At 36.2% G+C, this 72089-nt stretch overlaps 3 protein-coding genes and 2 long non-coding RNA genes across 5 annotated transcripts; 4 read left to right on the forward strand and 1 right to left on the reverse strand.

Annotated features, from left to right (window-relative positions):
- The first annotated feature begins 2322 nt into the window (after positions 1-2322).
- Positions 2323-5579, forward strand: LOC110876671 (protein FAR1-RELATED SEQUENCE 5-like). The gene is made up of 6 exons (XM_022124835.1): positions 2323-2344; positions 2843-3650; positions 3729-3987; positions 4218-4781; positions 4967-4995; positions 5099-5579. Exons 1-6 carry the CDS (start codon positions 2323-2325, stop codon positions 5577-5579), a joined length of 2163 nt encoding a protein of 720 aa, XP_021980527.1.
- A 4454-nt stretch (positions 5580-10033) lies between these two features.
- On the reverse strand, positions 10034-12589 carry LOC110876670 (glutamic acid-rich protein-like). Its single transcript, XM_035977106.1, has 5 exons — positions 12394-12589; positions 11650-11793; positions 11200-11579; positions 10398-10450; positions 10034-10274 (listed from the first exon to the last, which is right to left on the reverse strand). The coding sequence occupies exons 1-5, from the start codon at positions 12587-12589 to the stop codon at positions 10034-10036; spliced, it is 1014 nt and encodes a 337-aa protein (XP_035832999.1).
- A 6044-nt stretch (positions 12590-18633) lies between these two features.
- LOC110879372 (delta(12)-fatty-acid desaturase FAD2) lies at positions 18634-19914 on the forward strand. Its single transcript, XM_022127820.2, has one exon. It carries the CDS (start codon positions 18665-18667, stop codon positions 19808-19810), a length of 1146 nt encoding a protein of 381 aa, XP_021983512.1. The 5' UTR covers positions 18634-18664; the 3' UTR covers positions 19811-19914.
- A 29321-nt stretch (positions 19915-49235) lies between these two features.
- LOC110874892 lies at positions 49236-49991 on the forward strand. The gene is made up of 2 exons (XR_002556303.2): positions 49236-49291; positions 49805-49991. It is a non-coding gene; the product is annotated as an uncharacterized LOC110874892 (long non-coding RNA).
- Positions 49992-61483: 11492 nt separating this feature from the next.
- Positions 61484-62239, forward strand: LOC110874891. Its single transcript, XR_002556301.2, has 2 exons — positions 61484-61539; positions 62053-62239. It is a non-coding gene; the product is annotated as an uncharacterized LOC110874891 (long non-coding RNA).
- The last annotated feature ends 9850 nt before the right edge of the window (positions 62240-72089 follow it).

The following is a 72089-nucleotide window of genomic DNA, read 5'->3' on the forward strand; positions in this document are numbered from 1 at the left end:
CTGTCTGAAGAAAACATCCTCGACCCGTTCGCCGTTTTCAGATGTTCTATGGTAAAAAACAAACCCAACCTTCTCTAACAGGTCGAAAAGTATCCGCATTGGAGTCTCGCCGACTTGTTCCATTCGACCCAATTTGGCCCAAGCGTTGTATATGGTGTTTCTTGTTGAGACATTATGGAGGTTCTGTTCTTTAATGGCAGCAAGAATGTCTCGTGGTTTTATGTTCTGATGCGTAAGTTGCTCCACCGTCCTCTCTTCTGCTGGATTCAGCCTCTGTAGGGACGGATGACCCTCTGGATACAGAAATGGTTCGTTGTTATGTTTAGCTTCGTCAACCCTTAGATCCCAATAACCTAACTTCTTTCTGTATGTCCCGATCAGTTGGAACTTGCAACCGGTTTTCCTGGTCCCACTGCGTCTGGCCGTGGCTGTTGATTTGTGCTCGTCGGCACAATCACACGTAAGCCAAATTTTTAACAGCTGGCCGCTTGGGGTTTATCATAGATGGTGCGTTTGGTGACGATGGCGTAGCCATTTTCGCGTCCGACGTCTCTACACCACTCTACCAATTCATCCATGCTAGCGAATTTCTAACGAAAACACTTATATGTGTGAATTAATGATTAACTCAAATGAATATGATCAGGTTCAGGTCGAACCCATCGGGTTGGCGGGTTGACTCGTTTAACCAACTTATATTATATTTTATTTTTGAAAATGTATTTTTATGTTATAAGTTAGATTAGTTGGGTATTTAAATAAAATGTAATTATTTTATATACATTCGTATTTTTTGTTATAAAATTTAATTTTAATATAAAATTTAGGTTCGGGTCGGCTTAGACCCGTCAACACGCGAACACGACTCGTTTAGCACCCCTAAATAGGATGCTATGTATTATAGTTTTTGGATGATCTAAGATTTTAATAAAAACAACATCAAACGTAAAAACACTAAAATAGTTAACGTACAAGAAATAAACGTATAATTAAATGTTATACGTGCTTGTTTTGAAAGTCACTAGGTTCCTGGTCAGCATTTGGACCCTCGGGCGGTCCACTATTTATGGGAGGAGAATGAGAATTACTAGTCGGCGGTCCACCATTAATAGGAGGGGATTCAAAATTAACGGGGTGTTGCGATGGATAATAACCAGTATAATTAGGCTGAAAGGCATCGAAACCCCAAGTATCCTGACCTACATCAGACGCAAGACTGGGATCGAACGGAGCATTCATATCAAACACGCCCGGATTGTTATCTTGATTGTTATCATAATTCCCCTGATTTGCCTCGTTATCAAACACACCGAAAAAATCACGCCAATCCGACATTATAGCGTAAATAATTTGAATACAGAGAAAAATAGAAGAAACGAATAGAAGTTGAATGAAAAGGAATGAAATTAGTGTCGTTTATATAGAGGATTTTTACGGAATATTACATCGTTTCAAATGATTAACAGGCAAATCGAGGAATCTAACGTCGAATCAAATAACTCGCACGAATATCGAGAAATCTAACGTCTAATCACATAACTCGCACGAGAATCGATGAATATAACATTGAATCAGATAATTTTACATCTACTCGCACGTGAATCGAGGAATAATACGTCGCGTCAAATAGTAATAAAACAATAAAATAAACGAAATTCATTGTATACGGGCCGTATAACTATATACGACCCGTATAACTATATACGACCCGTATAACATCATCGTATAATATATATACGACCACACAAAAATCTTATTCTAACATGGTTGATACGGGCCGTATAAGGTTATACGGCCCGTATCAACCATGTTAGAATAAGATGATACCATGTGGAATTATTAGGACTCTTTATTAATTTTTCATTCTTTTATAAATACTTTTATGTCAACACAATAATTATTATACTTTGTTGGGTGTATTTCACCATTTATTAAATTTTCTTTTTATACGTTTGTTTGATTTAGTTTGAAAAATGCCAACATTTATTAATTTTTCATTCTTTTATAACTTTTATGTCAACACAATTATATATATATATGTTAGGGGTGAGGATCAAATAGAAAGTTTATATTCTCTAGGAAGTATAGGAAGCAATCTTAGCCATTCATCTGCTTTTTTAAAATTTTGGACATGTGGGCTTTTTCGTCATTTTACATTATCATATCTTCTTTCTAATACGACTCTAGATTCTGTTACCTCTCTTCTTAGTTCATCAATTTCATAACAGAATTGAAGATTCTATAAGCCTAAATCGCAATCGATCGCAAATTCACCTTTTTTCAAGCAATAATCTTGTTTTGTTCGTCAATTCGATAACCTCAATGTCTTCTTCAGACTCTGTTGGTAAGTTTAGCTTCAATTTTGAGTAATTTTTTGTTATTTTTTTCCGAAATTCATTGTTTTACGTTTTATAATTCGTCTTTCTGTTATTAATATTTGATTTTTCATAAGTTTAATTGTTATTGTTGTATAATTTAACATAATTTGTTCGTTTTGTTTCTTCATCACTTATTGCGTTTTAGTGAAGAGTTGCGTTTTATGATTTGATTCACGTTATATGCATACAAACTTTAAATTTAAGATTGATGTAATATAAAGCAATAACTGTCATTGTTGTACAATTTTAGAGTTTTGTTCGTTTCATACATTGTTTTTTTTTGTTCATCATTTGATGCGTTTTACTGAACGTATTGCATTTTATGCTTTTATCCATATTAGTTCATATACAAACTTTAAAGGTCTGTATTTTTAAATTTTTATTAATATATTTTGAGATTTAACACCAAAAACATTATTATATAAGAGGTATTGCGTTTTATAGTTATTTGTTAATTGTTTCAGATCACATTTCCAAGTGGGAGGAACGTGTATGCTTAAACAATGGAAGAAAGTTTTTCAGACCTAAAGTCAGTGGATCCATTACACCTGCTGTTGGAATGTTTTTTAAATCATTTGATGAGGCTTTTGCGTTTTATCAGAGATACGCACTTGCTGCAGGTTTTTCTGCAAGAAAAAATACTTCTTGGAAAAGTGGTGATTTAGTGAAAATAAGATATATTGTCTGCTCAAAAGAAGGATTTCATGTTAGCAAAGAAATAGATTCTTCTTCAGTTGATGAAAATAGTAAAAAGATTGTTAGACGTAATAGAGGTTCAAAAAGAGTTGGATGCAATGCTCATGTGAAATTAATATTAGAGAGCAATAATATGTTTGAAATCTACTACTTTGAAGAAGAACATAATCATATCTTTGTTGAAGATGAAGATATTCATTTCTTGCCTGCTGCCAGAAGTATTGATTATGTTAAAGAAAGTTTTATATTTGGATTGTCTGCAATCAATATTGGACCTGTTAAATCATTCAATATTATGAAAACAATGTATGGTGGTTTTGGTGAAGTTGGTGCTAGTAAAGTTGATTGTAAGAACTATAGAAGGGATTTGAATCTTTACATAGAAGAGTATGATGCAGAAATGGTAGTTAGGCGTCTTATTAGGAAGAAAGAATGTTCTCCTGGTTTCACATGTGATTATGTTATTGGTGAAGATAGAAGAGTGAAAGGACTTTTCTGGGCTGATGAGCAATCAAAAACAAATTATATAGTGTTTGGTGACATAGTTGGTTTTGATGCTACTTATAAATCAAACAAGTAAGTTTTTTTTTCATTTATTGCGTTATATATTCCTGTTCTATTTTTTCTAATGCTTTATTAATTTATTTTATGTAGATATGATTTGGTTTTTGTACCATTTATTGGGATAGATAATCATTTTAGGAATGTCACATTTGGTGGTGCATTACTTGGTTCTGAGACTGCAGATTCTTATAGATGGCTATTAAGGTGCTTTGTTAATGCTTTTGGAAATGAGCCTAAAGTTGTTGTTACTGATCAAGATGCTGCAATGAAGAGAGCTATTAAGGATGTACTTTCAAGACGTAGGCATAGGTTATGTATGTGGCATATATGGGAGAAATTGAAGACAAAGGTATTATACTGTGTTTTATGATATAATAAACTGCAATTTTTATATAGGTTTATTATTGCGTTTCATGTATTATACAATAAGATCCCCAAACATTTTTATCAATAGAATTGCTTTTTAATATAACAAAACAATTGCGTTTTACCATTAATGCATTATATTTATCATTTTCATTATATTGCGTTTTAAATTATTGCGTTTTATGTTTAATAATTTTATTACTTTTTATACAGGTTGGTCCTGTTTTGTCATCAAACATTGATTTTAATACAAGAATGACTCACGTTGTTTGGAATGATACTATTATTCCAGAAGATTTTGAAACTGGGTGGCATTCAATAATGTCTACTTTTGGATTGGAAAATCATGAGTGGTTAAAAGATATGTACGATCTTCGATTTGATTGGATTCCCGCTTATTACCATGGAGAGAATTTGGCTGGTCTTATGCGTACTACGTCTAGATGTGAATTCGAGAATTACTTCTTTGGTCAGATTTGCAATCCAAGATATACACTTATTGAATTTTTCACTCATTTTGAGACTACAATGGATTTTCAAAGGCATGAGCATAGGAGGAATGATCATGATACAAGGTATATTCAGTCTAAGACCTGGAGTGACTTTGTATTGGAGAAACAAGCATCAGAAATATATACCAAAACAATTTTTAAAGATATTCAGATTGAAATTGATGCTGACATTACAAAGTGTATGTCAAAGTCTCATGATACTGTGGGTGATGTTCAATATTATGAAATAAAGGATTTCAAACAGCCATGCACATCTTTATTCAAGGTAATTTTTTAAATTTATATTGTTTTAAACATCTATTGCGTTTTATTTTTTTCATCATTTGTTGCGTTTTATCATTATATGATCATATACTTAATTTCTGTATTATATTTATTATTCATTGCGTTTTATATTACATTTCACTAATTTTCTATAGCTTTTTAATTTTATTTACATGTTCAATACAGCAAACAAGAAGATGGTTTAAGTATAAGTTGTACTTGCAAACGGTTTGAACAATTTGGTATATTGTGCCGCCATATATTTTATGTTCTACGGTATGATGATATAACTGAGTTTCCTAGATGATATGTTCTTAGAAGATGGATGAGAGATGTTGTTTCAAATGGATCAAATCATTGCAATATTCGGTTTGATGAAATTGGTAGGAATAGTGAAATTGATAAAGTTTTTAGAGAAATCGTTGTTGCAAATGAGTATGTGGTTAATAGGTTGGTTGGGGATTTAGATGAGTTGTGTCGTTACAGAGATCATATTAAAAGTTATATTGATAAAGCGGATGAGGTTATGGTTGCTGCGCCGCCTCCTAGTCGCAAAGAAAGATTTGCTGATATTGGAGGGAACTTAGAAAAGTCAGATTCTATGATTCGTGTCCCGATCAAAATAAGGACTAAAGGATGCGGTGTACAAAAAAGGATCAAGTCTAATCGTGAGATTGCAATTCAGAAATCATCAAAGATCCAAAAATCGTGTCGTGTATGTGGTGGAAAAGGACATAACAGTCGCACATGTAAAGATAAGGTTTCTTCTAATGCTATAGGTTCTAGCAATACAATGTAAGTATGTATACAAATTCTGTCAAATTCTGATATTAATAGAAAGAAAAAATGTTTGTCATTGCGTTTTATGATGTATAGGTTTCAGCTCTTTTTGTTATTGCGTTTTGTGATATCCTCCATAAATATCAGCTTTTTTTGGTTAATTGCGTTTTATGATAACAACAGTATATTGTTATTGCGTTTTATACATAGAACAATATACTGTAAATGGAATTTTTTGGTTATTGCATTTTATTATAACACAGATCAAATTAAACATGAAATGCAAGTGGATATCATTAACATTGCGTTATATAGATGATGATAGTTAAAAACAAAGATGATGTTTACAAACCACAAAATTAAATAAAAATTACTAGCAAGATCAGCATCATGGATCAAAGTTTGTTTCTTCTTCTTCAGATGAGAACCCTAAGCTTCCATTAGGGATTTCCTCACCACTTTCAGATTCAGTCCAAAGTTCAACCTGTGAGACTACTGCCTTTTGAAGCTTCTCTGCAAATTTGCTAGCAGAGTTGTTAATGATTCGTATTTCAGATAATTGCTTCAAAAATTTTATATCCTCACTGGAAGATATGTCCTGTGGGTCATATATCTCCACATCACCATCGTCCCAAGTAACTGAAACTTTGAAAGTTTCCTCAATGAACTCCCAAGATGTAACTTGGGCTTCTTCAGTTGCAGTTTGATTCGGATTTCCAAATCTTTTGTGTAAAATTCTGAATAGTGCGGCTGTCTGATTTGTGTAACAAGCAGGTGGTATACCTATTTCATTCATCCTTCTCAACACATTCTCATTGCAGTTTTGAAGAACAGAAGCAACGGAATGGTATCTTATTTTTTTCCATCAAGAAATTGAAGAACGAAATTCTCTCTCTTTAACCCACCAAACTGATAGTTGTTGATTAGCCATTTAGGGTTTTTGTGTGTGTTTGTTGTTGGGTATTGGTGTATGAGGAATGTGAAAATAATTTAGGGTTTTTGTTCTTATATAATGGATGGTAGAGGGATTGGTATCAAGTGTGTTAATAATAAAAATGATTATATGTTAGTTTTTTCTTTGAATTGATTGTTCAATCATACAGTATTTTATCAGGAATCCAAAAGGCTTTTTAAGGCTTTTTGTGTAATCAATTTCTTTGTCATTAAGCTATCAGTTTTTTCTTTGTTTTATCAATTCCTCATTTATTATTATTTTATTTTATAACATTGCGTTTTAGAAAGAGTATAATATATTAGTTTTTATGATTGTCATTATTGTCGTTAAGCCTTTATTTTTTTTTCTTTATAAAAATAGTAAAAAAAACGTTTATTGCGTTATAAAGATATATTGCGTTATGTGTTTGAAAATTGAAGTCAAAGGTATTATACTGAGTTTTATGATATAATAAACTGTAATTTTTATATAGGTTTATTATTGCGTTTTATGTATTATACAATAAGATCCCCAAACATTTTTTATCAATAGAATTGCTTTTTAATATAACAAAACAATTACGTTTTACCATCAATGCATTATGTTTATCATTTTCATGATATTGCGTTTTATGTTTAATAATTTTATTGCTTTTTATACAGGTTGGTCCAAAATGAATAATTAGGAGACACTTTGTAATGCGTTTTAGAATAAATAACTTATGTCAACAACAACTAAATAGACAATGTTGAGTTATAGCATACTATTAAAATGTTGCGTTTTATCATAATAGCATTTCACGATATATGGGATACATATTGCGTTTTAAATAACAAACAAAAAGTAGCATTTGTAACTCTAAGTATATGTTTTAAAGCAAATATATCAACAAAATATTGCGTTATATGAAAATTATGCTAAAAGAAAAAACATTGCGTTTTATAATAAGTAGCATTTCTAAATCAAAGTAAACCAGCAAGATCAAGAAAATATTGCGTTATATTAAAATTATGCTAAAAGAAAAAACATTGCGTTTTATAATAAGTAGCATTTCTAAATCAAAGTAAACCAGCAAGAGCAAGCCTCTCTTTAATCCTTTCCAAACTAGTGTCATAAGATTGTTTTATAAGCTTCGCACTGAGGTTCCGAAACTTCTTTGAGTCCTCAATAACATAATCTTTGTGTTCGTTGATTTCGTGCAATAATATCTTTGCGATGAACTTTCTTCTTAAATCATTGAGTTGTGCGGTCTGCTTGTTCACTTGTTTTTTGTTTTTACCCTTCTTGATAATTGCAGGTTCTTCATATTCCTCATTAAACCCACAATTTCATTTTTCGACTTCTTCGCCATTATAACATTTCATATGACGCATACAGAATATACCACAGTCAATGCCGTTATCTTTTGTCCTCCATTTCATCTCCATTCTAACAGGGGTTATGCCCTTTATATCATCTGCATTTTCATATCCAACAGATTTAAGGTAACCTGCCAAAGCATTCCTCTACAGAAAAAAAAACAAAAAGATTAGGTGGTTTATATTTGTGTTTTAAAAGCATAAGTCGGAAAACTTACTGTATTTTCAGGCACATCAGCATACTTTTCTTTTTTCTGTGACCGCTTTCGCACTGTTGTCAATGATGAATATTTGTTTCTCTTCAAGATTGAATGAGATCACAAAGAAATGCTCTGAATGGAGAATCGGGACAAGGATAATTTTAAAATCTTTTATGCTTTTTAGCTTTGCACCTTGAAGAATTTTTTCAATGTTCTTTGTGAACGCTTCTATCATTTTTTTCTTCCTTTTCAGTTTCTTCCTTATCACTCGATGTTATAGCCTGCATTAACATTAAACAAATTAACATATTATTGTGTTTTATGAAGGTAATAAAACATACAGTTGCGTTTTATAAAACTTCATTCAAACAAAGTATACATTGCGTTTTATGAAAGAAATAAAACTGGCAATTGCGTTTTATATAATTTTATTCAATCAAACTTCAAAAAACTTCATTAAACATATATTATTTCTATAAAACAGACAAATTGCGTTTTATAGATCTTACCAGCATTCGAATAGTACGGAAAAATCTTGGAGTTTTGTTGTGTTTTGATCTTCTTTTTTCTTCTTCATTCAAAATATATGCCTAACAATTGATTACTTCTCCGATGATTTCCAATCCTGGCCTCATTGTTTCTGCACCATATCTTGACAAAAATACATGATCTTTAATTTCATAGAGAGTGTCCCTGCAAAAAAAATAATTAAATTATAATATTTTGATTTTTGTTTTGTGTTAGTGTATATAAATGATTTTTTACGTTATTTCTCCTTCTGCATGGAAAGCATATCCCGATATGTTGTTTTCGTGTGCCGTTCTTGCTTCCTTCATTGCTACTTGTCTTTGATAGTATGGTGAACAAAATACTTCTGGTACATTTTTCTCTCGATCTGGTCGTACCATCTTTGTGATTATTTGTTCTGTTTTGGTTATATCACTTGTTGGTTGTTCTTGCTGAACTGATTTTGCAGGTGTTTTATACGGATCTTCTTGTGGGTTGAGGAATGATGTGTTTTGAATTAGATCACTGATTTCCTTTTCAGTTTTCTGTTCTTCAATTCTTTCAAACATTGTTTCTATTCCAGTAATTTGAACTTCTTTTTCGACTGTTTTATTTTCAGATTCCGTTTGAATTTCGGTTTGTGCAGCATGGCGAGTAGTATCAACTTCCACTTCATTTTCATCCACATTTGAAGACAACTGAGAAATTTTCAAATCAAAGGATGGTACCTCATCATTTTGATTTTTTTTATTTGATTTTTTTCTTCTTCATCTGTCTTTTTTATTTTCTCCAACATTAATGATGGAGTTTCTTCGCTAAATGATGATTGTACCAATGAAGGGTTTTCAATGTGTGTTTGCAGACTCGATGTAGGTTCATTCTCAATGATTTTTTCTGGATTGGAGGGTTGGACTACAGCTATGTTACTTTCATTGCGTTTTGTAGCATCATCATTGCGTTTTACAATCAATGGAGTTGAAATGATTTGATTTTCGGTGTATTCATTTTGGCTCAAATTTTGAAATCTTGATGGTGTTTTGATCAGAGTTGAATCAACATTAACTTTCTTGTGCTTTTTAGCTTGATCGTTGAATTTTTCAATCAATGGCGCCCATTCGTTTACTTTGTTATGAACAACTTCATTGTTTAGATATTCTTCAATGATCTCATCTATGCTTGATTGGATGCTTTCGAAAACTTCTTCAAATCCTTTAAAATGAAAATTCAAGGCAGACACAACATATTCTTCATTTGATTTTTTACCTTCAATGTTCTTCATATTTTCATCGCCACTTTTTGTTGAATGAATGTCAGAAAGACCTTCACTTTGAATTTGTGATGGCATGAAATTACGCAATCGGCGTTAACTGTCTACCCACAATTTATCTTTATTTCCTATTGATGGTTTTATGAAGAATTGCCCCCATGATCCTCTACTTTCTGTTTGTGTTTTCTCAGTTTCATTGGTTTTAAGTTAGCTGTTTTGAACATCCTCTTGATCCTCTTGTTCAATCCAGTCTGTTGCAGCTTTAAGTAAGGTGTTTCCATCTTCTTTCTCTTCTGAGTTGATATTGATGTTTGGTTGTTCTTCAGCATCGTCTTCATCTTTTTCTTCAAATTCATCTAGAAAAATTTCTTCGTTTTCATTCTCGGATTCAGATGGATAAACATAAAATTCATCCTCCTCCTCATCTTTCTTTTTTTGTTTATTCTTTCTGACATTTTTCTCTTTTTTCTTTTTATCCATTATAAGACCTCTCCCCTCATTTTATGCAGCAATTTCCAATTCATCTTCAAATTCTTGTAATGTTGTAGAGTCAATTTTATCTAGAGAGAACTCTTCAGTGTTTTCAGCATCGTCAAATCCTTGTTTTTTGTAAGCATATAGAATCTGTATGAATCATTGCGTTTTAAAAAATACTCAATACTAATTTTGTTGCGTTTTATAATACAAATCATTGTAAACAGCTTAGACAACTAATTTTTTGTAACTTTAAATAAATTGTGTTTTACACAAACATTGTGTTTTAATAAAGCATAGTTTGAAAAAATATATATAAACAAGTTATTGCGTTTTGTACCTTTATAAACGTTGCGTTTTAAGCAAACAAACAAATAATATAAACAAGTCATTGCGTTTTGTAACTTTATATACATTGCGTTTTAATGAAACATATTTTAAACAAAGAATATAAACAAGCAGCCTAAGCAAGCATTCAGCAAATATGTAGCAATAATGAAAGATCAGATTTCATACCACTAACAATGCAATAGGTCCATTGAAGAGCTTGTCATTTCTAGGCCATTGTCTTCTTGTACGCCTTAGAACATTCAGAATATATTCACACCAATTAAAATCCTGGGTTTTTTGTCACTTTTCATCGATGGTAAGAATCTTTGATTAACGTTACTACTTTGCATTGCCTCTGCCATGACCGTAAAAAATATAACCAAGAAGTTTAGTTTGAACAGTCTTCCAATCTCATTTCTTGATTTTAAATATTTAATCAAGTTGGCAGCATACATTCTCTTCAAAATATCTTTGCTGAATTGACCGCGCTAGAATTTAATTATAAGATCAGTTTCTTTTGGTCTCAATTTTTCCTCAATCTTTGTTTTTCCATTTGGTATTTGAAATACCTTTTGGATCAATTCAGCTGTGATCTTAATCTTTTCATCTCCAGTATTTATCTCATCATTTTCAGCATCAAAGTTTTTTACCAGCCAATATTCGAATTTGCGTGGAACTGAATGCAGCTTGAATGATAGTATGCTCTCAAACCCTATTTCTCTAACAACTTTCCTTTGCTCTTTTGACAAATTTTCAATATAATCTTTTAGATTATTGACTGCACATCTTATGATGATTTTTTTTCCGTCGTAATCATAATATGGTTGTTGTTCTGGTTGTTCTTCTGTTTTATCTTTCCTCAATGATCTCTTTGGTTTTGATTCTGCCTTTTCCTTCTTTTGATATTTTGTCTGTTTTACTCTTGGTGGTGGATCAACAAAATCATCATCTGATATACTGAAGTGTTTTAGAAACATATATTTTTTTTCATGAAATTTGTTTAATGCGTTTTATGTTACCTGAATTTACTTGTTGTTGTTCAGAAGTATGCAGAACTATAGCTCGACTAGTATTTTCATCCTTTGAAACAGAATTTGTATCTTCTGAAGATTCTATCACTACTTTCTTTCTTCTCCTTTTTTGTTTTTCCTCGTGTTTTTTAACTTTAAACAGAATAATGAAACAATGTCAATTAACAAATTTAAGATAAAACGCATTAGCTAACACTATAAAGATAAAAAGCAGTAATTCACAGTTTTAAGATAAAACACAATACTTTACATCCTATTAAATTTAACACAGCAAATTAACATTACATAATCTCATTTTGTTTTTTATGATATTTTAATATAAAACGCATCAGTCAAGAAAAAAAAGCATTTGATACAATATTATGATAAAACGCAATCGTTAACAATACATGTATCTCGGCAAATTCAAAGATAAGATAAAACGCAATGTTTTAAAATTCAATTACAATTATCATAATAATATTCTCTTTGTTTCTACAAATTTATTAAGATAAAACGCATTAGTTCACAATATATAAATCCCATAAAAAGCATTAGCACCCTAGGTCATAGTTTTAACATAAAACGCAATGCAGTCTCTAATAACAAACCTAATTAAGCAATTCAATGATAAGATAGGGATAAGATATCACTCATTAACAATTTTTGGGAAGGGATATGATATATTAGGTCTATTGCACTTCATAAAACGTAACTTGAATTCAGTTAAAAAGTAAAAATACATAAAATTACCATTGTCTGAAATCTCTTTGCGTTTTCTACTACTTTGTTGTTTCATTGTTGATTTTCGGCTAATATTTACTTGTTGATCTATGTTTTCTTCAACTGGTGATGTTTTTGGCTTCTTTGATGATTTAGGGTTTTGAGAGACGGATTTCTTTTCAGTAACTCGAAGGTAAACCTTCAAATTATCTCTCGACAAAGCCATGAACTTCAATGGAGTATGATTTTCTCAAATTTCTGTATGTTTGTGATCGTTCAATGGAAGTGTAAATGTCACACCCCGATATTTCCACGTATTACCGGTGGACCCGGTGGGGAGTATCGTGACGTAGTTGATATCATCATAGTCAAACAACACAATTTAAATGCACAGCGGAAGCAAAAGATGCATCACATTACAAACCGAATAAATAGTAATATCAAAGTATTACAAACGGACTGTAAAGGATCCACAGACGGATCAAAAGATAAAAAGATCATTGTTCAACAGACTTTAGCATCTAAAGCTTGCAAGACTTGGTTAATGATGCTAGGAGTGGCCAGCCTATTCCGTATAGTACCTGTACTTAGCCTTTTTGGGAAAATACGTCAGTTGACACTGGTAAATACAATTAACTGACTCATTTTGAAAAGAGTTTAAGAAAATTAGTTTGAATGCACAAGGCACAAAATATCTTTTATAACTTGGGACAATTATTTAAAAATAATCTTGTATACAGTTTTACTTATTTGTCGTCCGCCAGGGCCGGTTAGAAGAGCCGGACAAGATTAACTGACACGCCACAGGTATAATGCCCACAAGGTTGATTCCTTTAAGTGGATTACCAGTTTTTACATAATGCAACTGTCAGGTGTATGGCTATACCCCGTGCTTAGGTCGTGACCATTTCAAGAATGATGCCAAGGATATCCGGGACATGGTCATTTAACCCCCAAAGGCCATACACCAAATAATACAGATTAAAACAGGTTATGTAAATACATTAATCACAATCCGATTTAAATGACTACACACCCGACCAAGCGGTATTATTATAATACCATATCCCAAGCCCGTATAGGGAAAATAAGTTAAAAGTATTTACCTGAGCAAGTATAAATCACAAACAGCAAGTGCAAGTAGCTTTTACCGGGCTCCTAATCTGTCGCAGCCCCCGATCCCTAATCCCCTGGAACAGGCGGCCGCGAGCCAGTTTCGGTGGTATCACGTTATTGTCTAATTTGGCAGCGGAAATTTTCATCAGGACCGTAGTTAGGAAATATTTTATCAGAGTAAAATACCACATTTCCATATCATTAAACACATGGGTAAAACCCAAGTTTTCAGTACACACAATTTCATAGGGATACACCCTATTTTATTTAAGAAAAACATCTATTTCTTTTAGGTAACTTTATTGCCACTTTTCCAAGCCTTCAGTGCTGTCCAGCTGACTTCTATTTGGCTTTCACATTTTGTTACCTGAAACGCGTTTTAAAAACATTTTGTCAGTGGAAAATACTGATGAGTGAATCCCAGTTTAATCAAGTTGAAATAATAATCATTTTACAGTATTGAGGGCACATCCGCAATTACATTTTTTTCCAAGATATAACAATTCACATCAGCGGTACTGTCATACTCAACTTGTGGAAAGTTACCACGCCAGTAACAAATTTTGTATACAAAACCCCAACATACCCACTATAATTGTATTCTTACAAATACTCAATAACTGCTTAGTATATATTTAATTAAGTGAGGTTTTGTAAAAACATTTAACAAAAAGAGGATTACTCACATTGCTGTTTTAGATTATCCGTAAGGGTTTCCCGATGACAATCTATAAATTACACAAATGCACGTGTGTTAATATAATAACCCATCTTAACATTAGTAATACCCTCCCCGAGACGGCATTCCAACGACTATGTCGGGCAGACCCACGACAGCCGTTACGGAACCCTAGATTAATCGGGCAGAGTATCTAATACGTCTCCAGGGGTTATGATACTTACATCGTAGCAGAACCTCGCTATTTAGGGGGTATAATACCCGTGTATAAAGCCTACAATTCAGAAATTGAGATTGAGAAATGATTTTTGAACGATTTCTGGTTGAACCCGATGGCTCCTTTATATAGTTGCTGAACCTGGGCCTCTCGCGGCCCGCGAAACACACAAATAGGGCCTACGCAGCCCGCGTTGACTCCGGTCAACTGCGTAGCTTAGCTGGGTCATCAACTAGCTTGTCCGGGTGTTGGGCCACGTGGCGGCCCAGGGCCGTGCCAGATTTTGGGACCCTCGCGGCCCGCGTTAACTAATCGAAAATCTTACGCGGCCCGCCTAAACTAAAGAAATCAACGAAATCAGGTTTAAACCTTTATACCGCCCGCGTAAGGTTGGGGTGGGGTCCTACGCGGCCCGCCTCAGCTTAATTAAACTTGTTTTTAATTTATTTTTAATGTTACATTGTATTTCGGGCTCGGTTTTCACATACGGGTATATTTTGGGACATATTGGGATATTTTAAAATATATTAGAGTGTCGAGAAAATAATCGAGGGTGTCGGTGTAGTTAGGATTGTTACATAATCTGGAACGAAGGTTTTTAATAACCTATTAGATTCCTAACGGGTCTTTAATTAAGCCTAAACTTAGACCGTTAGTTTTAAAAGAAGATACGGTTCAAAACGCACGATTAAGCGAAGACCGGATTAGAATGTGGTTTATACCCGACAAGCTTGTATACTTGTCTAATATGGGTAAACTAAACACATTCTGGATTTTGAGATAAAAATGATAAGGTTTGACCCGTTTCGGCTAATTTATGCAAACTAGTTACATAAACCGCACCGAACGCGAAAAGTGCGTAACGGGTATCCAAAAGAGTCATGAACAGGTTTCCTAAGTTAATATGCCCTAAATATGTTGTGATATCAGTAGGATATCTTCCGTTATGCCCAAAATGAATTTAAACTCAAACTATGCCCCGTAGGGGTATTTTGGTCATTTAAAGCTTTAAAAGAGTTTAAATATAACTCTGAGTTTCAGGTCTGATGTAATCAGCTAAAATACTTAATTTAATAAGTTATATCAGTATGGTATTGCATATATGTGAAATTTATTAATTATAACCAAACTATGCACCGAAGGGCATTTTGGTAATTTCACATAAGCTTTAAAGGTCAAAATTAGAATTCTGAGTTTAAAACTTTTGCTTACTATTAAATTATGAAAATTTACTTAAAACATCAGTAGGTGTCAAACCTTATATGTTAAAAATAGTTTTAACTTATACTATGCGTTAAAAACGCGTAAAAAGGCGATTTTAAGCGATTTTCGGGTTCTATAAGGAAAGCTGATATTTTCATCCTTCCAGAAAGCTTAAAATGTTTTATTTATCATATAAAATCAGTAGCAAAAAGTTTGGTATCAAAATATTATGTAAAACTCATTCTATAGGCCAAAAGGGCAAAACCGACAATTACCGAATCAAAGCTAGAACCCTATGTTATGCTCAGCCTAAAAATAAATAAAAATCTTCAAAAATACAAAAATATTATTTTACATCAGTGGGTAAAAAGTTTGGTATAAAAATTTGGGTTTAGATAGGCTTTATGCTAACTACGCCGTTTAATTAATAAAAAACTTTCTAATTACGCTATTGAGCATAACTCCTAATCTAGACCTCAAACTGATGTGAAAATTTAGGGACATGTTTATATTTCAGTAATAAAGGTTTCTATTCTTTCACATTTTCAAAAATATCATTTTAAGGTCTAAAGGGCATAACGGTCAACATTTAGGCATATAACGGAAACATGCATATGAATCGGATAACTAATGAACCAAGTTGTATAATCACAGAGGGTTATACTAACATGAAACCTGGTCCTAATAAATCTCTAAGGCATTTCTAAACTATGCTCTAATGGGTCAGAACTGAAAGTCAAAGTAGAAGTCCACTTATGCGACTTTCGGTTCCGAACCGAGCTTAAACTGAAAATTGTCGGGTTGAACATGTTTAGACATGTTCTTACATTAATTACCAAGTTATATGAGTGATAAAACTGGTTGCATGGCTTCAACATTGCTAATTATGTGTTTATTTGAAAATTAGCTTTCTGTTGACTTTTTATAATTAACTTTGACCCGACAATTGACCTAGTTAGAATGGGAATCAGAGAGTACCCTTTTAAGGGTTTATTACCCACATAATTACCAACTCAAAGCCATTCTTAATTCGAGAATTGACTGGACCATTAGTGATTAATCACTAAGTCAAACCTTAATTACGACGGTTTGACTTTAGGCCATTAAACTAAGTAAAACTGAATTAAGAAAGGTTAAGGACACTTACTGAAGTCCTATGCACGACTAATGATCTCTAGGAATTGGTCTTGAGCTCCAGGAATCTCCAGAAAATGAGTTGTGAAAGTTTTCAAGTGCAAGTCCAAGTTGTTGCAAATGGAAGTTCTTATATAGGAATTTTAATCACATAGGATCATGCCAAACAAGTCTATGAATGATTCCTGATCATCACAACTGTCCCTATTGCATGAAATCCCATTTGCACAGCCCCTGGTATGTAAAACAAAGCCTTTAAGTCGGTTAAACATGCAAAACCGACACCTGTGCACATTTTTCTTCGCTGCAGACTATTACGCGGCCCGCGTAAGACCTTTAAAAGGTCTACGCGGCTGGTATGGTTCCCGGGGTCAGGTTACAAGTTTCCAGTATTTGCATGTTTGGTCCCTAGTCCTTTTTAAAGTGGTTTTAACTTTATTTCTTGCACTTTTAACCCTCCAAATTGAGTTTTAAGGACCTTAAGACATAACCAAACTTTGTTAAGTCCTTGGTTAGTTTCATGTTCACTCGAAAAGCCTTAAATTTCAACGTTGACGCTTTTAACACCTCATATACGAATGTTAGCATAACTTTCTCATACTTTATCGAAACCATGTGAATTTTTATCACTTATTTTAGTGAGTATAATTAATCGTTACAAAGCTTTGGGTTTGCTAAAAGGTCACTCAGAGGTATAAATTAAACATGTTGACACATCTAACCCCTGTAGTTTGTAATCTCTCACTTTCTTCCATAATTGGCTTCGTATGATTCATAATTCATTCGTTTAAGGGTATAAACATCGCGTATGGTTGTTGAAAGGTATATTTATCCATTGTTGACACTTTGAATCCTTATACACACGTACATTCTTTGTTTGTCAACTTTAGTCCCTCATAAGTTATCTATTACACGTTTAAAGCTCATGACACGTGTCGATATTATATTGGACATGAAATTGCGAGGTGTTACAGTAAAACGTAATGAACTTTTTTTCGAAGAGTTTCTGTGTATAATCAACGGCGGTTATTTTGGAATTTGACGATAATACCCTTGAAAGCCCGGAGAGCGTGTTTAAATGACAGTTTTTAATTTGATTTCAATCTAGACCGTAGATTGTGCAATTGGACGATCATGATTGCTTCCTAGCGAAATAAACTTCCTATCATATCTCCACCCTATCTATTAGTGGTGAATGATGATAAATAGTGTCTTGATACTAAAATGAGCCACTCCTTTTTGATTGGATCAATGGGGTGTTGTTGTTTTTTTTTTTTTTTCTCAAGTGATTTCTTAATATAAATAAATTTAAAGACAACAATAAACCCTAAAGAAGTAGTGGTGGAGTGGTCAGGTGCATCTTTCATTAACGGATTTGCCTAAGTTCGAGACATGCTTGGGGCCAATATTTAGCTATTTTTTGTTACCCATTTTTTTAGGGCCAATATTGGGCTTGATTCTTAATAATTTGTTTAATTAATTTCTTTGATACTTTGTTTCTTAACGGCCTTTAATCAATTTTTTTTAGGGAGGGGGGTTTAGGTTTTTTTTTTTTTTTTTGAGGGGGGGGGGGGGTGGGGGCTAGATTTTTTTAGCTATTTTAGGTTGTGTTCACATTGGTTCTCGCAATAAATCGCAATAAAAGTGGTTCTTGCATGAACCTTACCCTATGACATTATGGTTGAAAGTTTTTAGTTGCGTACAGTTCTACTCAGTTTATGTGATCAGCTAGAAATTTAGAGTTTATAGGATATCTAACTATATACAACTACCGATCTTTTGTATTTATTATACATCTGATCAAAAAGTGGGTAGTTACAACTTACAAGAACTCAGTAAACAAAGGCGGCCACCTATAACCAACACCTGATGTATGTATGTGTATATATATGTAGTGAAAGACTAGATATCTTTTCATCCATTATATACACAACTCTCACTCTCAACAAAACATGGGCGCCGGTGGCCGTTCGAATCCTCATGACGACGAGTCCAACGTTGTCATCAAAAGAGCACCAACCACAAAACCACCATTTACATTAGCAGACATCAAGAGAGCCATCCCACCTCATTGTTTCGAAAGATCCATGATCAAATCATTTTCATATCTTCTAGCTGACCTTACTGCAGCCTCCATCTTATACCTCCTAGCCACCGTTTTTATCCCGCGCCTCCCTTATCCTTTTTCGTATGTTGTCTGGCCGCTCTACTGGTTCCTTCAAGGTTGTGTGTTCATGGGCATTTGGCTCATTGCTCATGAATGTGGTCACCATGCTTTTAGTGACTATGCATGGCTTGAGGATACTATAGGGTTTGTCTTACATTCATGCCTTTTAACCCCTTACTTTTCTTGGAAAATAAGCCACCGTCGACACCATGCTAACACCGGCTCACTTGATCGTGACGAGGTTTATGTTCCTAAGACGAGATCCACACTTAATGCGACGGCTTTTTACCTAGACAACCCGATTGGTCGAACGCTAACTCTTATTGTCAAACTCACTCTTGGTTGGTACATTTACTTGTCTATTAATGCTGCTGGAAGACCTTATGATAAATTCGCTAGCCATTATGATCCTAGAAGCCCGATTTTCAGTGATGGTGAGCGCGTGCTTATTCTCATGTCTGATATCGGGCTTCTGGCCTTTTCTTATGTTTTATACAACGTCGCGATGATTCAAGGATTCGCGTGGCTTTTCTTTGTCTATGGTGGCCCGTTGATGGTCATGAACGCGTTTCTTGTGACCATTACTTACCTTCATCATACTCATCCTTCTTTGCCTCACTTTGCTGACTCTGAATGGAACTGGATGAAAGGTGCATTTGCTACTGTTGATAGGGATTATGGAATTTTAAACAAGGTGTTTCATAACATTACTGATACTCATGTGCTACACCATTTGTTCTCTTACATTCCTCATTATCATGCTATGGAAGCCACCAAAGCGATCAGGCCGATTTTGGGCGAGTTCTATCAAAGTGATGACACTCCGTTTTTCGTCGCGTTATGGAGAGAATCCAAGAACTGTCTGTTTATCGAGCCCGATGAGAGTGATGAGAAGAACAAAGGTGTTTACTGGTACAGCAATAAGTACTGATCGAACAAGAGAACAAATGAGTACGTCAAGATGGGATGTTGTTATTATCTGAGTTGGTTCAGATGTTGTTGTACAACGTTATTGTTATATAAATTAAGCAAACTTTCTTTCTTTCTGCATATTGTAAAACGTTATTATTATATAAGTTAAGCAGACTTTCTTTCTTTTTGCATAGACAAATTCTAAAGTCAACACTAAAATTAATTAAATTGAAAATTGATCACTGACTGGAGTTGGGCTGGGCCCGCATTAACTCCATTAAATTGAAAATTGATCACTGACTGGAGTTGGGCTGGGCCCGCATTAACTCCATCAAGAGGTGATAAAAAATCCGGTTCAGGAACTGGAACGTGTTTAACCCGAACTAAAGAAACCGGTTTGCAACCGACACTTGTTTGTAAACCTATACCTTTGTAAAAATGGTATGAAACTAAGAGTGAATCAAGAACACAAAGAAATAGTGACAAAAGGTGATAAAACTTTTATTGTTACCCAAACCAAGGAAAAAAACCCCCAGAAACCCTAGATCTCACAAATGGTGAGATCTGAAACAATACAACGAAGAAGATGATCAACTGAAATCAGTTGATCTATACAACTCAAACAATACAAAAATAGATCTCACAAGAGATCAAACAACTACAAAACACCACAGATCACAACTGATCTGAATGAAAACCCTAATCGCCTGATGGAAGAGAGAGACAGCAGCTTCGAGATTGTAACAACTACGCAACTGTTGAAGCCTTTTATATTGAAAATATCTCTATTTTCAATATCAACCTTCTGATTTACACTTGTACAGTTTATCCCCTTAGATATTGCATCTCAGCCCTTCAAGTATTATAAACTGCACTTATTTCACAAAACTAGCTATAAAACTATTACAACAACTTATGCTATATAACAACTTTATAACAACCAAGATAATATATGTTGCAACATGAATTAACACGTGCTTATTAATTTAACATGCCCCCATAATTCATGTGGCGAACATGTCATAAAGACCCAAATTTTCACAAAGAATTTGATGTTGGTTTGCATTCAAACCCTTTGTGAATATATCAGCTACCTGTACATCTGTACTGACCTTTTCAGACTCAACAATACCTGCAGCAATTTGTTCTCTTAAAAAGTGTAAATCTAATTCAAAATGCTTAGTTCTCTCATGAAATACAGGATTTTGAGAGATTGAAATTGCAGATTTACTATCACAGTACAGTTTAACAGGCAACTTACAATAAATTTTTAACTCACTTAAGACATTGATAATCCACATAACTTCCCAGGTAGCTGAGCACATAGCTCGGTACCCAGCTTCCGCAGTCGATCTTGAGACAACATTTTGTTTCTTGCTTTTCCAAGAAACAAGTGTTTCTCCCAAAAAAAATACCATATCCTGTAACTGATCTTCTGGTCTTAAGGCATTTAGCCCAATCAGAGTCCACAAAACCAGTTATAACCATATTTTCAGACCTTTTAAAATTAACTCCTTTTCCAGGAGATAATTTCAAATATCTCAATAATCTTAAAGCTATATCAAGATGAACTTGAGTAGGACTATGCATGTATTGACTTAAAAACTGAACAGCATAACTGATATCAGGTCTAGTTAAAGACAAGTAAATCAGTTTTCCTACTAGTCTTTGAAAACCATTAATATTTTGTAAAATTTTTTGATCGTTTTTACATTTACTTGTAACCAAAAAGCTTTGCTCAATTGGTGTTGCAATAGGTTTGCAACCTAAATAACCAAACTCATTTAGCAATTCAAGACAGTACTTCCGTTGAGATAAACAAATATAACCATCACGATATAACACTTCAATTCCTAGAAAGTATCTAAGCAAACCAAGGTCTTTAATATGAAAACTTTCTCTTAATCTTTGTTTAACATTTTCTATTTCAGATTTGTTATTTCCAGTAATGACAATATCATCAACATATACAAGTAAAACAACAAACACATTTTGTTTTGACAATACAAAAGAATAATCACAAATGCTTTGTACAAAACCCATAGCAGTTAACACAGAAGTTAACTTTTCATTCCATTGTCTTGGAGCTTGTTTAAGCCCATATAAAGATTTTACTAGTTTACATACTTTTTTATCATCTTTTGAACAATAGCCTTGTGGCTGTGTCATAAAAACATCTTCAGACAAAGTACCATATAAAAAAGCATTGTTAACATCCATTTGATATAAAGGCCAGTTATTATTAACAGCCAGCTTTAACACTATTCTAACAGTAATCATTTTGACAACCGGTGAAAAAGTTTCACCAAAATCAAGCCCCTCTCTTTGGTTAAACCCTTTGGCCACCAATCTAGCTTTATACCTTTCAACTTTCCCATTAGCCTTATACTTTACCTTATAGACCCATTTACAGCCTATTGGCTTTCTATCTTTAGGAAGATCAACTAAAACCCAAGTATTGTTTCTATACAAGGCTTCCATTTCACTATTCATAGCATCAATCCACTTATCATTTTTAGCAGCTTCATTATAACAAGTAGGTTCAACTATTTTATTCAATGAAGCAACAAAACACATGTTTTCATAAGACAAGTTTGCACAATTCACAACTTTTTCAACTCCATATTTAACATTACCCTCAACAACAAAATCACCAAATTTTCTAGGTAAAACAGTTTTTCTAGAAGATTTTCTAACACTAGTATTACCCTCAGATTGGTTGGTCTCAACATTTGACCTGTAACACCTCGTAAAATCACGTCCAATGAGGTATTGACACGTGTAATAAACCCTGATGAAGTCAAACAGTGAAGTTTAGGGACTACTTTTTCGAAAAATCGAAAAATTTGATTTTTAAAGGACTGGAAGTGTTAGCATACCTAAAATAAGTTTCTAAATAACCTCTCACGATGGTGATGTTCACAAATGTGCCGCTTGATGATAAAGTGTAGCCGTTTGCGTAATGAATTGAAAGTTTGCGCAATGAAGGGTTAAAAGCGTCAACATGTTAATTCTTACCTCTGAGTGACCTTTTAACAAACCGGGAGCTTCATGATATTTAATTATACTCTCGGGAATGCCAAGTAATGGCCAACTAAGGTTTTTATGCCTATAAGTAAAGTTACGCGCAACTTTGCAAGTTAGAGGGACTAAAAGTGTCAATATGTTTAATTATACCTCTGAATGACCTTTTGGCGGACCCGAAGCATCGTGATGTTTGATAATACTTTCAATAATGCCTAATATGGATTAGATGAGGCTTCAATGCTAATAAATGATGAAATGCGCAAGTTTGCGCAATAGAGGGGCCTAAAGCGTCAACTTTTGAATCTACGCCATTCGGTGACCATTTAAGCAAACGGGAGCGTAGTAGTATTTAAATATATGCTTGGGAATGATTATTATGGGCCATGGAAGGCTTAGATATCATTAAACGGCATTTCGCGCTACTTTGCGCAATTAAGGGACTAATTGCGTCAAACTGCAAAAGGAAGTCGAATCGTATGGTAACGGACCTTCCGAAATATGTCCATAAGTTAAACATACCCTATTTATCCTTTATATAGCTTAGATTTAGGTTTAGAGGTGTTTGGTACGCAAAAATAAACTTTTATGTCATGCAGGGACTAAAAGTGTCAAAAAGTGCACAAGTTTGCACTTTTGCGCATATCTCGCATTCTGAATATCCCCGGACACCCAAAATTTTATGTAAGCACTAAAATATTTTATTTTAGTGATCGCCATGATAAAATTCCATTCGTCGCGTCGTTTGGATCGTTTTTCGCGTCCGTTCGTGTTTCGTCGTAATTAGACGCACAACGTGACCGTACGACCAAACGAACCGACATCCGACATATTCTTGAGCATGTTTCATGTCCCTCATGTTTAGGCATCATTGTAGAGGCTTAAAAATGGTTTAACGGGCCTCAAACGCATCAGAAAGGGGCTAGAAGCATGCAGGGACCAAAACTGCCATTTCAGAAACTTAATTTCCAGCTGTTACCAGCTGTTCCAGCTTGTTAGGATCTGAGGCTGTCATGATTCGTGTTTGTTTGCATAACATGATGAAGGGCAGCGGAAATGAGTTGCAAACAAAGTAAACACAAACAAAGGAAAGTATAGATTGATAAACAATTGCTTTTCATTGAGTCAAATGATTTACAAAGAAGCAAAAGATTACAGTAAAAGCTTACAATCTAAACTCCCCCTCAGCCTGATACACCAGAGTTGGTTGCACAAGATGAAAGGATGAATTGAGGAGAAGAACTCACTCAAAACGATCAAGTGTAACAGTACAGAGTACTGTCATACTTATAGGCAAACCAAACTACTGATATTCTTCAGCTGACGTCACCATGATAGTGACATCTAACGACCTAACAAACTACAAATACTGTCCTATACAAACTACTGTTATGTAACATCTGATATTCACTAACATACAAAACATAAGGAAAACTACTGCTTCACGTTCCACTGTTGTAGCCTTAGCACAGATGTTGAGTCTTAAATGCTTTCTTCAAAGGTGATCAGTCTTTGAGAGGGCAGTGCTTGAGTCTTCAGCAGCACTTAGGAAACAGTAGTAGATAGAGCAACAGAGTTTGTCTTCAGCAGTTGTTAGGTAATCATCAGAGTTTGGTTTATCAGTTGTTGTAGTTGAGCAGCACTTAAGATTATCAGTTGTTAGATAACCACTGTCAAGGGGAGAGATTAGAGTAAGCTGCTGCTTATTAAGAGTCCATTGATGGGATCCGGTTTTGGCTTTACATTATCTATTCCTCTGTTAGGGTTCAATCCCAACAATCTCCCCCTGGAACAGATAATGCCAAAACCCTTCCTTATTCGGGACCTTTATTTTTCATCAGAAGTTCCATTGCTTTTCTTTTAAATTCTTTCTCAAAATCCTTGGAACTTGTATCATCCTCATCCCTGCACAGTGTAAGCTCAAGGAGATCCTGTAGATCTTCAGCACTTAGGCCTAGTGCCTGATTCCTTGGTATATGCTTCACTTCACCATTGAATCTGAGCAAAGTCAATACGTGGGTCTTTTGATCAGACATCCACTTTAGTATTTTTGAACTCAATGGGTTTCTTGGGAGAGCTTTATTATCTGATGAACTTGAAGTGATTGGCCTGAAGAAGTGAAGAGCAGTATCATGAGCTTCAGACACTCGTATGAATGCTTGGTCAATAATCTTGTTGGCTTCAGCTATGTCTGCTTCAACTTCTTTGTTAATCAGCTCACTCTTTGTGAGATTTGCTGATGACTTTTGGCTTACTACTTTGACCTTTTTAGCAAGGGTTTGTAGTTTTGCCAATCTTTCTTTATCTGAAGCTATTTTCTTCATAGCTTCTTCAATCTGTTCAGCTTCTTTCTTTTTATCTACTCCAGCAGATAGCACTTCCTTCTTTTCGTTTCTCAACTTTGTGACAAAATCTTCTGCTGTGCTAATCTGTGTTTCGAAAAGTTTGACTTGCTCTTGAAGCTTTTTGTAGTCAGACCTTTTAGGAGAGTTAGAGGCTTTCATCCTCTGCTTCTCAAGTCTTTCATAAGCTTCATCAGTTTGTTGCCTAGACCATTTTGATATGGCTTCAGCAGTGCCTATCTTAGCATCCACCAACTCCCTTTTCTTTCTTTTATACTCAGCAGTGAGATCAGCAATGAGTCTTTTGTACTTACTCCAGTTTGGAGCAGTTTTCTTCTTTGAAGGATCATTTTTGATTCTTTGAATCCTTTCAGCCTCATGCTTCAAAGCTACTAAAGGCCATTCTTTAAACTGGGATTCTTCAGCAGAATAGAATTTTTCTTTCATGATGAAGGCTAGAAGTTGTTCTCTCAATCTCTTCTTTTGATCAGCCTTTTCTTTGTCTAGCTCTTGTGCATATGCTTCCATCTGCTTAACCTTTGCAAGGTAGAACTCCAGTCTATTCGCAATGCCTGCTTCGCTTAGCCTTTCTTTCTCACTGTCAACCTTGGCTTTAACTTTAGCTTGCCTTGCCTTTATTCTGAGATAATCATTTATATCTTCTGGAGCTATATAGCCTATGAGTGAGGAGAATTTTCTTTTTGAGGGATCTGTTTCTGTATAAATCTGTCTCATCTCATTTTTGATGGCATCAAGCTCTAGTGGATATTTTTCAGCATTTGGATCATGTATCCCTTCATCGGCAGTAATTGGCTTTCTTTTTCTTTTTAGGAGCTGTGGTTGTGATATGGGAAGAGATATAGGAAGAATTAGGGCAGTTGTGGATGTCTGACTAATAGTGGTTGAAACAACTGGTGTCTCAACTGCTGTTATCATTACAACTACTGATGTATCAGTTGTTGTCTTCTGCTTTTGAGCAGGGGATGGAGAATGGGAAATGATATTTGAAGGTGGTGATGGTGGTGGTGACTCATCATCAGGAATGAAGACCCTTCTTCTTTTTGAAGAGGAGACTGATGATGTTTTGGGTGGATCAGTGGTTTGTGATTGTGATTGACTAACAGTGGTTGAAACAACTGGTGCTTCAATCACTGTTGTCACTACAGCAGATGTTGTAACATCTGCTGTCTTCTGCTTTATGGCAGGAGGCAGTGGTGGTGTGGCTTTAGATGACGGTGGTGGTGGAACAGTAGTTGTGATGGTGTGTGATGAGGTGGTGTGTGTTGATGAGATGGCAGCTGCTTGGCTATTTGCAGTAGTTTTTGTAACTGCTGGTGTATCAGCTGTTTTGGGTTTCTCAGGTTCAATGTGCATCCCATCTTCTATACCTTTCTTTTTCAACCTGTTTTTCTCCCCCTTTTTGGCATTATCTGCCAGAGGTGTATCCATGAAGAAAATGGCAGATGGAGCTTTCTCACTTTGAGCATTCTGTTGAATGCTGGCCTTTATAGCCTTGATATCAGCTTGAGTATCTTTGAACCGAGATTCAACCATGTTGGTCAACATTTGCACTTGAAGAGCATGCTTTTTAGCAGCCATTTGTTGTTATTGTTCAAGCAGTGGTTGTAGGGTGTTCCAGAGCTCATTTTCAGCAAATGCTTGTGGAGCAGGTGCTTGAGCAGGAGGAGCAGATGATTGGGCTATTTGAGCTTGTAACAGCTGCTGCACCATATCTTTTATTTTTGCAACTGAAGATTCCAGGTTTTCAACTCTGGCCGTCAATTCATTATATCTTGAATCATCACCTGAAATAACAGGATCATCTGAATCCCCACCAGCAGTGGTTGTATCAATGTTTGACTTAGGAAGTGAATCCCAAATATCATCCATTGATGCCCCTTGTTCTTGGTACTGGGGACTTCTTTCTTCAGCACTTGTTAGCCTTTGGAAAATACCAGTAGGTAAAACATACTCACTGGTGGCTTTCATTGGTGCTATGGAAGAAATTGCCTTCAAGGGAGTCTTACTAATGAAACAACTGTCCAACTGAAGATCTGTTGATCCATCAGTTGTAGTTGCTGCTCCTCTTGAACTACCACCAAGAGTTACTTGTAACTCAAGGGGTGTAACCTCCTCAACTGTTGCTGGGATAGCAGAGGTATTAACATCAGACCCAGTCACTTGTGGAGATATGCTCTCAGTAATGGGTGATTGAGAGGAACTGGTTTTTGTCTGTGCAATATCAACTGCATGCAACAGGGGTATTATTGATTGTGGCATTATTATTGGTGAGGGTATGGGTGTTGAAAGAGACATTTCCTTGGGATCAGGACTGTGGAAGATAGATCCGAGTGGACCTAGAGCTTCATATTGTGGTGTCCCTGTGCTTACAACTTGATCCTTTTGTGAGGATGCAAGAGGAGTTTGAGGCTGGGGTTGAGATCTTTCTACCAACTGCTGTGAGGAAGTAGCAGCAGTGGTTTCCGGTGACTTTTGTGTTGTCACTGGCAGTTGCTCTGGGATCTCATCTTCCAGAGTTGCCTTTGTTTTGGGTTTGGTGGGTTTTCTGGATGGTTTTCTTTTGGTCTTTTTGGTGGCAGGTGTTGGTTTCAAAGCAGTGGGTGTGCTACTTTGATCACCTGGAGCAGTGGGCTCAGCAGTGGTTGCTACAAGGTCAGTGGCAGTTTCTAAAACCTGCTCTGCCTCTTTTGTTTTTAATTTTATTGGTGCCATCATTCTTGAAAAAGTTTCTTTTGTTAAAAAGTTTATTTTGAATGAGACACCTTGTTTGGGCAGTTCTGTATCTTTCTCTACAAATGTTTGTTCAAAATAATAGCTTAGAAATCTCAGAAAGAGCAGAAAAGCCTTATTATCAACGTTCTTTACCAAATCATCAAATATTACCTGGGAGTAGTTAAAGTTTTTATCGTTTAAAATTGCATACCCCAAGCATTGAATTTTTGTTGGTATCTCATTGAAGGACGTTGTTTTATTTGAAACACACATGAGCAGTGTGTGAAATAAAAATCTGGGTGCAGAAGGGAAGTAACCCTTTTGTAGGGTATCTACCTTTGGTTGTTCTGCATAACCCCTGTTCATGAAATCCTTTACCAACTCGTCTTTTGTAAAAGAAGTTTTTCCATTTAAATCATCGAGTTTAAAGGTTTCAGAGATGGATTTCGGAGAGATTTTTACCTTCTTACCCTGTATCGAGGAGTTGATGGCGGCGGTGATATCTCCTTGTTTTTCAAGGGTGGCATTTTTCCAGAACTCTCTCTAGGTATCAAGGTAAATAGGAGCGTCTGCTGTTATCAAAGTTTTGTACTTTGATGCAGAAATGATGTCAAGGATGGAGTCGAATGTGTGGTTATCGGTGGGTTTTGTGAGTATACCCACATAATTGTGTGGAGCTTTGTAGCGTATCTCCATAGTTTCAGCGGCCATTTCAGTGGCTTCTGCTGTTTTGGATGAAGATGATGAAGGTTTTGTTTTTGATTTCGATTTTGGCTTCGTCATTTTTGATGATGAATATCAAAGAAGATTTTTGGAGTTATGAGAGGGAAACTGTTTTGTGAAGAAAATGTTTGGAATTCAATTCGACAGTGTAATCCTCTGTTTGGATTTAATCAGGGTTTTATTTAGGGAAAAAGTGATTGCTGATGTGGCAGCGGTTATTTTGATCTGAAGGCTAAAAACTGAACACGTGTCAAACATCTGATGAAATGGAAAATGATGGAAGACAGTTGTTTTGACAACTACTGATGAGTCAAGCATCAGTAGTTACAACGGTAATAAAATGAAGCAGTGGAAGAAACAATGATTTTGAGCATCAGTGTTTTTGAAGAACAGAGGTTGACACTTTAGCAGTGGACAGACTTTAGAGAGCAGATGTTAAGGCACAACAGCATTTTAGATACAGCAGTGGATAAAAATGGAAATCATATGTTTAACAACTGTTTGTGCAGCAGTGTTTTGACTTATGACAAATAATTTTAGCATCTGTTGGTTTAGATGTAGATATTGATTTTTGTCTTTGTGTAAACACAATATCTTATCTATCATCTGTTGAACACCAAAAATGCTATACTTAACAAAATACATTTTAGATGTATTATATCAAGATTAAGTTGTCAGCAGTCATTTTCAGAAATTTTGTTCAATGTTTTGCCATCTGTCTATTATTTCAGACAGTGGTTTAGCATCCCAGATGATGAAGTCTTGCTTTACTTAGAACAACTCATTTTATGTCTAATTACTAGAACATGAGTGTCTTAGTAGTTCAAAAATGAATTTACAGTCAATTTCTGATCGGTGACAAACTAAACTTGAGCTCAACATGACCTTGATGAGTGAGTCATTCCCTTTTGACCAGTTTTAAGGATAGTAATTTCACACAAAAAATAAGGAGATTACATCCTGACCAGAGATGAACTTTCACTATTAAAAATGAGTAAAAGTTCAAAATACATTTTATAGAAATTAAAATGCATCTGGTTTTATTAAAAGGAAAACACCTTAAAAAAAATTAAAGGATGTTTTGGAGCTAATCAAAAAGGATCTGACACTCTTTTCAAGTAAATGATCAAATTATTCTCAAGTTATTCTGACCATTATTTAGGTCATTTTCTTGTCAATTTATTGTAAATTTCTTTTACGCACAATCACTGGATATGCCATTGTTACCAGAACAATTTCTGTATTGATGAATGCACACAGTTGTATGATGACCACTGAGGATCTAATTCTAACCTCACAAGTGTTTTATGCTAATACTCTTTTCTTTTGATTTCAAAAGTTTTGAGATAGCCACACTTTGAGATTTTTATTTCCCTTTTCCCTTTTTACCCTTATTATTCATATGTTCAGAAATACTCACTAGGAGATTTTATTTTGAACATACCTTGTCATAATCACTTTGAAGCAATGTTTTAAGAAATCTGACCATGTTTGAAACATGTTTTAGTTCAGATTTCACATTACTTATGATTAGGACTGTTTTGACATTTTATTTTTCTCAATATGTGTTAGACAAGGTTGATTTGGTCCTTTTGAAGGTACTCAACTTGCCTTTGAACACATGAGAGATTTTGACTAAAGTTTTTCTCCCTCTTTTCAATATCAGCAGTATGCAGGTGTTTTAGATGAACACAAGCTCTGCTGATCTGAGGTACATACTTTAGTGTTTATTTAGAACATCACAAATATCGAAACAACAATTGAAATCATATTTAAAACATTGAACGATCTCATAATTTATCAGATATTTTGCAAATCTAAAAACTATAAGTGACATATGTATGAAAACATTTGTTGTGTGAGATTTGTGTGTCATATGACATCTTGGTTGAATTACAGAGTTTTTGAATAACCATTTTGACCATGATTTATTCATTACTCTGTTTTTCAACTGAATGTAACCAACCTTAGTATCAATGAGTTTTGAGCTGAACTGTTATGTCAAATTGATTGTTAGATCGAATTTGACTGTCCAGGCTCTGATACCAATTGTTAGGATCTGAGGCTGTCATGATTCGTGTTTGTTTGCATAACATGATGAAGGGCAGCGGAAATGAGTTGCAAACAAAGTAAACACAAACAAAGGAAAGTATAGATTGATAAACAATTGCTTTTCATTGAGTCAAATGATTTACAAAGAAGCAAAAGATTACAGTAAAAGCTTACAATCTAAACTCCCCCTCAGCCTGATACACCAGAGTTGGTTGCACAATATGAAAGGATGAATTGAGGAGAAGAACTCACTCAAAACGATCAAGTGTAACAGTACAGAGTACTGTCATACTTATAGGCAAACCAAACTACTGATATACTTCAGCTGACGTCACCATGATAGTGACATATAACGACCTAACAAACTACAAATATTGTCCTATACAAACTACTGTTATGTAACATCTGATATTCACTAACATACAAAACATAAGGAAAACTACTGCTTCACGTTCCACTGTTGTAGCCTTAGCACAGATGTTGAGTCTTCAATGCTTTCTTCAAAGGTGATCAGTCTTTGAGAGGGCAGTGCTTGAGTCTTCAGCAGCACTTAGGAAACAGCAGTAGATAGAGCAACAGAGTTTGTCTTCAGCAGTTGTTAGGTAATCATCAGAGTTTGGTTTATCAGTTGTTGTAGTTGAGCAGCACTTAAGATTATCAGTTGTTAGATAACCACTGTCAAGGGGAGAGATTAGAGTAAACTGCTGCTTATTAAGAGTCCATTGATGGGATCCGGTTTTGGCTTTACATTATCTGTTCCTCTGTTAGGGTTCAATCCCAACACAGTTGTTTCCAGGTGTTTCAAGTGGGTTTTTATCAACCTAGGGGCTGTTTTGGGGCACCCATTGTTTACCAAAACCATGGGTAAAGGTGTACGGTCCAGATTTGATCACGTTTACCAAGAAACGATCCTAACGGTCCTTGCTTTCCTATATAAACCCACTTAATTCTTGCTCTCATTTCACCCATGATCTGAATTGTTCTAAGTTGGGGCCTTAGTGCTTCATACCTGAACATCCAAGGTCATTTCCATCCTTGCTTGGACCCTTTGTGAGTATCCTTTCGTTCTTAGTTTTATTGTTTAGCGGTTATAGCCGAAAAGTCAAGCGTTTCGATAAACGCTTTGACTTTTAAATGGCTAAGCCATGATTCGCAACGAACATGGCTACGTGACCGTAATTAGGTGGGTGTTAAACCCTCCAAAGGGTGTCACACCCTGGCTTTGCGGAAGCGTGGTTAATTTTGGTGTGACTTCTTAATACCATAGCTTAGTCATAACAAAGCTATATGAATTAATAACATGCAAGATCATCCATTAAGTTTTGAAAACCAAATACAATACCATTGTTTTAACGGGAATACACCCTAACAACCATAATCTTGTTCAACAAACAAACAAAACATAAACACAGTTTAAGGACTGTGACTTGTCCAGGAAAGAGTCACATTCCCTAAACCCCGGATGACCTCGGAAACTAGTGCAGCGGGAAAACGTGCCATACCGTGCCAGATCCTTTAATTCCCTGAAATACATGTAAGTTGAAAAATCAACAATAATGTTGAGCGAGTTCATGTGTTTAGTATGTGCGCACGAATAAACCTTTATAACCATTGTAAGTGTGAATATTTTGTAAACTCTGGTATGAAAGCAAATAAGGAAACATATCAGTTAATGTGTAACCACATGGTCCAACCTGCAGGCGCATGGGGGGGATAGGACAAAGTCACCACATGGTCCAACCTGCGGGCGCATGGGTGGTGTTACGACAAGGTCACCACATGGTCCAACCTGCGGGCGCATGGGTGGTGTTAAGACAAGTCACCACATGGTCCAACCTTAGGGCGCATGGGTGGGGTTTGTTATGCTCAAATAGGCCTATCACTTGTATCCCTCGATCGTACTACGAGGACTAATGTTCTTAAGGTTTCACCTACCCAAATCACATAACCTAACAGTTCCTTCCTTAGCTGACCATACCATGTAAGAAATATTCGTAATCATAGTAACATGTATTTCACCCCCGCAGTTTAGAAAACTGAAAACAGTTAAGAGAAAAGGGGGACATGAACTCACAGTCGGTGCGTCTCTACCAAGTACTCCAAATCGGGCAGCTGTGCAACGACCTACATGTGCTAAATCTATTAGACGGACGGCCGTGCCTTAGCTTTATAGTTTAAGTTTTTGGGAAATAGTTAGACAACTATTCCGTGTTTACTTTTCGTATATACTTGGTAGTTAATCTCCTTCCCAAGGATGGGGGATTTAATACATGTGCGTTCGAATTATAATATTAAGTCTCACTTAATATATTTTCATTTCTAATTCCAAATATAAATATTTTTCTCAAAAATATTATATTTCCATTTCACATAATTTTCCCCAAAAATAATACGTCGATAAAATACGCGTTCATAATTATTTCCGTATAATGCGTAAGTTACGTTTTATCATTCGTGTGGTAATAATAATTACCGGTGTAACTTATATAATTATCGTAGAGGCGTTCGTATTATTTTGGATCTGTTAACGTTCGTAAATATTATTTTTACTCTAAAAATAATATTTATGTATTTTTCACAAAATAATCATAAACAGTGTGGTGAAAATATATTTACCAAATATATATTTATCACGTTTAGTTTCGTGAAAATCCCACCTCCGAATATTTGTAAATACAGTCGTGGCGAAATATATTTTGAAAACATGTCAAAAATAATTCTAACGCTTGTAACGCTTGTAGTGTTAATATTTCTAAGTGTTAGGTTTTTAGAAAAAAATTTCGCCAGAGTTTCCTCTGTAACTGGAGGTGGCCACGCTTTCAAGCGTATTATTTTCTTTTACAAAATCAATTTCAACAACTTCTTTATTCAATCAAACCATTTCCAACACATCAACTAGTCGTCAAGTATGTAAATCGCATAAGTACATGAACTTGTAGTTTTTCCGAAAACCATAGTGTAAATCCCATTATATTTTGTGGATCTTTATATAAAGTAGATCGATCTCGTAAAAACCTCGTTTTTAGAGTATATCCATCTTTACAACTTCTCGTCATCTTTTACAAAGTTTCTTATCTTGTCGAACCTTTCATTTCACAAGTGTTTACACACTTGTGGTTTATAAAATCATGCTTGTTAATGTAAGATCTATTTTTAGAAAACATGACTTCTTTGATATGTGGTTCTTTGAAAATACCATTTGTACATACGTAGATCCGCTAGTTTCAAACACTATTTTACAAGTAAAAATACTTTTACACAAGTTCATGTTTCTCGTGTGGTAGAGTTTCACCTTTTAACCCTTGTCCCATTTAAAACAAGCTTATGTCAAGATCCATGATCTTAACCAAACCGGGTTAAATGGTGATCTGAGCTACCACGACGTAGATCGGGTCTAGGTAACCACAAATTTCAGTTACTACAACTTTTACACCACTTATGTGTTATTAACCAACAATACTTGTAATTTTAGTAGACTTTAATGCTTCAAAATGCAAGTTTCCGAGTTTTAATCATCATATATCTTATTAACCACCTTAGATTAGTTCGAGTACGAGTTTTAAGCATTATACCTCTAGCTCGAGGCTAGGGAAGAATCTATGCGAAAAAGAGGTGGATAAAAGCGAGAGAGAGAGGTCCTTCGCCTTCCGTTTGCTCCAAGACTCCTAATGCGTGACCCGTAACACTTGAACAACCTTGGAATGTGGAGATCAAGATCGAAAATGGATGGGGTGTCCCAAGGGGTGTTCGGCCGTGAGTTGAGCAAGAGGGAGAGAGAGATTTGTGGTGAAGTGTGGAATGTAAGACTCTTGTGCCAACATAGGTTACTTATAGACAAAACACAAGTTCTTGATCCATTGGATTTAATGTTGTCTAGATATCCAACACAAGGAAATAAAATAATCTAAATTGTACAAGAGGTGTCCCCCTCTAGTTGGGCCGATTACAATGGGGGGGGGGTACTAGTTCATTTCCAACTAGTTAGTTGGTGATTAGTTAAGTTAACTAGGTTAGATTTAGGGACTAACTTGGTTAGTCACATGTTGTGCTTTATAGCGGGTGTTAGGGTGTTCAGGGACCCTAACTGGCTCGGAAAAAGACCAATAATGTTACTGTCAATATTTTTATGTTCCGGGTATAGTCCGGTTGTTCGGTTGGATAGTAATCCGTTAAAGCGCTTAACAAAGCTTTTAAGTGTCGTAAATAACATTTTTAGTGACACAACTTATTCTCAAAGTGTCAGGAATAGTTTCCTCATGTTTTGGCACTTTATTAGTTAGCCAGAAGCTGAAATGTTAATTAAAGTGCTGTGTTTTGTGCTCAGTGTATGTTTTAGGCACATCCAGTCACTGTAACTTATTCCTAGAGACGCAGTTCTACAACCCTTGTATCCCTACACTCACTATGGGTGTAGTAAAATATTTCTGGCTCATACAGGCCTTAGAGGCAGTATCTGCCTGATGCTGGCTTTATCAGCATGTTCAATAGGTTATCCGTTCATGGTGCTACTGTGCTTTTGTGCATCACGTTTGTCACTAAGGTTCAGCATGTAAAATAATGTAGTGACGGTATGTAGAGTATGATGCAGATATGTTCAAGTAATAAAATCAAGTAGCAGTTCATCAGCAATTTCAGTTAAGCACAGTAAGCAGGCAGTAATTAATAATTAATTAAATCGTACGGATACCTGGTTTAGTGAGGGTTGTCACAAAGGGCACCTCCTAATTACCACGTTTACTTAGTTAAATTGTCGGGTCAAATAAAAGTCAAACGGGTTAGTTTTAAATAAATACATAACTATTAATATAGAAGCCATAAAATCAGTTTTCTCATATTAATAACTTGGTAATTATTAATTGAACATGTCTAAGCATGTTCAACCCGACAATTCTAAGTATAGGCTCGGTTCGGAACCGAAAGTCGCAAAAGTTGACTTTTGCTTTGACTTTCAGTTCTGACCCGATTTAGCTTAGTTTAGATTTGCCTTAGGATTCCATTAGGACCGTAATATAATTTAGTATAACTCTCTGAAGTTATACAACTTGGTTCCACAGAAATCCTAGTTCATGCTTATTTCCGTTAAAAGCCTAAATGTTGACCGTTATGCCCTTTTCACCTTAAAACGATATTTTTGAAAATGTGAGAGGATAGAAACCTTCACTACTGAATTATAAAGTTGTCCATAAAATTTGACATCAGTTTGAGATCTAGATTAGGAGTTATGCTCAATAGCGTAATTAGAAGCTTCTTTAGTAATTAAATAGCGTAAAATTGCATATAGCCTATCTAAACCCAAATTTTTATACAAAACTTTGTACCTACTGTATTAAAATAATATTTTGGGATTTTTAGAAATTTTTATTTAATTTTAGGCTGAGCATAACTTAGTGTTCTAAGCTTAATTCGGCTAATGCCGGTTTTGCCCTTTTGGGCTATAAAATGAGTTTTATAAATTCTTTTGACCCCAAACCTTTTTCTACTGATTTGAAATGTTAAATAAATTATTTTGAGCCTTCTGGAATATTAAAAATATCAGCTTTTTTTACAGAAAACCCGGAAATGGCTCTAAATCGCCTTTTTAAGCATTTTTAGCGCATAAGTATGTACTAGAACCTTTTTAAGCATAAAGGATTGATACCTGCTGATGTGTTCAGTAAGTTTTTATACTTTTAACAGTAGGCAAATATTTTAAACTCAGAATTCCAGAATTCACCTTTTAGGCACATGTGAAATTACCAAAATGCCCCTACGGTGCATAGTAAGGTTAAAGGTAATAAAATTCACCTAGGTTTGATACCCTACTGTTATAACTTAGTAAATTAAGTATATTTACTGATTTAATCAGACCTGTACTTCAGGTTATGATTTAAACCCTTGTACACCCTTTAAAATGACCAAAATGCCCTCATAAGGCATAAATTGGGTTTAAAACCATTTGGGGCATAATGGAATGTATCATTCTGATATCACAACATGTTTAAGGCATATTAACTTAGGAAACTTGTATATGACTCTTATGGTTACTCGTTACGCACTTTATGCGTTCGAATCGGCGTAGGTAACTAGTTTACCCATTTTAGCCGAAACGGGTCAAACCATATCATTTCAGTCTCAAAATCCAGAATGTGATTAAGTTACCCATATTAAACAAGTATGCAAGCTTGTTGGGTCAAAACCACATTCTAAAACGGTCTTCGCCTTATCGTGCGTTTAAACCGTAATCTTCATTTAAGAACTAACCGGTCTAGGCTTAGGCCAAATTAAAGACCCGTTAGAAATCTAATAGATTATTAAAAACCTTCGTTCCAGATTTAGGAGCCCAGTAAAAGCTATCTGTACTTGCTTGGTGGTATACGGCTGGGATTAAATTTATATTTAGCTCAGGTAAATACGTTTAACTTATTTTCCCTATACGGGCTTGGGGTACGGTATATAAAATACCGCTTGGTCGGGTAATTGACCTTAACCGGTCTGTGGTTATGTGCAGTCAAGTGACCCGTTTAAAAATGCTGTTTTGTTTGTTTAATGCCTTTGGGAGTTTAATGACCATGTCCCGGATATCCTTTGCATCATTCAAAGAATGGCCACGGCCTTAGCACTCGGGTGTAGGCGTACACCCGTAGTGCAGTACAACATGTATAATCCTCGATACGAGAGAAGTCTCGCGGCGGAATTATATTAAGTGGTGTGTCTATTAATCTTTAACCCGGCACGACCCGGGCTACCGAACGTAGAATAAACATGTAATTCTTTTACAAGATTATTAAGCAAATAATTATCCCAAGTTATAAAATGTTTTGTGCCACGGGCATTCAAATCAAATTTTTAAAAACCCTTTTCAAAATGAGTCAGTTAAATTGTATTTACCAGTGAAAACTGACGTATTTTCCCAAAAAGACTAAGTGCAGGTACTACGCGTAATAGGCTGGTTTCTCCTAGCATCATATAGAAGTCTCGCAAGCTTAGATGCCTGAAGTCTGTTGAACAATGTTTTATTTTATTTGCGATCCGCCTGTGGATCTTTTACTTTCCGTATTGTAATACTTGGATATTACTTCATACCGGATTGTAATATATTTTTGCTTCCGCTGTACATTTAAATTGTGTGGTTTGACTATGATGATATCAACTACGTCACGTACTCCCCACCGGGCCCACCGGTAATACGTGGAAATATCGGGGTGTGACATGACCCTATAGTGTCCTCTGCCCTCTCATTTGTATCATGTCCACTACTGCCCTCCTGTTCAGTTTGCAGAGTCAACTCAGCATCTGAAACAGGGGCTGATGTAGAGGGAAACAATGGTTGCTGATCATCACTAATAGGATCTTGAGCACCATTTGTACCCTCTTCATCATCGGGTATGTTAGAAACTTCAGATACAATATTATCAAAAAAATTAACATGATTCAGCTGACTATCTACAGTGAGTTCTTGATTAATTTTAAAAGGATATACATTTTCATAGAACTTAACATCTCTTGAAAAAAATATTTTTTTATTATCCAAACTCCACAATTTATACCCTTTTTTAAAACTTGAATAACCAAGAAAAACACACTTTTCAGCATTAAATGAAAATTTGTCTGAATCATGTAATATAGTACTAAAACACAAGCATCCAAAGTTTCTAAGATGAGATAATGAGGGTTTAAAACTAAACATCATTTCAAAAGGACTTCTACCATTTAACACAGATGATGTCAACCTGTTAATAAGATACACAGCAGTTAAAACACAATCAGACCAAAACCTTAAAGGTAGTCCACCCTGAAACATCAAGGCTCTAGCAGTATTTAACAAATGTCTATGTTTTCTTTCCACCACTCCATTCTGTTGTGGTGTATAGGAATAAGTTGTTTGATGCAAGATACCTTTAGTTTCAAAAAAACTATTCATTTGACTGTTTACAAACTCTGTTCCATTATCACTTCGAATGATTTTAATTTTCTTTTTAAACTGAGTTAACACAAGTTCATAAAATATCTTTAAGTTTTCAAAAACTTCAGTTTTACTAGTTAAGAAATAACACCGGACTGCTCTAGAAAAATCATCAACAATAGTTAAAAAATATTTATAACCATCATAGCTGGTTATTTTATAAGGACCCCATACATCTAAATGTATCAGGTCTCCTACAGCCTTTGCCTTGTGTTCACTTAAAGGAAAAGGAACCCTAACTTGTTTAGCTCTATGATAAATATCACATGGACCATGTTCACTTGAATGAATTTTAAGACTTTGTTTTAACACTGCTAAAACCTGATCAGAAGGATGTCCTAACCTGCTATGCCAAGTAAAAGACTGAACAGAACTATTGAAACAGGCATTAAACAAATTACCAGAATTGCCTACAAAATACAGACCACAATTTTGACTACCACTCATCAGGATTTTCTTTGAACTGGAATCCTGTAGAAAACAACTTGTTTCATTAAACACAACATTCACATGATTATCTTTTGACAACCTATGCACAGATAACAGATTTACACTATATCCTGGCACATAGAAAACATCTTTTAATATTAACTCATTTATTAATTTTAAATCACCAATTTATAAGACCTTAACATTAGTGCCATTTGGATGACTAACAGTTATATTAAACTCTGAAACATCAACACTATTTATTAAATCTTTGTCTGTTTTAACCATATGTTGACCAGCCCTTGAATCTACAATCCATCCATTCATATTAAAAACAACCGAGCTAGAACAACTAACAAAGTTTGGAACATTAACACACTCACCTCCTACATTCTGATTATGACTATCTGAACCACTTTTTTCTCCAACTAAACTCAACAGTTTTGCAATCTGTTCAGAGGTGAAAGGAAAACCAGAACTTCCCACAGATGAAGCAACATTATTAACAGTGTTACTTTTATTACCATTAGACATATTAGATCTTCCAGACTGATTACTATTATTACTTCTCTTTTTAAAACCAGGTGGATAACCTATAATCTCAAAACATCTATCCACTGTATGCCCTAACATATTACAATGTGTGCACTTTAGATTTGAATTAGATCCTTTATTAAATCTTTTCTTTTGATCAAAAGAGTGATTTGTTTTAGACACAAAAGCAACATTCTGAGTTTTTGACCCAGTACTAGACATTCTATGTGACTCTTCTCTAGACACAACAGAGAAAGCCACTTTAATAGAGGGTAATGGTTCTCTTGTTAACAGATTTGTTCTAACTGACTGATAAACATCATCCAGTCCCATTAAAAACTGCATTAATTTTATTAAAGTTGAAAAGTCATTAAAATCTTTTGCAGCCTGACAAGAACATGTAGGAAGATGCAACATAGCATCAAATTGTTTCCACATAGTTGTAAGTTTATTGTAGTATTCAGCAACTGAAGTACCATTTTGTGAAACACTATTAATCTTTTTATACAAATCATAAACAATTGAACCATCAACCCTATAAAATGACTCTTTAAGATCAGTCCAAACTTCTGAAGCAAGTTTAGAAAATACTTGTCCTAAAAACAATTCTTCAGATATAGAGTTTAATAACCAAGTAAGAACCACAGAATTACACCTGTCCCACTGACTTGCTAACACAGGATCACTCTCAGATTTAATACATTTTCCATCAATAAAACCATATTTGTTTTTTGCTTCTAAAGCCAACTTCATGGCACTAGACCACACAAAATAATTTTCTGTTCCTTTTAGTTTAATACTAACAATTGTCAAAGCACTTGAATCACTAGGATGCAGATATAATGGATCACCTATATCTAACTTTCCAATTAAAGTCTGAGAAGTACTACTAGTATCAGTATCACCAGGCATTTTCAAACAAGTATTACACAATCAATCAATCAATACAAGTATAGCACAGAACAGTCACCAACAAGTAACAATAGCACAGAACAGTTACCAACAAGTAACAATCAAGAAATCACAGAGAATAATACACTCACACACAGGCGAAACTGAGTCAATGTCACGACCTTAGCACTCGGGTGTAGGCGTACACCCGTAGTGCAGTACAACATGTATAATCGTCGGTACGAGAGAAGTCTCGCGGCAGAATTATATTAAGTGGTGTGTCTATTAATCTTTAACCCGGCACGACCCGGGCTACCGAACGCAGAATAAACATGTAATTCTTTTACAAGATTATTAAGCAAATAATTATCCCAAGTTATAAAATGTTTTGTGCCACGGGCATTCAAATCAAATTTTTAAAAACCCTTTTCAAAATGAGTCAGTTAAATTGTATTTACCAGTGAAAACTGGCGTATTTTCCCAAAAAGACTAAGTGCAGGTACTACGCGTAATAGGTTGGTTTCTCCTAGCATCATATAGAAGTCTCGCAAGCTTAGATGCCTGAAGTCTGTTGAACAATGTTTTATTTTATTTGCGATCCGCCTGTGGATCTTTTACTTTCCGTATTGTAATACTTGGATATTACTTCATACCGGATTGTAATATATTTTTGCTTCCGCTGTGCATTTAAATTGTGTGGTTTGACTATGATGATATCAACTACGTCACGTACTCCCCACCGGGCCCACCGGTAATACGTGGAAATATCGGGGTGTGACAGGTTGGTATCAGAGCCAACGTTGAGTGAATTAAACACTAGCCTTTTGTGTTTAATCTCAATGACACAATAGCACATTCCTTGACCTTCTGAGTCTAGACTTAACATAGGAATATTTTCATCTGTATTCGGAGAATTGTTGCTTTAAATTCTATATCCGTCGCCAAGCAAAGAAGCCGTAATGGAATTTCTCCCCATTAGAAGCCTAGGGAAGGCCGAGCTTCGTGCTGCGACTGGGGTTAACATGAAGCCAAGGAGAAGCATTCAGAAATAAAATGAAAAAGAAACTCCTTTTTATTAAAGCTCGTTTTCCTTAGTAATCCTTTTAAAGGCATATTTATCCTTCTGTCCCTTCAAGGACAGCATCACTCCTTAGAAGTCCCGTTTAGGGCAACCATGTGCCTATATGAATTCTAGTGGGACGGTTAGATTTAAAATAACGTTCCTATTATAGGATCTGCCATTATTATAAGATGGCAAAATCTAAAAAGGACAAGACCTAGCTCAGGTGTCATATAAGACAGGGCCAAGATGGTATCTCCATAATTAGATTCAGATCCATAATTAACATCTCAACTTAGGATTGTTCTGCGTTTAATATTAAAAGAGAATCTTCGGGGTAAAACCTAGCCACGAGTCATTATAGACATGGCCAAGATGGTAGAACCTGTCCAAAAGATTCCAAAAGTTTGTTAACATCTGAAAGTATGTTAACATGCTGGGCAAATTGTGATGCAGTATAAATCACACAGGCCATCTTTGAAAATTGGGATTTATTTAAAATTCCCTGTAAGTAAAATAGCCATCCCTTAAGGATGAACTGCCTGCGGGTAATAAATAACGTCCTCTGGGACTAAGAGACAGTAGAAGTCTGCAACTCACTGTCAAGAAAGGGTAATGAACTGTGATTCAGACCCAAATACCTCGATTCTGTGAAAATCCTGGTTATAAATTAAACTTGTCTACGTGACTAGGCTTTTTGTGCCATCGTTATATTTTAAATAAATTTAGGATAATTATAATGAAAATCCTGAATAAAATAAATATCATTCCTTTCCTGCCAGTATTTATATTAAAAAAGAGTCTCAAAGGGTATAACCTAGCTTGAATGTCGTTAGGGACCTGGCTACGATGGTAAGACCTGTTTAAAGAGATTCAGATTCTTGTTAAACACCTGAAAACGTGTTAACACTCCTGACAATGGGTGATGTGATGAAATCACACTTGTCATCCTTGTATTAGAAATCTTCCAACCCTTCTTTTAGCCTAAATGGTCAATAGGAATCATGGCTAATAATCATCAAACATGATGTATATGTCAAAACATCCTTTTTAGATGTATGCCTACGGGCAAAGATGCATTCATGATAAAGATAGTTATTCATAACTTCCTGTCAAAAGGTAATGAGTTATGAAATTTTCCGATCCAAAGGAATCATTGATTATGTTTTAGATTGTCCTTGTGACAAGGCTTTGTGCCATCTAAAGAATCCTTTAAAAAAAAGCCTTTGTGCTGTATAAAGTGTCTGTACGACATTGACAGTTGTGTCTTATATCCCCTGTCTAATAAGAAGGATTAGATTCTGTGTGAACGCCAAAGATGGTTTATTTAAAAACCTAGGCAAAACATAATCAAATAAATCTTATACTATCTATTGGCCTATATGGTTTGTTCGCACCATGGCTATTTAATTATCAAGTTCGACAATTCCCTATATGATTAAATAAATTATTACCACTTAGTTTGTAGCCTTCGAAGCATCATCATGGCCGACCCCTCCGAAACTCCCAATCATCCAGTTAATCAGAATGATGATGCAAGACTGAATTTAACGGGCACCGAGTTACAGGCTATGATAGATGTAGCCGTAAACAACACTGTGGACCGTGCGTTGAAGGATCATAAGCGAAAGTCCGATGACACCCCAAATAAAGGTTGCAAAAAGGGTAAGGCCGGTTCAAACCAGTCGAAGCCAAAGAAGGCAAAACCCAAATGCAGTAACTGCAGAAAGCAACATTTTGGAAATGCACGATAGACCCACGTGCTAAATTGTGTGGAATTTGCAAGACCAAAGGCCACAAGACGTTGGATTGCAAGAAGCTGGAAGATGCAACCTGTTATGGTTGCAACGAGAAGGGGCATATCAGGACTAATTGCCCAAATAAAACCAAGAAGCCTGGGGAGGCTAAGAAGACCAACGCTGAAAACTCTCAAATGGATGATCAAGAAGCTAATCAGGATGACGACATCGCAACAGGTACTTTCTTTATCAATAACGCTCATGCTAGAGTATTACTTAATTCAGGTTCAGATAAGTCTTTCGTAGACAATGGATTTTGTAAATCTTTAAATCTGCCTGTTAAAAAAAAAAAACTCTAAGCGTTAAGTATAAAGTAGGATTGGCCAATGGTACCCTAGAGACTGCTTCAGCAATATTAGATGGATGTTATTAGGAACCATTCTTTTCCACTGTCCTTGTTTCCATTGAAATAGAAGGATTCGATATAGTGATAGGAATGGATTGGTCATCTTATAGCTAAACCCATATTGTGGGTAATAAGAAGCAAGTGGTTATCAAGACTTTTTATGTTAAGCCCTTGGCAATTCAAGGAAGAAACATGATAAGGACTGCCTGAGCACTTGTTGAAATTGGTATTTAATACCAAAGCTTTGAGTATGGAAAACTCGGAAAGGACAAACAACAGTCGCGATGCTAGAAGATGCGACAAGTGTTAATGGCGCAACAGATGTGAGCCTCAACGTTAATGAAGTTAGTCTCCAAAACTGAAATTAACACAGCTGCTTGAAAGGATATAAGAAAAGTCATGAAAAGTTCTCAAAACCTGCTCATCGTAAATCCATTAAGGATCTACCTCAGCTACTCATGTTAAATAGATTAAGAAATAACCAGTCAAGCTAAGACTGCCTCGAAATTGTTAAAGATTCTGCAGCTGAGTTTAAAAGGATTAAGAATAGAGGCGTTTAACCCTCCTGATGAATGATTAGAGGCAGTTCGCATTAATAATGATATTAGATAAACCCCCCTATTGTGATTTTAGTACTAAGAATTTCGTTTGGTTTCGGGTACTGATAAGCTTCTCATAAAACCATAAGCTTAGCAAACTTTTAGAAAATATCCCGTAAGAACCCCAGATATTAAGTGTAAGTTAAAACTTACAAGCGAAATCACAAGAACCATTTCTTCTGTTCCCATCAGAAACCTTCAGCCGTAAATTTTTGAAGTATCTTCTCTATAGAGGAAGTGCGTCGGCATATACAGTTGATATCTCCTTGATCTCAATCGATTGCGAATACCAGACAGTATGATAAAAGCGCCATATGAGGATTGATGTATCTTAAAATGTTCCATAGATTGCTTCCATGCCTGATCAGTATGGAGGTTTAATGCATGAGACCACAAAGATATCCCGATGGTCATATGGTACTAAAGTCAACTAATGGTATTCAAAGAAGATATCCAGAATGGAAGTTTTCATGCAAATGTTCCCAATTAAGGAATTCGTGGACTTATAACATGAGTGTGTCATTTATTTGACACGAGAAATAATGGGTAAACTGGAGCCTGAAATTTGGAAAATCTCTACAACCGCCTTGTATCTTGAATTTTCTTCTCCTAAGATTACCCTGTTACCTCCTGAGAGGCAAGTAGAGTTAAGATTTATATCCTATTTAGGGCTGTATTAATATGAAATCTCCAAGACGGCTAGTACCATCATTGGATGAATCGAAACCCTGATTAAGTAAGTTTTAAATAAAGGATTCATATAGCCTAACTCAATATTCTGAGGATTCGATGTAGTTAATTAAGAAAGACGGTTCATTTTGCTTATGCATTGATTACCGCAACCCTAATTAGGCAACAATTAAGAATTTCCATCAGCCGCCCAGGATCGTCGATTTATTCGACTGACTTAAAGGATTAGCTATCCCTTAAGGTTAGTTGTAAGTAGTGATTGGAATAACCATCTCACCTTAAGATTAGCTTTTCTATAATAGTTGTTATATAAGTATCAAGGCTGCTCCTTGGGAGACCTTGTATAGATGAGATGTTAAACATCTATTGTTAGACAGAAAATTGATAAGTCCAATTATCAGGATCTGAAAGTTGCCTTGGAAACAACGAATAAGATCATGCAAATCCATAATCATTTATAAGTTGCCAGTATTCGGCAGAGAATCAAGGATTCATGGAAATAGCAAACCTCCTAAGTTCTTGTTAAGAAATAAAGTTCAACAAAAGATATCACTATGGAAAGGTGTGCCAATCTGTTAATTATCAGGCTAGTAAGCTCTGAATATATGAAATCATTCGAAGGAATCGAATGTATCAAGATCAAATAGCTTATAAGCTAAAACCTATTTAAGGAGCTTGACGGATCTCGCAATACGTTACACATTGAGGATTTAAGGATGTGTTTCACCAATAAGTCAAGAAGCATTAACCCATATGATAGGCAGATCTATGATATGATGAGAAACCTGTATTGATTAAGGACCGGCAGGTTAAGAATGCTCGAAAGGGATACATGTACCTAATGTAGAGGTCAACTTGGGAGATTGGAAAGACTCCAGACATGCTATGAAAGTTAAGTCCGTTATGCGACAAAAGGAACTTACAGCATTTTAGCAAATCTCGAGGTCGAGATTTCTTTTAAGGGGGTGAGGATGTAACACCTCGTAAAATCACGTCCAATGAGGTATTGACACGTGTAATAAACCCTGATGAAGTCAAACAGTGAAGTTTAGGGACTACTTTTTCGAAAAATCGAAAAATTTGATTTTTAAAGGACTGGAAGTGTTAGCATACCTAAAATAAGTTTCTAAATAACCTCTCACGATGGTAATGTTCACAAATGTGCCGCTTGATGATAAAGTGTAGCCGTTTGCGTAATGAATTGAAAGTTTGCGCAATGAAGGGTTAAAAGCGTCAACATGTTAATTCTTACCTCTGAGTGACCTTTTAACAAACCGGGAGCTTCATGATATTTAATTATACTCTCGGGAATGCCAAGTAATGGCCAACTAAGGTTTTTATGCCTATAAGTGAAGTTACGCGCAACTTTGCAAGTTAGAGGGGCTAAAAGTGTCAATATGTTTAATTATACCTCTGAATGACCTTTTGGCGGACCCGAAGCATCGTGATGTTTGATAATACTTTCAATAATGCCTAATATGGATTAGATGAGGCTTCAATGCTAATAAATGATGAAATGCGCAAGTTTGCGCAATAGAGGGGCCTAAAGCGTCAACTTTTGAATCTACGCCATTCGGTGACCATTTAAGCAAACGGGAGCGTAGTAGTATTTAAATATATGCTTGGGAATGATTATTATGGGCCATGGAAGGCTTAGATATCATTAAACGGCATTTCGCGCTACTTTGCGCAATTAAGGGACTAATTGCGTCAAACTGCAAAAGGAAGTCGAATCGTATGGTAACGGACCTTCCGGAATATGTCCATAAGTTAAACATACCCTATTTATCCTTTATATAGCTTAGATATAGGTTTAGAGGTGTTTGGTACGCAAAAATAAACTTTTATGTCATGCAGGGACTAAAAGTGTCAAAAAGTGCACAAGTTTGCACTTTTGCGCATATCTCGCATTCTGAATATCCCCGGACACCCAAAAATTTATGTAAGCACTAAAATATTTTATTTTAGTGATCTCCATGATAAAATTCCATTCGTCGCGTCGTTTGGATCGTTTTTCGCGTCCGTTCGTGTTTCGTCGTAATTAGACGCACAACGTGACCGTACGACCAAACGAACCGACATCCGACATATTCTTGAGCATGTTTCATGTCCCTCATGTTTAGGCATCATTGTAGAGGCTTAAAAATGGTTTAACGGGCCTCAAACGCATCAGAAAGGGGCTAGAAGCATGCAGGGACCAAAACTGCCATTTCAGAAACTTAATTTCCAGCTGTTACCAGCTGTTCCAGCTGTTTCCAGGTGTTTCAAGTGGGTTTTTATCAACCTAGGGGCTGTTTTGGGGCACCCATTGTTTACCAAAACCGTGGGTAAAGGTGTACGGTCCAGATTTGATCACGTTTACCAAGAAACGATCCTAACGGTCCTTGCTTTCCTATATAAACCCACTTAATTCTTGCTCTCATTTCACCCATGATCTGAATTGTTCTAAGTTGGGGCCTTAGTGCTTCATACCTGAACATCCAAGGTCATTTCCATCCTTGCTTGGACCCTTTGTGAGTATCCTTTCGTTCTTAGTTTTATTGTTTAGCGGTTATAGCCGAAAAGTCAAGCGTTTCGATAAACGCTTTGACTTTTAAACGGCTAAGCCATGGTTCGCAACGAACATGGCTACGTGACCGTAATTAGGTGGGTGTTAAACCCTCCAAAGGGCATCTCCTAATTACCACGTTTACTTAGTTAAATTGTCGGGTCAAATAAAAGTCAAACGGGTTAGTTTTAAATAAATACATAACTATTAATATAGAAGCCATAAAATCAGTTTTCTCATATTAATAACTTGGTAGTTATTAATTGAACATGTCTAAGCATGTTCAACCCGACAATTCTAAGCATAGGCTCGGTTCGGAACCGAAAGTCGCAAAAGTTGACTTTTGCTTTGACTTTCAGTTCTGACCCGATTTAGCTTAGTTTAGATATGCCTTAGGATTCCATTAGGACCGTATTATAAGTTAGTATAACTCTCTGAAGTTATACAACTTGGTTCCACAGAAATCCTAGTTCATGCTTGTTTCCGTTAAAAGCCTAAATGTTGACCGTTATGCCCTTTTTACCTTAAAACGATATTTTTGAAAATGTGAGAGGATAGAAACATTCACTACTGAATTATAAAGTTGTCCATAAAATTTTACATCAGTTTGAGGTCTAGATTAGGAGTTATGCTCAATAGCGTAATTAGAAGCTTCTTTAGTAATTAAATAGCGTAAATTTGCATATAGCCTCTCTAAACCCAAATTTTTATACAAAACTTTGTACGTACTGTATTAAAATAATATTTTGGGATTTTTAGAAATTTTTATTTAATTTTAGGCTGAGCATAACTTAGTGTTTTAAGCTTAATTCGGCTAATGCCGGTTTTGCTTTGGGCTATAAAATGAGTTTTATAAATTCTTTTGACCCCAAACCTTTTTCTACTGATTTGAAATGTTAAATAAATTATTTTGAGCCTTCTGGAATATTAAAAATATCAGCTTTTTTTACAGAAAACCCGGAAATGGCTCTAAATCGCCTTTTTAAGCATTTTTAGCGCATAAGTATGTACTAGAACCTTTTTAAGCATAAAGGATTGATACCTGCTGATGTGTTCAGTAAGTTTTTATACTTTTAACAGTAGGCAAATATTTTAAACTCAGAATTCCAGAATTCACCTTTTAGGCACATGTGAAATTACCAAAATGCCCCTACGGTGCATAGTAAGGTTAAAGGTAATAAAATTCACCTAGGTTTGATACCCTACTGTTATAACTTAGTAAATTAAGTATATTTACTGATTTAATCAGACCTGTACTTCAGGTTATGATTTAAACCCTTGTACACCCTTTAAAATGACCAAAATGCCCTCATAAGGCATAAATTGGGTTTAAAACCATTTGGGGCATAATGGAATGTATCATTCTGATATCACAACATGTTTAAGGCATATTAACTTAGGAAACTTGTATATGACTCTTATGGTTACTCGTTACGCACTTTATGCGTTCGAATCGGCGTAGGTAACTAGTTTACCCATTTTAGCCGAAACGGGTCAAACCATATCATTTCAGTCTCAAAATCCAGAATGTGATTAAGTTACCCATATTAAACAAGTATGCAAGCTTGTTGGGTCAAAACCACATTCTAAAACGGTCTTCGCCTTATCGTGCGTTTAAACCGTAATCTTCATTTAAGAACTAACCGGTCTAGGCTTAGGCCAAATTAAAGACCCGTTAGAAATCTAATAGATTATTAAAAACCTTCGTTCCAGATTTAGGAGCCCAGTAAAAGCTATCTGTACTTGCTTGGTGGTATACGGCTGGGATTAAATTTATATTTAGCTCAGGTAAATACGTTTAACTTATTTTCCCTATACGGGCTTGGGGTACGGTATATAAAATACCGCTTGGTCGGGTAATTGACCTTAACCGGTCTGTGGTTATGTGCAGTCAAGTGACCTGTTTAAAAATGCTGTTTTGTTTGTTTAATGCCTTTGGGAGTTTAATGACCATGTCCCGGATATCCTTGGCATCATTCAAAGAATGGCCACGACCTTAGCACTCGGGTGTAGGCGTACACCCGTAGTGCAGTACAACATGTATAATCGTCAATACGAGAGAAGTATCGCGGCGGAATTATATTAAGTGGTGTGTCTATTAATCTTTAACCCGGCACGACCCGGGCTACCGAACGCAGAATAAACATGTAATTCTTTTACAAGATTATTAAGCAAATAATTATCCCAAGTTATAAAATGTTTTGTGCCACGGGCATTTAAATCAAATTTTTAAAAACCCTTTTCAAAATGAGTCAGTTAAATTGTATTTACCAGTGAAAACTGACGTATTTTCCCAAAAAGACTAAGTGCAGGTACTACGCGTAATAGGCTGGTTTCTCCTAACATCATATAGAAGTCTCGCAGGCTTAGATGCCTGAAGTCTGTTGAACAATGTTTTATTTTATTTGCGATCCGCCTGTGGATCTTTTACTTTCCGTATTGTAATACTTGGATATTACTTCATACCGGATTGTAATATATTTTTGCTTCCGTTGTACATTTAAATTGTGTGGTTTGACTATGATGATATCAACTACGTCACGTACTCCCCACCGGGCCCACCGGTAATACGTGGAAATATCGGGGTGTGACATGACCCTATAGTGTCCTCTGCCCTCTCATTTGTATCCTGTCCACTACTGCCCTCCTGTTCAGTTTGCAGAGTCAACTCAGCATCTGAAACAGGGGCTGATGTAGAGGGAAACAATGGTTGCTGATCATCACTAATAGGATCTTGAGCACCATTTGTACCCTCTTCATCATCGGGTATGTTAGAAACTTCAGATACAATATTATCAAAAAAATTAACATGATTCAGCTGACTATCTACAGTGAGTTCTTGATTAATTTTAAAAGGATATACATTTTCATAGAACTTAACATCTCTTCAAAAAAATATTTTTTTATTATCCAAACTCCACAATTTATACCCTTTTTTAAAACTTGAATAACCAAGAAAAACACACTTTTCAGCATTAAATGAAAATTTGTCTGAATCATGTAATATAGTACTAAAACACAAGCATCCAAAGTTTCTAAGATGAGATAATGAGGGTTTAAAACTAAACATCATTTCAAAAGGACTTCTACCATTTAACACAGATGATGTCAACCTGTTAATAAGATACACAGCAGTTAAAACACAATCAGACCAAAACCTTAAAGGTAGTCCACCCTGAAACATCAAGGCTCTAGCAGTATTTAACAAATGTCTATGTTTTCTTTCCACCACTCCATTCTGTTGTGGTGTATAGGAATAAGTTGTTTGATGCAAGATACCTTTAGTTTCAAAAAAACTATTCATTTGACTGTTTACAAACTCTGTTCCATTATCACTTCGAATGATTTTAATTTTCTTTTTAAACTGAGTTAACACAAGTTCATAAAATATCTTTAAGTTTTCAAAAACTTCAGTTTTACTAGTTAAGAAATAACACCGGACTGCTCTAGAAAAATCATCAACAATAGTTAAAAAATATTTATAACCATCATAGCTGGTTATTTTATAAGGACCCCATACATCTAAATGTATCAGGTCTCCTACAGCCTTTGCCTTGTGTTCACTTAAAGGAAAAGGAACCCTAACTTGTTTAGCTCTATGATAAATATCACATGGACCATGTTCACTTGAATGAATTTTAAGACTTTGTTTTAACACTGCTAAAACCTGATCAGAAGGATGTCCTAACCTGCTATGCCAAGTAAAAGACTGAACAGAACTATTGAAACAGGCATTAAACAAATTACCAGAATTGCCTACAAAATACAGACCACAATTTTGACTACCACTCATCAGGATTTTCTTTGAACTGGAATCCTGTAGAAAACAACTTGTTTCATTAAACACAACATTCACATGATTATCTTTTGACAACCTATGCACAGATAACAGATTTACACTATATCCTGGCACATAGAAAACATCTTTTAATATTAACTCATTTGTTAATTTTAAATCACCAATTTTTAAGACCTTAACATTAGTGCCATTTGGATGACTAACAGTTATATTAAACTCTGAAACATCAACACTATTTATTAAATCTTTGTCTGTTTTAACCATATGTTGACCAGCCCCTGAATCTACAATCCATCCATTCATATTAAAAACAACCGAGCTAGAACAACTAACAAAGTTTGGAACATTAACACACTCACCTCCTACATTCTGATTATGACTATCTGAACCACTTTTTTCTCCAACTAAACTCAACAGTTTTGCAATCTGTTCAGAGGTGAAAGGAAAACCAGAACTTCCCACAGATGAAGCAACATTATTAACAGTGTTACTTTTATTACCACTAGACATATTAGATCTTCCAGACTGATTACTATTATTACTTCTCTTTTTAAAACCAGGTGGATAACCTATAATCTCAAAACATCTATCCACTGTATGCCCTAACATATTACAATGTGTGCACTTTAGATTTGAATTAGATCCTTTATTAAATCTTTTCTTTTGATCAAAAGAGTGATTTGTTTTAGACACAAAAGCAACATTCTGAGTTTTTGACCCAGTACTAGACATTCTATGTGACTCTTCTCTAGACACAACAGAGAAAGCCACTTTAATAGAGGGTAATGGTTCTCTTGTTAACAGATTTGTTCTAACTGACTGATAAACATCATCCAGTCCCATTAAAAACTGCATTAATTTTATTAAAGTTGAAAAGTCATTAAAATCTTTTGCAGCCTGACAAGAACATGTAGGAAGATGCAACATAGCATCAAATTGTTTCCACATAGTTGTAAGTTTATTGTAGTATTCAGCAACTGAAGTACCATTTTGTGAAACACTGTTAATCTTTTTATACAAATCATAAACAATTGAACCATCAACCCTATAAAATGACTCTTTAAGATCAGTCCAAACTTCTGAAGCAAGTTTAGAAAATACTTGTCCTAAAAACAATTCTTCAGATATAGAGTTTAATAACCAAGTAAGAACCACAGAATTACACCTGTCCCACTGACTTGCTAACACAGGATCACTCTCAGATTTAATACATTTTCCATCAATAAAACCATATTTGTTTTTTGCTTCTAAAGCCAACTTCATGGCACTAGACCACACAAAATAATTTTCTGTTCCTTTTAGTTTAATACTAACAATTGTCAAAGCACTTGAATCACTAGGATGCAGATATAATGGATCACCTATATCTAACTTTCCAATTAAAGTCTGAGAAGTACTACTAGTATCAGTATCACCAGGCATTTTCAAACAAGTATTACACAATCAATCAGTCAATACAAGTATAGCACAGAACAGTCACCAACAAGTAACAATAGCACAGAACAGTTACCAACAAGTAACAATCAAGAAATCACAGAGAATAATACACTCACACACAGGCGAAACTGAGTCAGTGTCACGACCTTAGCACTCGGGTGTAGGCGTACACCCGTAGTGCAGTACAACATGTATAATCGTCGGTACGAGAGAAGTCTCGCGGCAGAATTATATTAAGTGGTGTGTCTATTAATCTTTAACCCGGCACGACCCGGGCTACCGAACGCAGAATAAACATGTAATTCTTTTACAAGATTATTAAGCAAATAATTATCCCAAGTTATAAAATGTTTTGTGCCACGGGCATTCAAATCAAATTTTTAAAAACCCTTTTCAAAATGAGTCAGTTAAATTGTATTTACCAGTGAAAACTGACGTATTTTCCCAAAAAGACTAAGTGCAGGTACTACGCGTAATAGGCTGGTTTCTCCTAGCATCATATAGAAGTCTCGCAAGCTTAGATGCCTGAAGTCTGTTGAACAATGTTTTATTTTATTTGCGATCCACCTGTGGATCTTTTACTTTCCGTATTGTAATACTTGGATATTACTTCATACCGGATTGTAATATATTTTTGCTTCCGCTGTGCATTTAAATTGTGTGGTTTGACTATGATGATATCAACTACGTCACGTACTCCCCACCGGGCCCACCGGTAATACGTGGAAATATCGGGGTGTGACAGGTTGGTATCAGAGCCAACGTTGAGTGAATTAAACACTAGCCTTTTGTGTTTAATCTCAATGACACAATAGCACATTCCTTGACCTTCTGAGTCTAGACTTAACATAGGAATATTTTCATCTGTATTCGGAGAATTGTTGCTTTAAATTCTATATCTGTCGCCAAGCAAAGAAGCCGTAATGGAATTTCTCCCCATTAGAAGCCTAGGGAAGGCCGAGCTTCGTGCTGCGACTGGGGTTAACATGAAGCCAAGGAGAAGCATTCAGAAATAAAATGAAAAAGAAACTCCTTTTTATTAAAGCTCGTTTTCCTTAGTAATCCTTTTAAAGGCATATTTATCCTTCTGTCCCTTCAAGGACAGCATCACTCCTTAGAAGTCCCGTTTAGGGCAACCATGTGCCTGTATGAATTCTAGTGGGACGGTTAGATTTAAAATAACGTTCCTATTATAGGATCTGCCATTATTATAAGATGGCAAAATCTAAAAAGGACAAGACCTAGCTCAGGTGTCATATAAGACAGGGCCAAGATGGTATCTCCATAATTAGATTCAGATCCATAATTAACATCTCAACTTAGGATTGTTCTGCGTTTAATATTAAAAGAGAATCTTCGGGGTAAAACCTAGCCACGAGTCATTATAGACATGGCCAAGATGGTAGAACCTGTCCAAAAGATTCCAAAAGTTTGGTTAACATCTGAAAGTATGTTAACATGCTGGGCAAATTGTGATGCAGTATAAATCACACAGGCCATCTTTGAAAATTGGGATTTATTTAAAATTCCCTGTAAGTAAAATAGCCATCCCTTAAGGATGAACTGCCTGCGGGTAATAAATAACGTCCTCTGGGACTAAGAGACAGTAGAAGTCTGCAACTCACTGTCAAGAAAGGGTAATGAACTGTGATTCAGACCCAAATACCTCGATTCTGTGAAAATCCTGGTTATAAATTAAACTTGTCTACGTGACTAGGCTTTTTGTGCCATCGTTATATTTTAAATAAATTTAGGATAATTATAATGAAAATCCTGAATAAAATAAATATCATTCCTTTCCTGCCAGTATTTATATTAAAAAAGAGTCTCAAAGGGTATAACCTAGCTTGAATGTCGTTAGGGACCTGGCTACGATGGTAAGACCTGTTTAAAGAGATTCAGATTCTTGTTAAACACCTGAAAACGTGTTAACACTCCTGACAATGGGTGATGTGATGAAATCACACTTGTCATCCTTGTATTAGAAATCTTCCAACCCTTCTTTTAGCCTAAATGGTCAATAGGAATCATGGCTAATAATCATCAAACATGATGTATATGTCAAAACATCCTTTTTAGATGTATGCCTACGGGCAAAGATGCATTCATGATAAAGATAGTTATTCATAACTTCCTGTCAAAAGGTAATGAGTTATGAAATTTTCCGATCCAAAGGAATCATTGATTATGTTTTAGATTGTCCTTGTGACAAGGCTTTGTGCCATCTAAAGAATCCTTTAAAAAAAGCCTTTGTGCTGTATAAAGTGTCTGTACGACATTGACAGTTGTGTCTTATATCCCCTGTCTAATAAGAAGGATTAGATTCTGTGTGAACGCCAAAGATGGTTTATTTAAAAACCTAGGCAAAACATAATCAAATAAATCTTATACTATCTATTGGCCTATATGGTTTGTTCGCACCATGGCTATTTAATTATCAAGTTCGACAATTCCCTATATGATTAAATAAATTATTACCACTTAGTTTGTAGCCTTCGAAGCATCATCATGGCCGACCCCTCCGAAACTCCCAATCATCCAGTTAATCAGAATGATGATGCAAGACTGAATTTAACGGGCACCGAGTTACAGGCTATGATAGATGTAGCCGTAAACAACGCTGTGGACCGTGCGTTGAAGGATCATAAGCGAAAGTCCGATGACACCCCAAATAAAGGTTGCAAAAAGGGTAAGGCCGGTTCAAACCAGTCCAAGCCAAAGAAGGCAAAACCCAAATGCAGTAACTGCAGAAAGCAACATTTTGGAAATGCACGATAGACCCACGTGCTAAATTGTGTGGAATTTGCAAGACCAAAGGCCACAAGACGTTGGATTGCAAGAAGCTGGAAGATGCAACCTGTTATGGTTGCAACGAGAAGGGGCATATCAGGACTAATTGCCCAAATAAAACCAAGAAGCCTGGGGAGGCTAAGAAGACCAACGCTGAAAACTCTCAAATGGATGCTCAAGAAGCTAATCAGGATGACGACATCGCAACAGGTACTTTCTTTATCAATAACGCTCATGCTAGAGTATTACTTAATTCAGGTTCAGATAAGTCTTTCGTAGACAATGGATTTTGTAAATCTTTAAATCTGCCTGTTAAAAAAAAAAAAAAAAAACTCTAAGCGTTAAGTATAAAGTAGGATTGGCCAATGGTACCCTAGAGACTGCTTCAGCAATATTAGATGGATGTTATTAGGAACCATTCTTTTCCACTGTCCTTGTTTCCATTGAAATAGAAGGATTCGATATAGTGATAGGAATGGATTGGTCATCTTATAGCTAAACCCATATTGTGGGTAATAAGAAGCAAGTGGTTATCAAGACTTTTTATGTTAAGCCCTTGGCAATTCAAGGAAGAAACATGATAAGGACTGCCTGAGCACTTGTTGAAATTGGTATTTAATACCAAAGCTTTGAGTATGGAAAACTCGGAAAGGACAAACAACAGTCGCGATGCTAGAAGATGCGACAAGTGTTAATGGCGCAACAGATGTGAGCCTCAACGTTAATGAAGTTAGTCTCCAAAACTGAAATTAACACAGCTGCTTGAAAGGATATAAGAAAAGTCATGAAAAGTTCTCAAAACCTACTCATCGTAAATCCATTAAGGATCTACCTCAGCTACTCATGTTAAATAGATTAAGAAATAACCAGTCAAGCTAAGACTGCCTCGAAATTGTTAAAGATTCTGCAGCTGAGTTTAAAAGGATTAAGAATAGAGGCGTTTAACCCTCCTGATGAATGATTAGAGGCAGTTCGCATTAATAATGATATTAGATAAACCCCCCTATTGTGATTTTAGTACTAAGAATTTCGTTTGGTTTCGGGTACTGATAAGCTTCTCATAAAACCATAAGCTTAGCAAACTTTTAGAAAATATCCCGTAAGAACCCCAGATATTAAGTGTAAGTTAAAACTTACAAGCGAAATCACAAGAACCATTTCTTCTGTTCCCATCAGAAACCTTCAGCCGTAAATTTTTGAAGTATCTTCTCTATAGAGGAAGTGCGTCGGCATATACAGTTGATATCTCCTTGATCTCAATCGATTGCGAATACCAGACAGTATGATAAAAGCGCCATATGAGGATTGATGTATCTTAAAATGTTCCATAGATTGCTTCCATGCCTGATCAGTATGGAGGTTTAATGCATGAGACCACAAAGATATCCCGATGGTCATATGGTACTAAAGTCAACTAATGGTATTCAAAGAAGATATCCAGAATGGAAGTTTTCATGCAAATGTTCCCAATTAAGGAATTCGTGGACTTATAACATGAGTGTGTCATTTATTTGACACGAGAAATAATGGGTAAACTGGAGCCTGAAATTTGGAAAATCTCTACAACCGCCTTGTATCTTGAATTTTCTTCTCCTAAGATTACCCTGTTACCTCCTGAGAGGCAAGTAGAGTTAAGATTTATATCCTATTTAGGGCTGTATTAATATGAAATCTCCAAGACGGCTAGTACCATCATTGGATGAATCGAAACCCTGATTAAGTAAGTTTTAAATAAAGGATTCATATAGCCTAACTCAATATTCTGAGGATTCGATGTAGTTAATTAAGAAAGACGGTTCATTTTGCTTATGCATTGATTACCGCAACCCTAATTAGGCAACAATTAAGAATTTCCATCAGCCGCCCAGGATCGTCGATTTATTCGACTGACTTAAAGGATTAGCTATCCCTTAAGGTTAGTTGTAAGTAGTGATTGGAATAACCATCTCACCTTAAGATTAGCTTTTCTATAATAGTTGTTATATAAGTATCAAGGCTGCTCCTTGGGAGACCTTGTATAGATGAGATGTTAAACATCTATTGTTAGACAGAAAATTGATAAGTCCAATTATCAGGATCTGAAAGTTGCCTTGGAAACAACGAATAAGATCATGCAAATCCATAATCATTTATAAGTTGCCAGTATTCGGCAGAGAATCAAGGATTCATGGAAATAGCAAACCTCCTAAGTTCTTGTTAAGAAATAAAGTTCAACAAAAGATATCACTATGGAAAGGTGTGCCAATCTGTTAATTATCAGGCTAGTAAGCTCTGAATATATGAAATCATTCGAAGGAATCGAATGTATCAAGATCAAATAGCTTATAAGCTAAAACCTATTTAAGGAGCTTGACGGATCTCGCAATACGTTACACATTGAGGATTTAAGGATGTGTTTCACCAATAAGTCAAGAAGCATTAACCCATATGATAGGCAGATCTATGATATGATGAGAAACCTGTATTGATTAAGGACCGGCAGGTTAAGAATGCTCGAAAGGGATACATGTACCTAATGTAGAGGTCAACTTGGGAGATTGGAAAGACTCCAGACATGCTATGAAAGTTAAGTCCGTTATGCGACAAAAGGAACTTACAGCATTTTAGCAAATCTCGAGGTCGAGATTTCTTTTAAGGGGGTGAGGATGTAACACCTCGTAAAATCACGTCCAATGAGGTATTGACACGTGTAATAAACCCTGATGAAGTCAAACAGTGAAGTTTAGGGACTACTTTTTCGAAAAATCGAAAAATTTGATTTTTAAAGGACTGGAAGTGTTAGCATACCTAAAATAAGTTTCTAAATAACCTCTCACGATGGTAATGTTCACAAATGTGCCGCTTGATGATAAAGTGTAGCCGTTTGCGTAATGAATTGAAAGTTTGCGCAATGAAGGGTTAAAAGCGTCAACATGTTAATTCTTACCTCTGAGTGACCTTTTAACAAACCGGGAGCTTCATGATATTTAATTATACTCTCGGGAATGCCAAGTAATGGCCAACTAAGGTTTTTATGCCTATAAGTGAAGTTACGCGCAACTTTGCAAGTTAGAGGGGCTAAAAGTGTCAATATGTTTAATTATACCTCTGAATGACCTTTTGGCGGACCCGAAGCATCGTGATGTTTGATAATACTTTCAATAATGCCTAATATGGATTAGATGAGGCTTCAATGCTAATAAATGATGAAATGCGCAAGTTTGCGCAATAGAGGGGCCTAAAGCGTCAACTTTTGAATCTACGCCATTCGGTGACCATTTAAGCAAACGGGAGCGTAGTAGTATTTAAATATATGCTTGGGAATGATTATTATGGGCCATGGAAGGCTTAGATATCATTAAACGGCATTTCGCGCTACTTTGCGCAATTAAGGGACTAATTGCGTCAAACTGCAAAAGGAAGTCGAATCGTATGGTAACGGACCTTCCGGAATATGTCCATAAGTTAAACATACCCTATTTATCCTTTATATAGCTTAGATATAGGTTTAGAGGTGTTTGGTACGCAAAAATAAACTTTTATGTCATGCAGGGACTAAAAGTGTCAAAAAGTGCACAAGTTTGCACTTTTGCGCATATCTCGCATTCTGAATATCCCCGGACACCCAAAAATTTATGTAAGCACTAAAATATTTTATTTTAGTGATCTCCATGATAAAATTCCATTCGTCGCGTCGTTTGGATCGTTTTTCGCGTCCGTTCGTGTTTCGTCGTAATTAGACGCACAACGTGACCGTACGACCAAACGAACCGACATCCGACATATTCTTGAGCATGTTTCATGTCCCTCATGTTTAGGCATCATTGTAGAGGCTTAAAAATGGTTTAACGGGCCTCAAACGCATCAGAAAGGGGCTAGAAGCATGCAGGGACCAAAACTGCCATTTCAGAAACTTAATTTCCAGCTGTTACCAGCTGTTCCAGCTGTTTCCAGGTGTTTCAAGTGGGTTTTTATCAACCTAGGGGCTGTTTTGGGGCACCCATTGTTTACCAAAACCGTGGGTAAAGGTGTACGGTCCAGATTTGATCACGTTTACCAAGAAACGATCCTAACGGTCCTTGCTTTCCTATATAAACCCACTTAATTCTTGCTCTCATTTCACCCATGATCTGAATTGTTCTAAGTTGGGGCCTTAGTGCTTCATACCTGAACATCCAAGGTCATTTCCATCCTTGCTTGGACCCTTTGTGAGTATCCTTTCGTTCTTAGTTTTATTGTTTAGCGGTTATAGCCGAAAAGTCAAGCGTTTCGATAAACGCTTTGACTTTTAAACGGCTAAGCCATGGTTCGCAACGAACATGGCTACGTGACCGTAATTAGGTGGGTGTTAAACCCTCCAAAGGGCATCTCCTAATTACCACGTTTACTTAGTTAAATTGTCGGGTCAAATAAAAGTCAAACGGGTTAGTTTTAAATAAATACATAACTATTAATATAGAAGCCATAAAATCAGTTTTCTCATATTAATAACTTGGTAGTTATTAATTGAACATGTCTAAGCATGTTCAACCCGACAATTCTAAGCATAGGCTCGGTTCGGAACCGAAAGTCGCAAAAGTTGACTTTTGCTTTGACTTTCAGTTCTGACCCGATTTAGCTTAGTTTAGATATGCCTTAGGATTCCATTAGGACCGTATTATAAGTTAGTATAACTCTCTGAAGTTATACAACTTGGTTCCACAGAAATCCTAGTTCATGCTTGTTTCCGTTAAAAGCCTAAATGTTGACCGTTATGCCCTTTTTACCTTAAAACGATATTTTTGAAAATGTGAGAGGATAGAAACATTCACTACTGAATTATAAAGTTGTCCATAAAATTTTACATCAGTTTGAGGTCTAGATTAGGAGTTATGCTCAATAGCGTAATTAGAAGCTTCTTTAGTAATTAAATAGCGTAAATTTGCATATAGCCTCTCTAAACCCAAATTTTTATACAAAACTTTGTACGTACTGTATTAAAATAATATTTTGGGATTTTTAGAAATTTTTATTTAATTTTAGGCTGAGCATAACTTAGTGTTTTAAGCTTAATTCGGCTAATGCCGGTTTTGCTTTGGGCTATAAAATGAGTTTTATAAATTCTTTTGACCCCAAACCTTTTTCTACTGATTTGAAATGTTAAATAAATTATTTTGAGCCTTCTGGAATATTAAAAATATCAGCTTTTTTTACAGAAAACCCGGAAATGGCTCTAAATCGCCTTTTTAAGCATTTTTAGCGCATAAGTATGTACTAGAACCTTTTTAAGCATAAAGGATTGATACCTGCTGATGTGTTCAGTAAGTTTTTATACTTTTAACAGTAGGCAAATATTTTAAACTCAGAATTCCAGAATTCACCTTTTAGGCACATGTGAAATTACCAAAATGCCCCTACGGTGCATAGTAAGGTTAAAGGTAATAAAATTCACCTAGGTTTGATACCCTACTGTTATAACTTAGTAAATTAAGTATATTTACTGATTTAATCAGACCTGTACTTCAGGTTATGATTTAAACCCTTGTACACCCTTTAAAATGACCAAAATGCCCTCATAAGGCATAAATTGGGTTTAAAACCATTTGGGGCATAATGGAATGTATCATTCTGATATCACAACATGTTTAAGGCATATTAACTTAGGAAACTTGTATATGACTCTTATGGTTACTCGTTACGCACTTTATGCGTTCGAATCGGCGTAGGTAACTAGTTTACCCATTTTAGCCGAAACGGGTCAAACCATATCATTTCAGTCTCAAAATCCAGAATGTGATTAAGTTACCCATATTAAACAAGTATGCAAGCTTGTTGGGTCAAAACCACATTCTAAAACGGTCTTCGCCTTATCGTGCGTTTAAACCGTAATCTTCATTTAAGAACTAACCGGTCTAGGCTTAGGCCAAATTAAAGACCCGTTAGAAATCTAATAGATTATTAAAAACCTTCGTTCCAGATTTAGGAGCCCAGTAAAAGCTATCTGTACTTGCTTGGTGGTATACGGCTGGGATTAAATTTATATTTAGCTCAGGTAAATACGTTTAACTTATTTTCCCTATACGGGCTTGGGGTACGGTATATAAAATACCGCTTGGTCGGGTAATTGACCTTAACCGGTCTGTGGTTATGTGCAGTCAAGTGACCTGTTTAAAAATGCTGTTTTGTTTGTTTAATGCCTTTGGGAGTTTAATGACCATGTCCCGGATATCCTTGGCATCATTCAAAGAATGGCCACGACCTTAGCACTCGGGTGTAGGCGTACACCCGTAGTGCAGTACAACATGTATAATCGTCGATACGAGAGAAGTCTCGCGGCGGAATTATATTAAGTGGTGTGTCTATTAATCTTTAACCCGGCACGACCCGGGCTACCGAACGCAGAATAAACATGTAATTCTTTTACAAGATTATTAAGCAAATAATTATCCCAAGTTATAAAATGTTTTGTGCCACGGGCATTTAAATCAAATTTTTAAAAACCCTTTTCAAAATGAGTCAGTTAAATTGTATTTACCAGTGAAAACTGACGTATTTTCCCAAAAAGACTAAGTGCAGGTACTACGCGTAATAGGCTGGTTTCTCCTAACATCATATAGAAGTCTCGCAGGCTTAGATGCCTGAAGTCTGTTGAACAATGTTTTATTTTATTTGCGATCCGCCTGTGGATCTTTTACTTTCCGTATTGTAATACTTGGATATTACTTCATACCGGATTGTAATATATTTTTGCTTCCGTTGTACATTTAAATTGTGTGGTTTGACTATGATGATATCAACTACGTCACGTACTCCCCACCGGGCCCACCGGTAATACGTGGAAATATCGGGGTGTGACATGACCCTATAGTGTCCTCTGCCCTCTCATTTGTATCCTGTCCACTACTGCCCTCCTGTTTAGTTTGCAGAGTCAACTCAGCATCTGAAACAGGGGCTGATGTAGAGGGAAACAATGGTTGCTGATCATCACTAATAGGATCTTGAGCACCATTTGTACCCTCTTCATCATCGGGTATGTTAGAAACTTCAGATACAATATTATCAAAAAAATTAACATGATTCAGCTGACTATCTACAGTGAGTTCTTGATTAATTTTAAAAGGATATACATTTTCATAGAACTTAACATCTCTTGAAAAAAATATTTTTTTATTATCCAAACTCCACAATTTATACCCTTTTTTAAAACTTGAATAACCAAGAAAAACACACTTTTCAGCATTAAATGAAAATTTGTCTGAATCATGTAATATAGTACTAAAACACAAGCATCCAAAGTTTCTAAGATGAGATAATGAGGGTTTAAAACTAAACATCATTTCAAAAGGACTTCTACCATTTAACACAGATGATGTCAACCTGTTAATAAGATACACAGCAGTTAAAACACAATCAGACCAAAACCTTAAAGGTAGTCCACCCTGAAACATCAAGGCTCTAGCAGTATTTAACAAATGTCTATGTTTTCTTTCCACCACTCCATTCTGTTGTGGTGTATAGGAATAAGTTGTTTGATGCAAGATACCTTTAGTTTCAAAAAAACTATTCATTTGACTGTTTACAAACTCTGTTCCATTATCACTTCGAATGATTTTAATTTTCTTTTTAAACTGAGTTAACACAAGTTCATAAAATATCTTTAAGTTTTCAAAAACTTCAGTTTTACTAGTTAAGAAATAACACCGGACTGCTCTAGAAAAATCATCAACAATAGTTAAAAAATATTTATAACCATCATAGCTGGTTATTTTATAAGGACCCCATACATCTAAATGTATCAGGTCTCCTACAGCCTTTGCCTTGTGTTCACTTAAAGGAAAAGGAACCCTAACTTGTTTAGCTCTATGATAAATATCACATGGACCATGTTCACTTGAATGAATTTTAAGACTTTGTTTTAACACTGCTAAAACCTGATCAGAAGGATGTCCTAACCTGCTATGCCAAGTAAAAGACTGAACAGAACTATTGAAACAGGCATTAAACAAATTACCAGAATTGCCTACAAAATACAGACCACAATTTTGACTACCACTCATCAGGATTTTCTTTGAACTGGAATCCTGTAGAAAACAACTTGTTTCATTAAACACAACATTCACATGATTATCTTTTGACAACCTATGCACAGATAACAGATTTACACTATATCCTGGCACATAGAAAACATCTTTTAATATTAACTCATTTGTTAATTTTAAATCACCAATTTTTAAGACCTTAACATTAGTGCCATTTGGATGACTAACAGTTATATTAAACTCTGAAACATCAACACTATTTATTAAATCTTTGTCTGTTTTAACCATATGTTGACCAGCCCCTGAATCTACAATCCATCCATTCATATTAAAAACAACCGAGCTAGAACAACTAACAAAGTTTGGAACATTAACACACTCACCTCCTACATTCTGATTATGACTATCTGAACCACTTTTTTCTCCAACTAAACTCAACAGTTTTGCAATCTGTTCAGAGGTGAAAGGAAAACCAGAACTTCCCACAGATGAAGCAACATTATTAACAGTGTTACTTTTATTACCACTAGACATATTAGATCTTCCAGACTGATTACTATTATTACTTCTCTTTTTAAAACCAGGTGGATAACCTATAATCTCAAAACATCTATCCACTGTATGCCCTAACATATTACAATGTGTGCACTTTAGATTTGAATTAGATCCTTTATTAAATCTTTTCTTTTGATCAAAAGAGTGATTTGTTTTAGACACAAAAGCAACATTCTGAGTTTTTGACCCAGTACTAGACATTCTATGTGACTCTTCTCTAGACACAACAGAGAAAGCCACTTTAATAGAGGGTAATGGTTCTCTTGTTAACAGATTTGTTCTAACTGACTGATAAACATCATCCAGTCCCATTAAAAACTGCATTAATTTTATTAAAGTTGAAAAGTCATTAAAATCTTTTGCAGCCTGACAAGAACATGTAGGAAGATGCAACATAGCATCAAATTGTTTCCACATAGTTGTAAGTTTATTGTAGTATTCAGCAACTGAAGTACCATTTTGTGAAACACTATTAATCTTTTTATACAAATCATAAACAATTGAACCATCAACCCTATAAAATGACTCTTTAAGATCAGTCCAAACTTCTGAAGCAAGTTTAGAAAATACTTGTCCTAAAAACAATTCTTCAGATATAGAGTTTAATAACCAAGTAAGAACCACAGAATTACACCTGTCCCACTGACTTGCTAACACAGGATCACTCTCAGATTTAATACATTTTCCATCAATAAAACCATATTTGTTTTTTGCTTCTAAAGCCAACTTCATGGCACTAGACCACACAAAATAATTTTCTGTTCCTTTTAGTTTAATACTAACAATTGTCAAAGCACTTGAATCACTAGGATGCAGATATAATGGATCACCTATATCTAACTTTCCAATTAAAGTCTGAGAAGTACTACTAGTATCAGTATCACCAGGCATTTTCAAACAAGTATTACACAATCAATCAGTCAATACAAGTATAGCACAGAACAGTCACCAACAAGTAACAATAGCACAGAACAGTTACCAACAAGTAACAATCAAGAAATCACAGAGAATAATACACTCATACACAGGCGAAACTGAGTCAGTGTCAAGATTCCAGGTTCATCACTCACAGGTGCCTGGACATGTCTTAACTTAGAAGCCACTAACAACTGACAATAACAAATACGGATAATCAACAATAACAATCAATCAACAGTGCCGGTCCTCACTACCCCGACTTCAACTATTCAACCAATCAACAAAAAATAAAGACAAAATTGAAACAATCTTACAGAGGGTGCAATAAACTCCAAAGCAGATCAGAACTACAGCCTTCACTTAGGGCTATAGTTACAGATCAGAAGTCAAGAGTACAAATAAAACCGGTTAGTTTGCTCTGTATCCTTCTAGGGTTACAGAGACCAACACGGATCTTCAATAAACCAGCAAAGAATCTTCAACCACCACAACCCTAATTTAGGGTTTCCAATCTTCAGATCTAAACGACTCACAAGATAACAGTTTCTGAGATAAGAAACCTTCAAAACAAAAAATAACCCAAGATCAATCAACAATCAGAAATAAGCAAAATACAGCGGAAAAACGTAGAATCAAGAGCACTAACTCTGATACCATGTAAAAATGGTATGAAACTAACAGTGAATCAAGAACACAAAGAAATAGTGACAAAAGGTGACAAAACTTTTATTGTTACCCAAACCAAGGAAAAAACCCCCCAGAAACCCTAGATCTCACAAATGGTGAGATCTGAAACAATACAACGAAGAAGATGATCAACTGATGTAAATCAGTTGATCTATACAACTCAAACAATACAAAAATAGATCTCACAAGAGATCAAACAACTACAAAACACCACAGATCACAACTGATCTGAATGAAAACCCTAATCGCCTGATGGAAGAGAGAGACAGCAGCTTCGAGATTGTAACAACTACGCAACTATTGAAGCCTTTTATATTGAAAATATCTCTATTTTCAATATCAACCTTCTGATTTACACTTGTACAGTTTATCCCTGTAAAAGAGTAATCCGAACGGGTCGGTACTTCTACGATGATGGATACGAATTTGGCCACACCCCGTCTTCTCCGCTTCATCCTAGACCTGCAAATAAGAAGAAAAGAGAAACGTAGGCAATGTAGAGACGGCCGGTAGAGGAAGAAATCCCCTATTTCCAGCTACAAAAGTGTGTTGCCCTATATCTCATGCCCTAATAAGGAGGTGGAGGCCTCCTTATATAGGAGATATGGGAAAAACCCTAACCTCAATGGGCCAGGCCCAGTTAGGGGTTGTCTCTACGAGCCCACAGCCTAGTGTAGCATAAACTACAACGCGCTGGGCTTCGCGGGTTAGTACACAATAATAATATATAATTACTATAAAAGTGATAAATAGCAAGAAAGTCCGACCGCTCGGGTCGGGTCAAGTACCATACCTCGTCATGTCCCCCAGTCTAGTGTTGCTCCCGCGTGCAAGCGTGGGATGAGCACTTAGACTTATTAGGAGCTCGGGAGTGAAGATCACTAATTTTACGCTTACATGTCGTCCGGGTGCGAGAAAGTCGTCGACCATGTTTGTTGTGGTTGTCGTTAGCTGTGAGTGGAGATAATGGAACAATGAATATCACACGATCGTGAAAACTGGTTGGACAAACCTGGCGCACGCTGATTGATTGCAGGCAGCTGCCATTTGTACTGGCGCATTGCCATGCGCTCGTCAAGGTTGCGCGTATGCGGTTAGGTCCCATACCTGAGCCTTGGGACAAGCTAGGTTTTGGTAGTTAAGTACCTCGTCTTTGGATGATTTTTCCAGGTGTGACCCTGCTTTAGCGGCTCGCCCATAGTCATGGGGGCCATTGCAAAATATTCACCCTTCGACGTGACTTTTGTTGGTTAGCATATGGTATGCTAACGGCGTTCGACCCATTGAAAGAGTCGATGTTGATGTGACGATGATCCCTACCACCCGTCCGTGTCACCGGGAACCCCGTTTTCGTAATGTACAGCCATTGGTGGTCATAGACGCATACGCGGATGCTATGGCACCTTAGGAGAATGTGAAACCGCTAGCGGTTGTACCAGTCGTTGTTATTGATGATCCGGTTATAGCAATTATCGTTGCAATCGGAAAGAATGGCATGCAATGCACCCCTGCAGAAGTGCTTGCTATGCTCAGTGACCTCGGAAGGGTGCTTAGAGCGTTATTTATGTTCCCCACAATGTTTTTATAATTGTGGGACAAGTACTTGGTTTTTCATCAGTGGTTGTGCATCTATTACCAAGATACCCACTGGAATAGTAGTGGTTGAATACATCTATTACCAAGATGCCCACTCTTAGCGCTGTATAATTTGATCATCTCACTTTGTTATTATGAAATATTTCGTGTCAGAGTTGTTTTTTACCGTGATATGCAGTTCAAATGCGGTGGTAATATTTTGTTTACAAATGTTTATATGAACACTTGTAGATATCAGAAAGTGCTTTATAACCCGCGCGGCGTTAATGAACACTTGAACGACAAAGTGCTTTCTACGCGCTTGGCGTGAGTGAACACTCATTGAGATAATAAAATGCTTTATACGTGTTAGGCGTGAATGAGCACTTTATGTAAGCTACTACGTGCTTTTCCTGGACGCGCACTGGCATGTGGAATGCTTATAGTAGGTGGTATGTCTGTTTAAACTACCTCGCCGACTATGGCATGAGGGTTTTCTGTTATCCCTGTCGCGTATTGGCGTGGGGAATACACACCCGAATAAGTATTTTTCCTGTCGCATAGCGTGTGGAATATTATTTGAATGATCACGCATATTGGTTTTGTCGTGGGTTTGTCTTGACTACCAAATTGCATATGTCGTATCCAGTGGTATAGTCAAAGGCAAATGACGTGGGATAACGTGCAATGGATATCACCTTAATGGGCGGCCTGAGAGAAGATGATCACTTTTAAGGCGTAGTGGTGCTATACCCTGCTAGTCCCCCAGTTCAGTGCTGCTAAAGTATGTTAGTGGCTTTGAACTTGATAGGTAATAAAAAGAAATCGACAAGTAAACATGAAGTATAACATGCTAAGAAAGACTCCAACATGCTTATTAATCGATTTAAATGTATTGTAGATAAATGTGCGTAAAATAGAGGTGAGACCTTTATTGACACTTTTTGTTTAGTGGGCAATTCTGATATGCGCTCTTTTAATATATGACTTATGGAGTATTCCGTCAAGCTATCGACTTATGTGAGAGTACCATATTTAAGGATAAGATTAAGAACCTGTCACATGTGAGTCTTGCGCGTAGATGTCTGACACAACGGTTGCGCTGAGTCCCAGATTGTCTATCGAATATGATAGTTCAGCAATTGAGGTGGCGTGGTGAGAAATTACCTAGCTAAGCCCGCATGCTTGAATAAGGATTATTCAATGTATAGTTTAGCATGTGTAAATATTATAACCATGTCTGCCCATAGTCATGTTGTTCTAGGCAGATTACCCAGTTCGATGATGCTAAGCATGTTAGGACATAAGTATTGAAAGTAATTATATATGCGCATGCAACATGTCAGATGGCCAATCGAGCGTAGCATCGCCATGTCAGGTTATGTACGGACCATTATATAGGTGTGTATATATATATATAGTCAAGTGGACCAAGGGCGTGTAATGAGATGCCAAGCGCGTTTGAACAAGTAAAAGTGTATCGCGCACCTAAATAAAGCAATAAAGTAGGATTGTACCTGGAATTGTGTTCCGAAATATGTAGCTTCACATAATGCATTCTGGCTTAGGTCTATCCTTACCAAAGTTGTACTTGGGTTTGACAAGAAGTTGTCCAACTAAAATTATGTTGTTGAAGAAGGGTTATTAGGTGTGCAAATCAAATGTCCGAACCAGGACCTTTGGCTTTGGTGACTACGTTCTGTAGCGTCTGTAGTGTTACACGGTTCCCGTCCTTTATTTCATTGTTGCTAGACAATGTTAGCAGGAGAATCATGTGCTCGAGGTGTCCTGTTGGAGACGGCGAGAACATTATCAAGAAGACTGCCTAGCTTGAGGATGTCAAATCCTACCGATGTGCCGCTCGGTTTTACAAAGTGTCAGCTTTTAAGACTTAATTGTAACTGGGGCGTGATTTATTAGCCCGACGTGCTAGTCTCCCTGTCTATTGCTGCTTAAATAAACATTAGTAGAATTGAAATAACAAGGGAGAATATTGCATTATTTGTATGTATACATAAAGTTTGCCAAAACGCATCCTACTTAGACAAGGACTATTTTATGTACAAGTTGAAATGATCGAGCTTGGTTGCTCTTTAACGCATCTTGCCCATGGCGGTATTATACTGCGACGATAATATTTATGTAGTTTCGATCATTTTGAAAAAAAAAATGATTTACGCGTGCCCTTTTTTTATGGTGGAAATGATCTATGCCACCAAATTTCGAGTACCGGCTCTGCGGATGTAAAAGATCTCATGTCAATTAAATAAAAGCATGTCTACTATGTGGAAGGTGATGTGGATGTTGGGGGGTTACACGACACCCCATGAACACATACTCATATATGCTTAAAAGTAGTACAACAACGGTTGTACGGTCTCGTGCTATAAAGTATCGGCACATTTAAAATGTGGTGTAGTATAGAGAGGAAAACATTGAGCCATCATAAGTGATCTGGTTCCGTTAAAGGCTCTAGTAACACAAATTAAAGCGACACGCTGGTGTGTGTGCGACATACTCATGTGGAGGAGTGGCGGGGTAGGCGATACAGCTGTGGCGTGACTGAATGCGCCACAACCCCATTTATAATAATAGGCAAGAAGGTTGGAAGATATATCTCTCTGCATGACAGCTGAGAATTTCCAGTAGGTACTCTCGTGCTTTGTTGTATAGTAAAGTAAATTTATAAGCGTGACCAAAGTCGTGACCTAGGACGGTGCTCACCCCAGATGGCGCGAGTAAGGAAGGTATCCGCCAGAGAAGGTATGAGTGAACGAAAAAATCCGCTGAAGTGGCGGGTAGAATGAAAGCTCCCGCCAGAGGCGTGGGTGAATGAAAACCGACTGCCTGAATTGCGGGATGAACAAAAACATTTGCTAAGGTGACACGGGTGAACCGAGAGTATCCGCCCGAGGTGGCGGAATGGATAAAAGCGTTCGCCGGGGGTAACGTGGTGACCCGAAGCATCTGCCATAGGTGGCGTAGTGATTAAGTAATCGACCAAAAGCGGCACAGGTGGATAAAAACGTCCGTTTGAAATGTTCTGGGGTGAATAAAAGCTTCCGCCGGTGGTGGTGGGTTGAATAAAGACTTCAGCCGGTAGTGGCTGTTGAATAAAAGCTTTCGCCTGTGGCGGCGGGTTGGATAAAGGCTTCTGCCGTTAGCGGCGCGGGTAAGAACGACCACACAACCCAAACGGTACGTCTAAGAGTGTGCTGGATAAACAATGAATCGTGCTGGAGCGTGCCATATAGCAAGGCGTTTCGAGTGCCATGTAGATAAGCGACTAGTGTATACTCGTATATATAAATATACTACGTGTAATCTGTGTGTAATGTGATCGCTTAAATAAAAATATACATACATGTTACATTATGCATGCTTGCAAGTAACTCAACGTAATCATTGGATTTATTTGTTTGTTTATTATTATTTTTTACAAAAATGGGCCATGAAAATGTGGCAATGATATCATGGTGAAGAACATGTTACTATTGTCAAACCCATTAGTTTTGGTTGTCATATACAATTGAACACGAGTTTTACTTAACTGATATACAAAGTGAGATTAAAACCTCAGCTCATGGCTATTAACTTATGTTAATAGTCCGAAAGTTTATAACATATTAGCCAACCTATTTGTTGAGGCAAAATACTGGGGTTGTTTAAAATACTGCATTTATAAAGAATAAATAAATAAATAAAATATGGTGGATGAAGCATCTCTGCGTAAAGGAGTCTGACTGGCGCAAGTCGAGTTTACTCGTGCGCGGATAGAGTTTGCCATGTTACGCGTAGTAGCAGACTAGTTTGAAGTGCGCGGGTGGCGGAGTGTGTCCGACAATCGGGAGTGCACTCGCGTGGCGGCGAGTTGTGTCCGGCGGGCAAGGTTCATACGATACCCAAGCTTAGTAGAATTTGAAAGAGGATTGTGTTTCAAAATGAAGCGGATGACCTTGATGGTGCTGGTCCAACAGGGCTATTTATTATGAAGAAAGGTAATTCAATAAGTACGAGTTCCTTTGACATTATATAAATACAACTTGGTGTAACAAGTATGTAGAGTGCGCTTGGCTTGAACAAGGGCACACCCTTGGTGAAGAAGTTGTTCCATTGTCGACAAAATTTAATGATTCAGGCATTGGCATAGAGTCGTGAAACTTGTGGGTTGTTTATGAAACAGAGTCGTGAAACTTGTGGGTTGTTGTACATTTATGAAACAGATTCTAGTTTATGAAACCATTTAAATGAAGTCGACGAGCAGCCGAAGAGACAATGGCCGGATATATAGTAGGAGTTGTGAAGCTATCAGTAGCAAATATGCTGCCATTAGGGGTTCAAATATAAACATTGGTGCACTCGTGCGGCGGCGGGTTGTGTCCGCCAGGCGAGGTGCATTTGTGGGACGGCAGACGTCTCACACGCACGCAGAATTCGCTCGCGCAACGGCGTGTCCGCGCATGCCGAACTTGCTCGCGCAGCGGGCGCGTGTCCAGCGTATGCGAAACTTGCTCGCACTCGCGCGGTGGAGGTTGTACTTTGTTGAAGACATAATAGAGATGAAAGGAAATGTTGTACCTTGTTCGAAGCTTATTTGCTGCCATTAGGTGGTTGTCCGCCAAAAGTGGCGCATGATGATGCGCGCGGTGGCGCATGACGGATGGCTATCCGTCAATGAAGAAGCTTGCGCATAGTTCATGTCTATCTCCGCATATAAGTTGTCCACGGGTAAGCCGCGCCCCCGCGACTTCAAACCAGCAAAAATTGAAAAAACGGTGGATCTTGGTTTCTTGTTTTTGATCCAGCGGCATTAATCACATACACTTTG

Source organism: Helianthus annuus, chromosome 9, assembly GCF_002127325.2.
Source record: "Helianthus annuus cultivar XRQ/B chromosome 9, HanXRQr2.0-SUNRISE, whole genome shotgun sequence".
NCBI lineage: Eukaryota > Viridiplantae > Streptophyta > Magnoliopsida > Asterales > Asteraceae > Helianthus > Helianthus annuus.

Excerpts from the sequence above, each read along its gene's own strand:
- LOC110876670 (XM_035977106.1), bottom strand. The coding sequence starts at position 12,589 with ATGGCTTTGTCGAGAGATAATTTGAAGGTTTACCTTCGAGTTACTGAA. Across the intron at positions 11,794-12,393 it reads CAAAGAGATTTCAGACAATG|TTAAAAAACACGAGGAAAAA; the intron begins GTAATTTTATGT and ends TTCTGTTTAAAG. Across the intron at positions 10,451-11,199 it reads CAGCTGAATTGATCCAAAAG|ATTCTATATGCTTACAAAAA; the intron begins GTATTTCAAATA and ends TGATTCATACAG.
- LOC110879372 (XM_022127820.2), top strand. The coding sequence starts at position 18,665 with ATGGGCGCCGGTGGCCGTTCGAATCCTCATGACGACGAGTCCAACGTT.
- LOC110876671 (XM_022124835.1), top strand. The coding sequence starts at position 2,323 with ATGTCTTCTTCAGACTCTGTTG. Across the intron at positions 3,988-4,217 it reads GGGAGAAATTGAAGACAAAG|GTTGGTCCTGTTTTGTCATC; the intron begins GTATTATACTGT and ends CTTTTTATACAG. Across the intron at positions 4,996-5,098 it reads AGATGGTTTAAGTATAAGTT|AAGATGGATGAGAGATGTTG; the intron begins GTACTTGCAAAC and ends ATATGTTCTTAG.